The sequence below is a fragment of the Helianthus annuus genome, chromosome 10 (genome assembly GCF_002127325.2).
Source record: "Helianthus annuus cultivar XRQ/B chromosome 10, HanXRQr2.0-SUNRISE, whole genome shotgun sequence".
NCBI lineage: Eukaryota > Viridiplantae > Streptophyta > Magnoliopsida > Asterales > Asteraceae > Helianthus > Helianthus annuus.
In genome coordinates this window covers 36,288,492-36,360,580 of record NC_035442.2, presented here as the reverse complement: position 1 = coordinate 36,360,580, position 72,089 = coordinate 36,288,492, and the positions used below count along the sequence as shown (strand labels likewise).

At 37.1% G+C, this 72,089-nt stretch overlaps 2 protein-coding genes and 2 long non-coding RNA genes across 6 annotated transcripts; 2 read left to right on the top strand and 2 right to left on the bottom strand.

The window, feature by feature from the left end:
- Positions 1-20,693: 20,693 nt before the first annotated feature.
- On the top strand, positions 20,694-21,384 carry LOC110881217 (non-specific lipid-transfer protein 1). Its single transcript, XM_022129547.2, has 2 exons — positions 20,694-21,126; positions 21,214-21,384. The coding sequence occupies exons 1-2, from the start codon at positions 20,777-20,779 to the stop codon at positions 21,221-21,223; spliced, it is 360 nt and encodes a 119-aa protein (XP_021985239.1). The 5' UTR covers positions 20,694-20,776; the 3' UTR covers positions 21,224-21,384.
- A 15,853-nt stretch (positions 21,385-37,237) lies between these two features.
- Positions 37,238-40,246, bottom strand: LOC110881215. Its single transcript, XR_002559642.2, has 8 exons — positions 39,436-40,246; positions 39,264-39,334; positions 39,105-39,176; positions 38,436-38,848; positions 38,200-38,359; positions 38,009-38,089; positions 37,661-37,722; positions 37,238-37,551 (listed from the first exon to the last, which is right to left on the bottom strand). It is a non-coding gene; the product is annotated as an uncharacterized LOC110881215 (long non-coding RNA).
- A 4,824-nt stretch (positions 40,247-45,070) lies between these two features.
- Positions 45,071-47,117, top strand: LOC110881214. The gene is made up of 3 exons (XR_002559641.2): positions 45,071-45,180; positions 45,691-45,757; positions 46,916-47,117. It is a non-coding gene; the product is annotated as an uncharacterized LOC110881214 (long non-coding RNA).
- Positions 47,118-61,571: 14,454 nt separating this feature from the next.
- On the bottom strand, positions 61,572-70,077 carry LOC110884512 (B3 domain-containing protein Os07g0679700). Of its 3 annotated transcripts, none has more exons than XM_022132230.2 (13): positions 69,797-70,077; positions 69,493-69,621; positions 68,340-68,421; positions 67,731-67,832; positions 67,149-67,648; positions 66,434-66,530; positions 65,656-65,830; positions 65,497-65,573; positions 64,122-64,472; positions 63,995-64,044; positions 63,121-63,234; positions 62,946-63,013; positions 61,572-62,392 (listed from the first exon to the last, which is right to left on the bottom strand). In XM_022132230.2, the coding sequence occupies exons 2-13, from the start codon at positions 69,612-69,614 to the stop codon at positions 61,797-61,799; spliced, it is 2,334 nt and encodes a 777-aa protein (XP_021987922.1). In that variant the 5' UTR covers positions 69,615-69,621; positions 69,797-70,077; the 3' UTR covers positions 61,572-61,796. The 3 variants fall into 3 exon arrangements, with proteins under 3 accessions (XP_021987922.1, XP_021987923.1, XP_035834848.1); XM_022132231.2 differs by having other exon boundaries at positions 69,493-69,603; XM_035978955.1 differs by having other exon boundaries at positions 69,542-69,621; positions 69,797-70,060.
- Positions 70,078-72,089: the final 2,012 nt, after the last annotated feature.

Sequence of the window (72,089 nt, the reverse complement as noted above, 5' to 3'; positions counted from 1 at the left end):
AGTTTTGACGAATACAAGATTTTTCGGGTGATCGTACAACTAACCAAGAGCTTAACGGAGTTAGTTTATGACCTAAGGTCCTTAAAAGTTAACTATGGGGGTCCTAAATGTAATAAATGAAAGTTAAATAAAGTTTAAATGGACCAGGGACTGAAATTGCAAAGTTGCAAAGTTGTTTACCGGAAATTGCCCTTCACGCGGGTCGCGTAACCCTTAGGCCAACTCTTACGCGGGTCGCGTAAGAGTGCCAGATGTAGAAAAATCTGCACAGCTGCAAGTTCAGCCTGTTACACCGCCTTTGCATGCAATAACTCGATACCAGGGACTGTGCCAATGCTTTTTCATGCACTAGGGACACCTGGGAGCATCAGGGAGATTATAGGGACATGTGGGTTGATTAAATGAACTAGAAAATCCTATATAAGGCACTTGTTGTTGCACTTGTTCATTTGCATCTTTTAAATTTATTCACAACACATTCTCTGGAGCTTCCTGGAGTTCAAGAGAGCCATCTTCTGTTCTAAACTCGTGCTAAGGACCCTAGTAAGTGTTCTTAGCCTCTTAAGTTCAAGTTTTATTAGTTTAATGACAAAAAGTCAAAGTCAAAGCCATCGTAATTAAGCTTTGACTTAGTGATTAATCACTAATGGTCCAGCCATTATTCGAATTAAAAGTGGCTATGAGTTGGTAACTATGTAGATAATAAACCCTTAAAAGGGCACCTACTGATTCTCACTCTAACTTGGTCAATTGTCGGGTCAAACTTGTTATTAAAAAGTCAACAGAAGCTATTTTTACAAATAAATTCATAACTAGTAATGCAGAGGTTATGGAACATGTTTAAACATTAAAATAACTTGGTAAATAGTATAAGAACATGTTTTACCATGTTCAACCTGACAATTCTGAGTTTAGACTCGGTTCGGAACCGAAAGTCGCAAAAGTAGACTTTTGCTTTGACTTTCAGTTCTGTCCCGATTTAGCTTGTTTTAGATATGCCTTAGGGTTCCTTTAGGACCATATTACATGTTATTATAACCCTCTGAGGTTGTATAACTTGGTTCCTTAGAAATCATAGTTCAATGCATGTTTCCATTAAATGCCTAAAAGTTGACCATTATGCCCTTTTGATATTAAAACGAGATTTTTGAAAATGTGAGAGGACAAAAATCTTTATTACTGATTTATAAACATGTCCTAAAAATTTGACATCAGTTTATTGTTTAAATTGGGAGTTATGCTCAATATCGTAAATTAAAAGCTTTTTATTAATTAAACGGCATTTTCGGCATAAAACCTATTTAAACCCAAATTTTGACACCAAACTTTATACCTACTGATATATTATAATATTTAAGGATTTTTGGAAATTTTTACTAAATTTTAAACTGATTAGACCATAGAGTTTTAATGTAAATTCGGTATTGACGGTTATGCTCTTTTTGCTAATAAAATGAGTTTTACATAGCATTTTGATACCAAACCTTTTTCTACTGATTTCATATATTAAATAAAATATTTTAAGACTTATGGACTGATTAAAACCTCAGCTTTCCTTATATAACCCGAAAACCAGCAAATACCGACTTTTTACGCTTTTTAACCACATAGTATGGGTTAAAACTATATTTAACATTTAAGACCCATTACCTACTGATATTATAAGTAAATTTTCATACTATAACAGTAGGTAAAAGTTTTAAACCCAGATTTCCAGATTTGACCCTAAAGCTTTTGTGAAATGAGCAAAATGCCCCTTTGGTGCATAGTTTGGTCATAAATGATAAATTTCACATATATACAATATCTTACCGTTATGACTTGCAAAAATAAATATTTTTACTGATCATTTTAGACCAAAACCTCAGATTGTCATTTAACCTCTTTTATAATTTTTAAAATGACCAAAATACCCCTACGGGGCTTAAGTTGGTTTTAAATCCGTTTTGGGCATAATGGAAGGTATCCTACTAATATCACAACATATTTAAGGCATATTAACTTGTGGAACCTGTACATGACTCATTTGGTTACCCGTTATGCATTTTTCGCGTTCGGTACAGTTTATGTGACTAGTTTGCATAAATTGACCGAAATGGGTCAAACTTTATCATTTTTGCTTCAAAATCCAGAATGTGTTTAGTTTACCCATATTATACAAGTCCTTATACTTGTTGGGTCTAAATCAAATTCTAATCCGGTCTTCGCTTAATCTTGCGTTTTGAACCGTATACCTTTCTTTAAAACTAACCGGTCTAAGTTTAAACTTAAGTAAGACCCGTTAGGAATCTAATAGGTTATTAAAACCTTCGTTCCAGATTTAGGAGTCCAGTAAAAGATATTTGCCCTTGCTGATTGTTATACGGCTGAGATAAATTTGTAATTTTGCTTAGGTAAATACTTTTAACTTATTTTCCCTTATACGGGCTTGGGGTACGGTATTTAATAATACTGCTTGGTCGGGTATCGAATCTTTAATCGTATGAAGGTTAAATCATTGAGATAACCCATTTAATCTGTTTTGTTTGTTTTAAGCCTTTGGGGGTTAATGACCATGTCCTGGATATCCTCGGCTTATTCATTAAAATGGCCACGACTTAAGCACGGGGCACAGGCATACACCTGCCGGTGCGTATGTAAAATGATATACCCGCTTGTTCGAGAATAACTCGCTATGGGTTATATTATGTGGTGTGTCTATTAATCTTTAACCCGGTATTTTAACCCGGGCTACTGAACGCATAACAAACATATAATTCTTTTACAAGGTTATTTTTAAATAATTATCCCAAGTTATAAAAGAATATTTGTGTCTTGTGCATTTAAATCAATTTTATAAACACTTTTTAAAAGAGTCAGTTAATTGTATTTACCAGTGTAAACTGACATATTTTCCAAAAAGGCTAAGTGCAGGTACTAAGTGAAATGGGCTGGCTACTCCTAGTATCAAATAAAGAGTCTTGCAAGCTTTTGATGCCTAAATCTGTTGAACAATATTTCTTTATGTTTTGATCTGCCTGTGGATCTTTTTACAACATGTTGTGTAATAATTTATGTTACTTTCAGTTGATTTGTAATATTTTACTTTAGACTTCCGTTGTGCATTAAACTGTGATTATTTGACTATGATGATATCAACTACGTCACGATACTCCCCACCGGGCCCACCGGTAATACGTGGAAATATCGGGGTGTGACAGGTTGGTATCAGAGCCAACATTGAGTGAATTAAACACTAGCCTTTTGTGTTTAATCTCAATGACACAGTTGCACATTCCTTGACTTCCGAGTCTAGGCAAAGAATTAGGACTAATCCTAATCTTTTATTTTGTCCTTTATTGTTTTCCTTTGTTTTTTCTTTTGTTTGTTTTGACAGGAACAAAAGAATGTCACCGCATATTAGAGGAATAGGAAGAGGCGGAAAAGCCCTAATTTTCCCCAGTCATGACCACGAGGCCGGACCATCACATCGGCGAACTCCTTCATTAACCATGAGCACTAGTCCTCAAGAAGACTGGAGGACATATTTGGAACCCGCGAGGCGTTCTGTCTTGCTAAGCTCTTCACCCTCGTATCACCACTCCTTTGAGCCACAATCAGAAAACGAGCCCAACGATTCTCACCATTCTTTCCTTCCACTGCAGCGGTCGAGTTCACATCGGGCTTTTCAGGACCCGACCCCGTACTTTTAGAGCCGGTTTAACCCGGCGAACGTGATTGAAGAACCAATGGGCCACAACCCATTGGGACCAGATGACCACTATCCTGAAGCCTAGGGTATGGATATGGATTAGGATCCAGATCCAGAGCCTGCCGAGCCACCTACTGGGATGCCCACGCATCCCATAGAGATTTCAGACGGATCGTCTTTTCACGGTTTGCCATACAGGGGTCCAAACAGCTTTGCAGAAAGGTGGGCCACTTACCCCTGGGAGTATACACTTTCCCACCATTCTTCACCACACCAGCAGGTCCCCTCAGAGGACCCACATTTTGAGGCGGTCACACCACCGCCACCGCCGCCGCCAGAGCAGCAACCGCCTCCAGAACCACCGAGGCGAAGGAGATCAGGAGCACGGATGTCTGTGTGAGGGGGATTCCACTTCAGCACCCCCCAACACTCCAGTGGCAGTCACTACCCGCCACTATATGAAGACCCACAGATGGGTGGGCCTTCAAACCCAGTTTCAGAGGTCGACTCTCTGCCAGTCGCACCACCACCAGCACCACAAATGGGTTTTGATAACCCAATACCTTCTTACGCCAGTGCAGCGGCGTATAACCCTTTTGAGCAGCCAGCCTACTCTGGCCACAACTACTACAATGCCCCGATGTTGACCCGTATCTTGTTGCGGCAAACTACAATGCTCTTCATCCTGAAGGGCCCTACACAGCTTCCTACTAGACTGGGTACCCAGCTTATGGGTATCAATACCCACCACCTCTTCAGCCTCAGCCACAGCAGCAGCCGCATCCCCCACTTGTCCAACCACGGCAGCAGCAGGAGATCCTTCAGAGGCTGAATCAGGTGGAGCGGGATGTTCAGAGGGAGCGTAGGAGCCGTCGGGTTCTACTTAAGGGTTTGGCTGATTTAATCAAAGGGAAGAAGGGAAGGGATTATTGAAATTCCTTATTTTTGTTTGTTTTGAAATTTTCAGTTTCAATTAAGTCCCTGTATGGACATCTATTTATGTACTTAGTCCCTGCGAGGACTTGTATTTTCAGTTTAGCCCCTGTGTGGGCAAGTTATTTCTGTTAAAGTCCTGTTTAGGGCATTTATGTACTCCTTTTAAATTTAGTGGAATGTTTGATTCAAAATTTCATTTTGTCATTATATGCATGAATATAATATATGAAATAAATAAAAATATCATTCCTTTTTGTATTTGATCTGCCATTAAATAGTAAACAAAATCTTAAAGGCAAAACCTAGCCATGTGTCATTTTAAGACTGGGCCATGATGGTAGTACCTTATTAAGATTCAAATTCTTGTTAACATCTAAAAACATGTTAACACTCCTGGCAAATGTGATTCGATAGAATCACACAAGTCATCCTTATATTGGATTCTTCCAATTCCTTTTCACTATTTATTATTTAATCATCCATTAGTGATGAAGTGCCTACGGGCCATATTTATTGTCCTATAAGACAAAAGACAGTTGTAGTCTACGACTCCCTGTCAAGAAAAGGTGATGAACTATGTTCAAGCCTTAATGCCTTGATCTTATAAAAATCATGGCTTATAATTTATTACTGTCCTTGTGACCAAGCCTTTTGTGCCACTCTAATAATTTAATGAATTATAACTAAGGATTAATTATAATGAAAATCCTGAATAATTATGACCAACAAAATTACCAATATGGTTTATTGATACCATGGTTAATGAGTCATTAAGAATGACAATTTTGTTATAGACTTCTGAATAAATCATTGTCATTATTTTATGTAGCAATCAAGCTACATGGCAGAATCAGAAGAGGTCAACAATCACCCTCTAGAAAATCATGACACTACCAGGATCAACGTAACTGGTGTGGAACTTCAAGCATTGATTGACAATGCTGTTACTAAAGCCATGGACAGGCAGTTTAAAGAATCAAGTGGTACTCGGAGCAAGACCCTATCTGTACCTCATTCTAAATCACACTCTAAGCCTCAATCTGTGGCTCATAGTAAGACTCCTACTAAAACTCAAGAGTCAAAGAAGGACGATGCCCGTCACTCATCAAATCAGCATAGTATCCCGTCTAAGAAGATTATATTCGATCAAGAGCCACGTGTTAAAACCTGCTCCTATAAGTATTTTGTCTCCTGCAAGCCCAGGGATTTCACTAGGGAAAAAGGAGCCATTGATTGCATGACATGGCTAGACGAGATGGATACAGTGGTCGATATTAGTGGTTGTGCAAAGCAAGACATTGTGAAGTTTGTATCACAATCATTTAAAGGAGAAGCTCTAGCTTGGTGGAGGTCCCTAATCCAAGCTACAGGGAAGTTCCCATTGTATAATCTGACTTGGGATCAGTTTGTTGCTTTGATCAAAGAGAATTTTTGTCCTCAACATGAAGTTGAGAAAATTGAGACTGACTTTTTGACATTGGCCATGAAGAACTTAGACTGTCAGGCATATCTCACGAGCTTCAACACTATGTCTCGATTGGTTCCTTACTTGGTCACACCGGAACCAAAACACATTGCTCGATTTACTGGAGGTTTAGCTCCAGAGATTAAAGCAAGTGTGAAAGCATCAAGACCTACTACCTTTAGGTCAGTAGCTGATTTGTCATTATCTCTTACCCTTGATGCGGTCAGGCAGAGATTGCTTAGGAATTCTAATGAGGGGAAGAGGAAACGCGAGGATGAGAACTCACACCGTTATGATAAGAAATATAAGGGGAACTCTGATCACAAGAAGAGTTCAGGGTTCAGGAAGGATAGCCAACAGATAGGTGAGAAACCCAAATGCAAGACCTGCAAGAAGCGCCATCTAAGAAAGTGCAGGTTGGAATCAAAATCCTAATCGCAGCCCAGACCTTGTGGAATCTGCAAATCTAGTGAGCATAAAACATTGGATTGCAAGAAGATAAAGGATGCGACTTGTTACAACTGTAACGAGAAAGGGCATATTAAGTCCAACTGCCCAGAGTATGCAAAGAAACCTGAAGAGGGTAAAAAGACCAATGCTAGGGTCTTTCAAATGAATGCATAGGAAGCAGTTCAGAATGACAACGTTATAATAGGTACTTTTCTTATCAATGATGTTTATGCAAGGGTATTGTTTGATTCGGGTGCAGATAAGTCGTTTGTGGATAATAAATTTTGTAAGTTGTTAAATTTGCCTCTGAAAACCCTAAGCATAAAGTATGAAGTAGAATTGGCCGATGGTACCATAGAAACTGCTTCAACCGTATTAGATGGATGTTTTATATCCATTAGGAACCACTCTTTTCCACTATCTTTGCTTCCTTTGAAATTGGCGGGATTTGACATAGTGATAGGTATGGATTGGTTATCTTCTAATCAAGCTTAGATCGTTTGTGATAAGAAGCAAGTAGTTATTAAGACTCTTTATGGTGAACCACTGACTATACAAGGAGATATTCAGTATGGGTTGCCTAAGCAAGTGTCTATGCTTAAGGCGTCGAAGTGTTTGAAAAGGGGTTGTGTCATCTACATGGCACAAGTGACTATTGACGAACCAAAGCCCAAGATCGAAGACATCCCTGTTATTTCTGAATGTCCAGATGTATTCCCTGAAGAACTACCTGGTTTACCCCCAGATAGGCAAGTGGAGTTCAGAATTGATATCATTCCTAGTGCAGCACCAGTTGCAAGAGCGCCCTACCGGTTGGCACCGACTGAGATGAAAAAGTTAAGGACTCAACTGGATGATTTGTTGGCAAAAGGTTTTATTCGACCTATTTCATCCCCTTGGGGAGCACCGATTCTGTTTGTGAAGAAAAAAGATGGATAAATGCGTTTATGCATTGATTATTGCGAGCTAAACAAGGTTACAATCAAGAACAGATATCCATTGCCCAGGATCGACGATCTGTTTGATCAATTGCAAGGGGCAAGTTACTTCTCCAAAATTGATTTGAGATCAGGTTACCATCAGCTGAAGGTCAGAGACGAAGATGTGCATAAGACTGCATTCAGGACTCGTTATGGACACTACGAGTTCTTGGTGATGCCTTTCGGGCTCACTAATGCACCAGCAGCGTTCATGGATCTCATGAATCGCGTTTGCAAACCCTACTTGGATAAGTTTGTCATTGTTTTCATTGATGACAACCTTATTTACTCAAAGAATCAGGCCGACCATGAAAAGCACCTTCGATGTATCCTTAAACTTCTTCAGCAAGAGAAGCTTTACGCCAAGTTTTCAAAGTGCGAGTTTTGGCTTCGTGAAGTCCAATTTCTTAGACATGTAGTTAGCGAGCGTGGTATCCAGGTGGATCCCGCTAAGATTGAAGCCATCATGAATTGGCAAGAACCAAAGACGCCCACAGAAATTTGCAGCTTCGTGGGTCTGGCAGGATATTATAGGCGTTTTATTGAAAATTTTTCGAGGATTGAAGCACCCCTAACTTCATTGACTCGAAAGAATATAAAGTTTGATTGGGGTCCTAAGCAACAAGAATCCTTTGAGATTCTCAAGCAGAAGTTGAGCGATGCTCCGGTTTTGACACTGCCTGAAGGAATAGAAGAATTTGTGCTATACTACGACACATCGCACACTGGAATGGGTTGTGTACTCATGCAAAGAGGCAAGGTCATTGCCTATGCCTCACGACAATTAAAGGTGCACGAAAAGAATTACACCACCCACGACTTGGAATTGGGTGCCGTTGTGTTTGCACTAAAACTTTGGAGGCATTATTTATATGGTACCAAGTGTGTGATATATTCTGATCATAAGAGCCTTTAGCATCTGTTTAACCAGAAGGATCTGAACATGAGATAACATCCATGGATGGAGACACTGAATGATTATGATTGTGAAATCCGATATCATCCAGGCAAGGCGAATGTAGTCGCCGATGCCTTAAGCAGAAAAGAAAGAGTTAAGCCCATTAGGATCAACGCCAAGAGCATTAAGTTGAAAAACAGCTTGAATGAAAGGTTGTTAGCCGCTCAGAAGGAAACTGTATTAGAAGCTAACTATCCAAATGAGAAGTTGGGAGTAACAGCTGAACAGTTATCCTATGGCAAGGATGGAATCCTAAGATTGAATGGACGAATATGGGTTCCAATTTATGGGGGACTCAGGGACGTTATTCTTCAAGAAGCCCATAGCTCCAAATATTCTGTTCATCCTGGCAGTGATAAGATGTACCAGGATTTAAAGGCAAATTATTGGTGGATAGGTTTGAAGAAATCTATAGCCATTTATGTGGCAAAATGTTTGACGTGCGCGCAAGTTAAAGCCGAACACCAGAAGCCGTCAGGTTTGCTACAACAGCCTGAACTTCCCACCTGGAAGTGGGAAATGGTAACTATGGATTTCATCACTAAGTTACCAAAAACAAAGCGAGGAAATGATACTATTTGGCTTATAGTAGATAGACTGACCAAGTCAGCCCACTTCTTACCTAGTAAGGAAAATCATAGCTCCTACAAGTTAGCTCAGCTGTACGTGGACGAGATTGTATCTCTTCACGGAGTACCAGTGTCTATTATCTCTGATAGGGATACAAGATACACATCACATTTTTGGAAAAGCTTTCAGCAATCATTAGGTACTCGATTAAATTTCAGCACTGCATATCATCCTCAGACGGATGGTCAAAGCAAACGTACGATACAAACACTTGAGGATATGCTAAGAGCTTGTGTTATTGATTTAGGTGGAAGTTGGGATGATCATCTTCCGTTGATTGAATTTTCATATAATAATAGCTATCATTCGAGTATTCAAGCTGCACCTTTTGAAGCTATGTATGGAAGAAAGTGTAGGACGCCAGTTTGCTGGGCGGAAGTTGGAGATGTCCAACTAACAGGACCTGATATATTCCTGGAGACGACATATAAGATTATGCAGATACGTGATCGTCTCAAAGCTGCCAAGGATAGGCAGAAAAGCTACATAGATAAAAGGCGTAAACCTCTGAAATTCGAGGTAGGTGACAAGGTGGTGTTACTTAAGGTATCACCCTGGAAAGGGGTGATGCGGTTTGGCAAGAAAGGCAAACTAAGCCCGAGATACATAGGACCATTCGAGATCATCGAATGTGTCGGAACAGAGGCTTACAAGCTAAATCTGCCTGAAGAGCTCAGTGGAATCCATAATGTGTTCCACATATGCAATCTGAAGAAATGTCTAGCCGATGAATCGCTAGCCATGTCACATAAGCATGTACATATTGATGAGAGCTTAAAGTTTGTTGAAAAACCTTTGTCGATTGAAGATCGACATGTTAAGAAGCTTCGAAGGAAGCACGTGCCGATTGTGAAGGTTAAGTGGGATGCCCGTAGAGGCCCCGAATACACATGGGAGGTTGAATCCACCTTCTGTAAGTTCTCGTTACTGGCAATCTGACCACGGGGTCGTGCTCATCCGACACGGGGTCGTGTCCAGATGCCCAGTAACATAAATTTTTGTTTTAACACACCTTTTTATACATTCAATCAACCTAAAAACTTATTTTTGGGACACGTTGAGGACAATGTGTAATTTAAGTGTGGGGGATGCTAAAACCTTGAATTTTACAAGTCCTAATTACAAGCCTTACACAAAACTCTATTGGGAATAACTAGTTCTAAAAAGGTTATATTTTTACGAATTTACAACCGATAGCGTCGTGATAAAAATAACCAACATAAGAAAATTATGAAACGGCATGACAAATCTAGTTAAAATTTGATTATATATACTTGATCACATTAAAAACCCATTCCCACAAAAAGTGAGTTTTGAGCCTTTAATTGAGCATATAAATACACATTTTTAAACTAAATGCTCATTTTTCGTTTCTTGTGTGAATAGCCGCTTGGTTTCTTACGACTCTAGAACTTGCCATGACAATACATTCCCGGTCCTTATCAACTTAAACTCAAGTAAGTAAATGATGGAGGTATTAGGACTAACCCATTTTTCTTTCAACACCATTATTTTTCTTTACCACCTACCCAAAATCCCCCTAGTTAACCACTTCGAGCCTAAACCTTTTCATTTCTAACCCACAAAACAAACACCCTTTACCCACCAAAAACTCTTTTTTTCATTTTAAACCCTTTATTTTAGTAAAAAGCTCAGTCTTCATGTGACATTCCTTAAAAAATGAAGACTAGAAATAAACAAACAAGTTCCTCAAAAGAAACTTTGTTTGAAAATTGCTTCGTTTGAATAAAAAGTCACAAAAATAAAAAAGTTTTACGAAAACCGACGCTTTTTACGCCTTTCACCCTTTTCTACTAACCACTAACTCAAAACCACCTACCTTTAACCCAAGCCTAACCCTTCCCCAAGTCTTCTTGATATTTACAAAGATTTATAGTTAAAAAGGAGGAGGATTGATTGCTTGGCAAGCATATGGTAGAATTAAGTTCCATGCCGGTCTCGAGTGTTTCACAAAAATACATCTTCGGCCGAGTGTTGAGTGATCTCCCGTGAGGTATGTGAACTTGTATATAAATAGAATTTTAAAGAGGCATGTTATGCCCAAATAAGTAATTTCTCTTATGAAATGTTCTAAATAAATCATAACGAATAGGATTGTAAATAACATAAAAATAAAGCCTAATAAAGATCTTGGAATCTCGACACTCAAGACAAGCCCAAAACTTCTCTTCTACCCATTCCATTTGGAAGTGTAAGCCACATTATAAAGAGTTTTGCTTGAGGACAAGCAAAGATTCAAGTGTGGGGGTATTTGATGTGTGTAAAATGCAACATATAAATTACATCAAATGAGGCATAAAACTAACCCTTTTTAGTACTAATGTTGGAAAAAGTGTGCTTTTGTCTTCCTTTTGTATTTTCAGGATTAAATGAGCGCAAATGGACAAAAGAAGCAAAAATACAGCTAAATCTAACATAAATACAAGAAAAGGAATAAAAGTGGCATGCCCGACCACTCGACAGCATCTTCCCAAGCAAAAACAAGAGATCAGAAGGCTGAACATGCCCCGTGCCCAGTGGACATGGGGGCATGCTTAAGTGTCTGTAGAAAAGACAAAGTTGTAGAAGCTTCTATTTCCCAACACGGGGGCGTGCCCAGCTCAATACGGCCGTGGTCAACGCTACGACTCGCAGAATCCAAGCAAATCTTGATAGTACAGATACGCTTCTACACACGGGGCCGTGCCCAGCGGACACGGGGGCGTGGTCAACTAATGCAGACAAACTGCAATTAATGAAGAAAGAGAAAGTGGATGGACACGGGGCCGTGCCCAATGGACACGGGGCCGTGCCCAATGGACACGGGGCCGTGTCCGGGCTTCTGTGCAGGCTATAAATAGAGGTTCTTGGTTCACTTCAAAGGCATCCCTTGGCAAACCACCTCTCTCCCACTTCACCCACACTCCACCACCATCACAACACCCACATCCACCACCATCATCCATCATAGAGTGTGTGTAGTAGTCTTGGGATCAAAGATTGATAGTATGAGTTCTTGACAATCAAAGGCTGTGTTTGCCTAAGTCTCTTACATCACTTGGTGAAGACAAGCATTTAGTGTAATAGTTTTGTTTTTCAATCTTTTCGCACTTTTTATTTGGTTTTGTATTATTGACTTTAATAACTAGTTTCTTATGTTGAAGGTGAAACTTCCTTATCATTTGTCTGTGGTGTCTTGGCGTTATTTTAATGTCTATATAAAATAAAAGATTTACACCATTCATATCTCTACGGTCTATATAGAGATTTGTTGGCTACCTGGTCGGGGGTTAAGGGAATGGTTTGGTAAGGTTCTTGCCTTGTTCAGTGTATAGATCCTGCAAGGACCTGGGTCAAGCTTACTAGGACCTCCTTCAATACCCACTGGTATTGGATGGCGGGGGTGCGAATGGTTTGATCCCCTCATATGTAAACTACTATTAATACATTAACCCGGCTACTTGGGATTGTATCCCTGTTGACTCAAACCACTTAGCCGAGGGTAACGTCACCTTCAAAAGAGGGGCCTACCACATTACGCATTAATAACTTAATTAATTATCTTTCAATAATCCAACCCTTTAGGATTGTATCCTTGCTGACTCAAACTAGTAGGTTGAGGGTAACGTCACCTTCAAAAGAGGGGCCTACTACTATAACTAAGATAATCTCTTAAAAAGTGCAAAAGTGCGGAAAACATCGAAGGTTACACTAAAGGTGAGTCGGATCCAAGTGATTCATCTTGTCTATCTGTTTTATTTTATTTTTATTTACAGCTTTTTTTTAGTTTTTATTTTCATGTTTAAAACCTTTTTCCTAAAATTTTGATTTGATTAGACGTTGAGGAATAAACCGGTACTAAAAGCTCTTGTGTCCTTGGACGACATCGGTATCTTACCAACACTATACTACGCTCACGATTGGTGCACTTGCCCATATGTGTGTTTAGTGTTAGTAAAATATCGTGTTTTATAAATTTAAAACTTGACTAAAGTGTTAAAAAGGGCTAAAAATATACATAAAAATATATAACACTACACACGCATCAATACCCAGCATCTGGACTTGGGCATTCCACCAAGTCACGGAACCATCCTCGTGTGTGCCTGAAGCATACTTCACTCTGTCCCCAGCAGGGCAGTTACACATCGCGAACACCGATTCCGCCTTCTCAAACCAACGCAGTAGTCCCACAGCTCCTTCAGTCCCACTGAATGTCTGTCGCTTACAATCCATGAACGTCTTATACGTGCACACAGGCGGATTGTTCTGATTCATGGGTTGACCTAAAGACGAAAGAAAATACAACACACAGGTAAGATTCGAATACGTGACACAAGGATAAAGGGTACTTGGCACATATCATACCAGCCTGCTGAGCCGCCAAGGCTTCAGCCACACGAGTATTGATCAAATCGGTTAACTCAGCCTGGGACATATTCATGTTGCCACGTCCACTGCCGCGGCCTCCACCACGTCCGCCAGCTCGTCCACTCATGATTCTATATAAAACAAGTGGGAAAAGGTTAAAAGTCAGGTTTGAGTAGGAGTCAAGCATCACTATGACTTCCACAGATTACTGAGTTCTATCATTACTTCAGACAACGGAGCAGAACCCCTTTCACACTCGTCAGGCCTCACTGGGACTCACATGTACCCCCACATTATTATTATGTGTGCACCCATAATAACAATGCGATTTGCATGTTTATCTCAGCTCCTCCCAACTTATGCTAAAAGGTTCCTCAAATTCGAATAGCAAGACAAAAACACCACAACATAGTTCAGGAAGGTTTAGAGAAGTGTCACACTATCAATCACATAACGTAGACTGGAAACACAAGGACTCATACTATAGTGCTAGGTGTGCATTCACAGGCGATGTCATACTCAAGTGTTCACTAAATATGATGTGTAATAAGTAAACGAGAGACGAACCTTGAAATCTGGAGCTGAGTGTCATGGTCGACTTCTGATCTGTTTGGTTATAGTCTGGTTTTATAAAAACGTTTTAAAACCTAGTTCACTATAACCAGTGGCTCTGATACCAAACTGTCACACCCCCAAAATACCACATGCGGAAACCTCGCTAGGCGTGTGACGTACCAGGATCTAGCTACTAATCACAGTGAACTAATATTAAGATATTAAACAAAGTTTTCATTCATTATGGTAAAACAATCATAACATAATCCAAGTTTAACAAGTTCTGCGGAAGTAAATAGTAAATCATTGTTTAAACATTTCAAAACCAAATGTATGTGAAATTAGTGAGTAAGTCACGCATATCCAAGCAATACGACCCATGACCACTCCACCAATCACAGATAGCAAGTTCCTTATCCATAGTACCTAACGACCTGCGAGCATGCAACAAGTGAATCAGACAACGCTGGTGAGTTCATAGTTTTACGAAAACTTTAGTTATCAAGTGTTTAGTTCAGTTCATTGATTATAATGTTGATAATAACTCGGGTACCGTACAAGATGGCTTCCAGATTATTTTGCCCGTCCCCAATGCCCCCTATCTAAACATTGGTCATGAATTAAGGTCATTAGTTCACGCCCGTCCTCTCAGGTACGGTGTGAGGTTGCCAAGCCTACTAGCGCTATCAATTAATACCTCGTTACCTCTCAGGTAATTATTCGGTAGAAGATGGGACTTAAGGTGATAGGAAATGAGTGTATTATCTAACATTCTAGTTTTACCCAAAAGACCAATTCCTCTCAGGAATACCCATTTGATTGTCCCATCACCGGGACGCATGCTTAAGAGAAATGAACTCACCTTAGATTTGCTCGGTATAATAAATTACCCGTTCCAGTTAGTCAACCAAACCCTACCGAGGTTACCAACGAAATCAGTTTCATAATCAATCAAGTCACGTAGTTTTTCACATATTGCATTCATCACAACACGTAGCACGTATTCAATACTCATTTAAGTTCACATCCCATTTTCATATCACATAAAAATCCATTAACAGATGAATTGGCTACTCACACGATTCACATCAAGTTTCTCATTCCTATTTAACATTATTAACATGCAACAGATAGAGTTTTGAAATCATAAATATTCATCATCACAGACAGTTCTGTTTAATTGTTCACTTACAGCATCACCACGAAGAACCAGTTCTTTGTGGGATGCCTCCTTGGCGAAGAACCCTATGGCGAAGAACTGTTCTTCGCCGAAATTGTGCTTGACGAAGAACCCTGGTGGTTCGTCAGGAACCAACGAAGAACCGGGTTCTTCATCGAACTACTTTCTTTGTGGAGAGGACTCTTCCGTCGCTGTCTTCAACAGTCAGTTACAATTTTCTTAGTTCCAGCCGTGATTAATGCTAACAGGTTTGACAGTTTCTCAAATCAGATTAAACGACTCTTTTAACCAAGATCACACACCCTAATTATGATCAATCATCAACAATTCAACAATCCATTCAAAACATAATAGTTACAACACTTGTTATTTCACTAATCACAGTTAACAACTTATCACGTGGATCATCATGCTAACCGATAAATCATCAGTTTGTAAACCCCAAGTTTCTAATCACCAAATCCAACCATAGTTTCCTACCATAATCAATCACATATTCTAGATTTACAATCCTATGGATGAAACCCTAGTTTACGTAAAGTCACAACATCAGAATTTTAGCAACAGACAAGGATGAACACTAACTGTGATACCGAAAAGATTAGCTTAAACGAAATAGAAAAGCTTCGAGATAACCAAAACTGCCATCGCACGAAGGATAGAGAGAGAGAACTTTAGGGTTTTACGTTTGTTCTAAGCTTCGTAGATTATGAGGGGTTAAACAAACAAAGTGACAGTCAGGCCCACGACTAAACCTGGGCCAAGGCCCTTTCTGGCGAAAGACCTCTCGGCGAAGAACCCTTCTTCGTCGAGGAGTGGTTGTGATGAAGAACTGCAGTTCTTCGTCGGCTTGGGTTCTTCATGACTCAAGTATGTGTTGCACAAAGTTAAATATGAACATGTTATGTCTAACCCTTAAACAACTCCTAAGTTTTCATGTAACATTCAAACATAGCAATACTTTAATCATTCAAACACGATGCATATGATACAACATAAAACAGGATTTTGAAACAAATGATGCGTAGATGAAAGACCTTGAAATCTCGGGTTGTCACATTATGAACATTCTTTGGTAATTCAATCAAATCTCAAACGTTATTCGAACACATAAAATCAGTTTTACTTGAAAACAGTTTTATTCCATTTAGAAGATTGATTGGCATTAATGGCTTAATTAGATAGGTAGGATCAATAAACTTTCTATTATCCATTTCATCTTTAGTCAGGGAGAATATGTAATCATCAAAGTTAGTAGACTTTTAACCTAGATAACATCCTGAGTTGATTATTAGGTTTATTAAAAGTTTCAGTATTATGGATTAGCTATTGGTTAGGTTGCTATCATTTTTAGGATTCTAAGTATGTAAGAGTTTGTACAGTATGGTGTACAAGAGGTGTAATCGGAGTTAAATTCGGAGCGAAATTTAATGACATTCTTCCCCCCACCTATTGTATTCCTTATAAGTCACGATAAAAACTTTTACTTCTAGTCTTTAGGAACTCAACATGCTTATGGTCAATATTTAACGACCAACAGATTCTAATAGAGAAACAAATTAATGACGTTAGTCGTTGTAGATTCTCTTGTTGAGGATTATGTTAGTTTAGGTATGAAATTTGAGTGTGCCCACAATTAAGCAACAATGAAAACTTTTGTAAGAGTAGCATTAGATTTTAAAGAGACAAGTTTTATTGGAACAGTGTCGGGATGGAGCAGCGTCTTGTACAAGAGGTGTAAATTGAAGTAATGTGAGGTTTTCACTCCCCAACCTCTTGCAACTTTTGTAAGTTAGAATTAAGACACTTAATGCTCTCACTGATCTTTGATATCTCTAGGAATGCTACAAAAGGAGTTTCAATGATGTATGTGTGGTGGGAAACTGTCATACATATGTTAGACTTGGTATGATTTCCTTAATGTCCAAATGTCATAAGAATCTTAGGGACATATTTAATAGAAATCAGAGTAAAATGTCCGGATAGTCCCTGTTGTTTTGTAAAATAACATCTATAGTCCCCAACTTTTTGAAATTACACCGGTGATCCCTGTGGTTTGACGAGTTGTTACTCGGATAGTCCCTATAGTGGATGTCCGTTAGTTTTCTCCATTAAGTCCATCTGAAATTACTTATTTATCCCTCTCTTTAAAAAATAAAAAAGTTAATTACGTTTTTCATCCCTGTGGTTTCAATTTCGTAACTATTACAGTCCATTAGTTTAAAAATTGCGATTTCAGTTCCTGTGGTTTCAATTTCGTAACTATTACAGTCCACCCATACTAACGCCATCCAGTTATTCTGTTAGTTTTATGTGAAATGACCATAATACCCCTGTTATTAAAAAAACATTTTTTTATATAAATATCTCTATCTCCACCCTGACCATCTTATCCCCAAATTCCCATTTTCCATCTTCACTTCTAGATTCAATTAATAAGTTTCTTTTTGTTTTTATCGTCACCATCATCATCATGAATTCAAGAAACCATTTTTGCCAATTGTGAATCTTGAACAAAGCCCTAATCAAGAAATTGTGAATTATCAACAATTAGGGCAATTGGAGGATGACCCAGATGAGGATATTGTTGATAACTAATGGGTAGTGTTCAAAATTCAAGCTTTTTGATTAAATCCGTTGATTTGGTTAAAAAAGATTTCGACCGGTGGTTCTTGTTCATCAACGGTGGTGGGGAATGCCGGTTAATCAACGGTTCAGTTTCACCAGAGTTTTCCACAGAATCAAGATCTGCCCACAGTGTCATCAAACACATCTTTCCAATTTAATTTACTGATAAAGAGTCTTTAGCCGTCGGGACCGAATTACTTGTGCTAGTGAAAGAAGTACTTGATCCTGTAATATATAAGTATAGTTTATTAACTAACTCATGGTCATTTGGGCAGTTAATGAAAGAGCCTAAATGTTTATTCGGGTCTGCAAGTCTTGGTGAGATTGCAATTGTAGTTGGTGGGTCCGACCCAAATGGAAATATTGCAAACTCTTCTGAATTTCAGTAAGAACAACAGGATATCAGCATCAATTTGTGAGCTTTAAACCATGTAGTGAGTTGGTATTGGCCGGAGTTGGTGGTGGTCGGAGTCGGCAGTAGCTGGAGTTGGTGGTGGTCGGCAGTTGGCGGTGGTGTTTGATGAAGAAGGTGAGCCCCTTTTGATAAGTTTTTAATAATAACAAGGGCATTATGGTCATTTTACATAAAACTAACAGAATAACTGGATGTCGTTAGTGTGGGTGGACTGTAATAGTTACGAAATTGAAACCACAGGGAATGAAATCGTAATTTTTAAACTAATGGACTGAAATAGTGATTTGTGACAAACGATAGGGACGAAAAATGTAATTAAAAAACAAATATGGATTATTAAAAGTGTGGGACCCATCACTCACCTCCAACTTCATCTTCAACCTCTATCACCCAACCCTCTACTATCACCATTTTCTCTATCAATAAGAGGATTCACCTGCTTCTTTTTTTCACTGAAGAAACATCAAGAAGTTGAAGTCTTTGTCTGTTAAGAACATTTACTGATAAAAACCTATCAATGTAGGAAACTGTGAGATATAAAGTGTCTGGAAGAAGCTTGTATTCTTCTGCAACTTCTACTAACCAATCAATCGATACACCCCTAACTGTTACATCTTTTTGCACTTTCTCAATGTAATTTGCTAATGGTCTTCTCTTTACCTCCATCTGAATTAAAAAAATAAATCAAAACTTTAAATCCCAAATAAACCCATCGATTTAACCTTAAAATTGTTTTTTTCACGGAACAATAAGCGGATTCACCTACTTCTTTTTTCACTGAACAATAAGCGGATTCACCTGCTTCTTTTTTCACTGAACAATAAGCTAATTCATTAATCTGCTTCGATAATTCCTCATTGGAAAATTGAGTGTCTAAACTGGCGGAAACATATCGTTTGATTGGATGATGTGTTTTCGGTGTTTCAGATCTGTTCAATTTGGTTTCGAATATTGCTGACCGGTGGACGTTTGAGTTGTAACTTGTTTGAATTTAACAAACTATGGAATAGATCAATGGACCGATCAGTTGGAACGGGATGCTCGTCGGCCGAAGAAGGGGCGGTAGGGTGTCATGGAGGTGGGGTTTCAGGTTTGGGTGGTTCTTGATGGAAAAAAGTGATGGTAGAGGGTTGGGTGATAGAGGTTGAAGATGAAGTTGGGTGTGAGTGGTGGGTCCCACACTTTTAATAATCCATATTTGTTTTTTTTATTTTTTAAAGAGAGAGGTAAATAAGTAATTTCAGATGGACTTAACGGAGAAAACTAACGGACATCCACTCCAGGGACTATCCGAGTAACAACTCGTCAAACCACAGGAAGCACCGATGTAATTTCCAAAAGTTTGGGACTATATGTGTTATTTTACAAAACCACAGGGACTATCCGGGCATTTTACTCTAGAAATCATGTTAATTGTATGTATATATATATATATATATATATACACACACACGAATAGATCTCTTTAAAACCATGGACCACGGGAGACAGATTTAGATACAAGTAGATAGTCTTAATTGATAAATGAATTATGTTTGAATATTCCATTTGGAATAAGTTCCACAAAACTTGGTGGACCCATATTTATTCCTTAAGCCAAGTAATGTTTAAGGTATCTAACACATAATTTAAAATCACTGAGAATGAGATTAGATGAAAAATCATCCTTATCAAGTATGTTATGATTTCTCATGAATTTCGGTTACAATGGATGAAATTTATAGGTCCCATTTTCGTTTTGTCAAATTCTCATTTACATGATAACAAAAGTTGTGAAAAAGAGGGAGCACCGGTGTAATTTTCAAAAGTTGAGGAGTATAAGTGTTACTTTGCATAACCAGAGGGACTATCCGTGCATTTTACTCCAAAGATTTTATTATTATTTTGATCCATATAATATAAATGATAATGATGAGTAGATTAAATACATAATTTATATATTTAATCTTACAAGTGATCCATCACCAACGCATCTATCGGTAATATATCAAAAAAGAGAGGTGTGGACGAGTCTCCAAATGCTGTCGCTGAGCTGTCACTAATTTATCCGTTGGTGATCCCTCGTTAATCTATTGCAAATTTGATTACCCACGGTAATATTTATGACAGCCATTCACCAATAGAGTTCCGTCGGTAACGTCCCTTCACGGATAGATTTCGGATATATATTGGACCATGAGTGACACTCATTTGTTGGTAGTGATTGATTGTACCATTTCATTCATGATGATATCAGTTACGTTGGTGTTGGTGAAGCTCTTTTTCTAGCTTGAAAGTATGGTTTTAAATACGAAAAATATATATTTTTCTGTTACAACCTTAGATGTTAGAATCCTAGACGCACAACAAGAAGTTTCTTGTAAGAATTTATCTTAACACACAAAATACACATCCTTTTTCCTCGCATCACACATTATATAACCAACACCCCTCATTCTAACCTTCACAATCTATACTTACCTTCAAATTTTCAACCCTAATTTTTTCTCTCTAAAACACCTACAAAAAATCCTACCAATGGCAGGGGGATCAAAGGTGGCGTTTGTGGCGGTGCTCATCGCGATAGTGGCAGCGACAACACTCCCTTCAACAGAGAGTGCGGTGACATGCAAGTCGGTGGTGAGTAGCCTAACTCCATGCGCAACATACCTCATTAGAGGAGGACAGGTTCCTACAAAGTGCTGCAATGGTGTGCAGTCACTATACAAGGACGCCAACACGAAAGAGGACCGGCAGATGGCTTGCCGGTGCATGGAACAAGCCTCCAAATTGGTCCCCGGAATTAACGAAAAATACGCTAATATGTTACCTGAAAAATGCGATGTTCATATCCCTTACAAGATTACCCCTACCTTCGATTGCTCTACGTATGTTTTTTTAATATATGCATGCACACACAGTTAATATTAATGCATAGTAATGAATGTATTTTGATTTTTCAACTTATGTTGCAGGGTACAATAAGAAGGATATATTAATGGAAGTGAAGCTGCATGAGATATACAAGCACTATAGTGTGACTAATAATGATCTTAGTCTAAATAAACTTGAGTCAAACTATGTTTATTGTTGCTTCAACATGTTTGTTTACTTGATGTAAAATATATATGTGTACCATTTTCTTTTATTCATCAGTTCCTTCAAGTTTGGATCAAATTTGTTTGATTAACGAATAATATATAAAGTTAGACCTAACCCATTAAACCTTTAAGAGTTATGATTTTACAAGTAAAGTTGTATAAAAAGATAACTTGATGCTAAATTATATATTAAACGCTATAAATTAGTTATATGGACGATTGATGAAATGGAAGTACAACACAAAACTGAATACTATCGACATATTGATCACTAAGAATTGCTCGGAGATAACTAATGAATCCAACAAAATCTGGAAAAAGAATCGATATATATACGTCGCTATTTGATTGGGAATTAGCGGTCCAAACCAATATATACATACACGGTAAACCCTGGTATCTGCGACGGTTAAGTGAGGTGATTATTGATGCGATGGAATGTCAGCTAGTAATCTGTCGGAAATTTGAAGATAGGATTTGTAGGAAGTAGGTCCACTTTTTTATAAAATATATTACAAAATATATAATAATGAAACTCTCGTTATTTGTGGGAAATTCGACTAGTACAATACCGGTTACAAAAACTAAATAAATGAAACATAAAATACAATATAATTGTAACAATCTTGATTCAAGACAGTGTCTTTAGAAGAACTTCAACTGCACCTTCATGTACGAACCTCCGCTGCAAAAATGAACAAACTGTCGTTGACGGTTTTGGTTGAGGATCATGTTTGACACGAGTCCCTTAAAACAGATTACGCGCCTACTCTCAGACGGTCTGTTTCGAGGATACAACAACTGAAGCGGTAGTTGTACTGCCGGAGATGACACTCACGCCCAAGATTACACAGAGCATAATTTAGTGTTTATAAAATTTAGGAAAAAGATGAAGTGTAAATTTGAGAGTACTCCTCTCAATGGAAAAATCGAGACTAAAGAGAATGCTTATTTTCTTGTGTATCTAGTATGAACCACCAAGTTCATATTTATACACCCATAGTTTTAACCTCAGTAAAACTAGTAATAAAATTGGACATTAATCTTGTCATAACTATAACATTAATCTTGTAATAAACAAGATAATGAATATGACTTTAATCTCCAATTAAATTGACTTAAGTGGTTAGTCAAAAAACGGTCATATTCATTATGACACGCATTAAACGGTTTGAGACAACTAGTTTGACTAGGTCCAACCAGCTCTTCTATTACTGTTGCAAACCTGCGCGCGCTAGAACTGGTCCGCCAGTCTGCGCGCCATGCTTCAAGGATCTCATGTCACGCCATATGGAGTCGTGCACCACACGGATACGATTACGCATACCAGGACGTCACCTGGTCATGCGTCATCCATACTCGCGCGCCACACGCATCCCACTATGCATATCAGGACGCCACCTGGTCATGCGCCATCCAAACTTGTGAGCCACTTGCATTCTTTGCCATAGCCAATGACGTGCGCCATGCGCCTACGGAGCTCGCGCCGCATCGAAATGTGCCACGCCATGGCATCCGCCTACGCCACCCAAGGGTGCGCCATAAGCGGACCCGCCATGTATCTGATCACGCGCTCATGACAAAAATACAAAGGTGGTGTGCGAAGTTCAAAGTGCACCATATTGGGCCTATAGCCCACATCACGCGCGCATACGTGCGAGGAAAGGTGCGCCGCACCCTTTAGGATCCCACTAGTTTTTGCCTTTAAGAAAACAATATACAAGGAGTGCTCTCCCTTATAAACCAATTTAAGTTTTGCCATCCCACCTATGTGGGACACGGTGACAAATCTCAATCCATTTTTCTCATCTTTGTTTGTTTCAAACATACAACTTCAAGCTTCGATATCTCATTCATCTTAACTCTATTTGGACATAGTTTGAACACAAACCCATAAATAATTGTTTATAAAACACATATATAAATATTATTGATGTCACTAATGTTTAGTGAAAAACTCATTTTCACTAAATTTCCAACAAAATTTTGGTCCATGGCTTTATTATCATCTTGGTGACCCGTTAGAAATGTTAATTAACAATAATACATTTATCAACTTTTATTAATAGTGATTTATAATTTTATAAACATAGAGTACAAGCTTGATTCATATGTGTTGAAAGTAGTAAATGACTTTTATCTTTTGCTTCATATTTTCATTTACATTTCTTAATTTTAATAAATTTATTATATGACCCTATAATTTTAATAAAAGAATATTTTTGTTTTTTTTAACAAATTTACATTACAGCCTCTAAACTTTAATAAAGTTACCTACACTTTCTACATTTTAAGTTTCAATGATTATCAACGACATCTAGTTTTCATTTTTCTTATATGTAACATATGAATAACGATAAACTACAAAAACTATGTATGTATGTATGTACGTACGTATACGTACGTACGTACGTATATTACGTGCTTTATTATTTGTTTTGCAAGAAACTACCATGATTTAGCTAAAAAAAAGTAAAATAGCACGTACAGAATCATGCAAATCACATTTATCCTAATATTATGGCTACACGGCTAATTACGTGTATGAACACAATTAACCTCCATATTCAATTGAAGACAAGTGATAACATGTTGAATATAGTTTTAAAATGATAAAAACAAATGTACATATACTTAGGGTCAAGTCCTAGTAAAATAGAAAGGAGAATCATACACTGGTTTGGTTCCCATAGAGTGGTTTGAAGACGATTTAGGAAGTTCACGTTGGTTGGTTACATGTTTTTAGGCTCCTTTAGGCTAGTTTAAATTGTTTTACTTGTTTTCAGGCTTGTTTAGGATTTCAAACATGTTCAAACAAATTTGACCGGAATTTCATTGGAATTTGGTTTGAAAATGCTGAAAATGCGCTGGAGGGTCTAAAACTGAGGCTTTTGAAGCGAAGCGAGAAGGCTGGGATGGGTCTGAAAAGTTGGTCTAGGCGCGCGCCTGGAAAAGCCTTGACAACATAGGTTTATATTAATAACGCCTAGCTATTTAGGGTTGTGGTTGTTAAAAGTGAGAGTTTGGGTGATGACATTTCAGTTTATGTTTTACTAAATAACCATTGTGACTCTTTATGGTGCCGTTGACCTTTTTTTCAAAGGCAAGGAACGACGTGTCAACCATCGTGACACCAGACGTTGTGATCAAGGTTGACTACTTCCAGATGCGTGGAAACCCGACCTCCACCTGACCGAAGGCACGACAGTGGAATAATCAATAAAACCTCGCCTCCCATCCAAGACGAACCTGCGCCACCGGTATTCGCTCTTCACCTTGTTACATATCCCATCCAAGACGAACCGGCGCCCTGGGCAACCAATGTGGGATTTATACAAAATATCTTCATTTAGGGTATTTTTGGCCGGAAGCTTTTAGGAGCTTTCTAGGAGCTTCTAGCTTTAAGAATTTAAGAAAAAACTCATATTCAATAAAAAGTCTTGTTTGGTTTAAGGAGCTTGAAGCTTTTTTGTTAGGAGCTTGAAGCTTTTGGTTGAACGCTTCTACTAGTAGCGTTTAAAAGGAGCTACAAGCTTTTAGGGAAAATGACTTTTTTAACCTCTAAAAATAATGAACTTTTTAATGAAAAAACTTTTTAAATTTTTAGTTACGTCCATTTTGGTTATTTTATACATTTTATTAAAAGTTTCAGCTACTCTTTCAAACACCAAATATATCTAAAAAACTACAGCTACTAGCTAACAGCTAACAGCCACCAGCCCTAACTATCTGCACACCCAGTTTACCTATCTGCACACTTAGGGTTTACCTACGCAGCGTATTGGTCAATACGCAGCGTATAGGGTTAACCCTATACGCTGCGTATTGACCAATACTCAGCGTATATAAACCATGAATCTCAGTGCCTAATTACCAATCATTGCACAAAAAACAAGGTTTATATACGCTGCGTATAGCTCTCTACGCAGCGTATATAAACCATTAGACTTTTTTGGGTCATTTTGGTAGGTTTGAGGGATCATTTTTTCACAAAGTTTATATACGCTGCGTATTGACCAATACTCAGCGTATATAAAGGTCTGAAAATGTCATTTATACCCTTGTATTGAGGCTATACGAAGCCAAATACAAGGGTAGTAGTGTCATTTTTGTCTTATATGCTGCGTAGTGATCTATAAGGAGCGTATATAAAGCTCCATTTTTGTATTTTTTTTTTGTGTCTTCCTTTGTTTATTTATAAAAAAAAGGAAAATAACACCAATAATATTGTTTTTTTATAAATAATTTTCTTTTTTAATTTTTATAATTCTTTTTTTATAAATAATTTTCTTTTTTTATAAATAAACAAAGGAATACGATAATTTAATTTAAACGATAACAAAACAATATATTTGTATTATTTACCAATAATATTGTTTTTTTATAAATAATTTTCTTTTTAATTTTTATAATTCATAATATTTATATTATTTTTTATTTTTATAATTTATATTTGTATTATTTACCAATAATATTGTTTTTTTATAAATAATTTTCTTTTTTTTTATAAATAAACAAAGGAATACACAATAAAAAAATACAAAAATGGAGCTTTATATACGCTCCTTAGAGGTCCCTACGCAGCGTATGAGACCAAAATGACACAACTACCCTTGTATTTGGCTTCGTATAGCCTGAACACAAGGGTATAAAAGACATTTTCAGACCTTTATATACGCTGCGTATAGGTCAATACGCAACGTATTTAAAGGGTGGTAAAATTATTTTTAACCCCAAACCTGTGGTAAAATTATCTTTTTAACCCTTATAGTTTATATATGCTGCGTATTGACCAATACTCAGCGTATGTAAAGGTCTGAAAATGTCATTTATGCCCTTGTATTAAGGCTATACGAAGCCAAATACAAGGGTAGTTGTGTCATTTTTGTCTTATATGCTGCGTAGTGATCTCTAAGGAGCGTATATAAAGCTCTATTTTTGTTTTTTTTTTTGTATTCCTTTGTTTATTTATAAAAAAAAGGAAAATAACACCCGATACGATACTATACGATACGATATAACACCCGTATAGGCATATAGGTGTGATTTAGTTCCCGTATTGCCCTCGTATAAGCCTATAAGTGTGATATCGTATCGTATAGGTGTGGTTTAGGTCACGTATTGACCTCGTATAAGACTATAAGTGTGATATCGTATCGTATAGCATAGTATATGTCCCGTATTGACCTCGTATATGCCTATAAGTGTGATATCGTATCGTATAGCATAGTATATGTCCCGTATTGACCTCGTATAAGCCTATAAGTGTGATATTGTATCGTATAACGTAGTATATGTCATGTATTGACTTCGTATAAGCCTATAAGTGTGATATCGTATCGTATAGCGTCGTATAGGTCATGTATTGACCTCGTATAAGCCTATAAGTGTGATATCGTATCGTATAGGTGTGGTTTAGGTCACGTATTAACCTCGTATAAGCCTATAAGTGTGATATCGTATCATATAACGTAGTATAGGTGACGTATTGACCTCGTATAAGCCTATAAGTGTGATATCGTATCGTATAGCGTCGTATAGGTCACGTATTGACCTCGTATAAGCCTATAAGTGTGATATCGTATCGTATAGGTGTGGTTTAGGTCACGTATTAACCTCGTATAAGCCTATAAGTGTGATATCGTAGTATCGTATAGGTGTGGTTTAAGTCCCGTCTAATCCTATATGCATATACAAGACCTATAGGAAACCTATACGAGACTTATACTACACTATACGATACGATACGATACTAAACAATAACACCCGTATAGGCCTCTATACGAGACTTATATACTATACACTATACACTATACGATACGATATGATGCAATACGATACGATACGATACGATGCAATACGATAAGATAATTTAATTTAAACGATAACAATATAATATATTTGTATTATTTACGAATAATATTCTTTTTTTATAAATAATTTTCTTTTTTTATAAATAAACAAAGGAATACGATAATTTAATTTAAACGATAACAAAACAATATATTTGTATTATTTACCAATAATATTGTTTTTTTTATAAATAATTTTCTTTTTTAATTTTTATAATTCATAATATTTATATTATTTTTTATTTTTATAATTTATATTTGTATTATTTACCAATAATATTGTTTTTTTATAAATAATTTTCTTTTTTTTTATAAATAAACAAAGGAATACACAATAAAAAAAATACAAAAATGGAGCTTTATATACGCTCCTTAGAGGTCCCTACGCAGCGTATGAGACCAAAATGACACAACTACCCTTGTATTTGGCTTCGTATAGCCTGAACACAAGGGTATAAAAGACATTTTCAGACCTTTATATATGCTGCGTATAGGTCAATACGCAGCGTATTTAAAGGGTGGTAAAATTATTTTTAACCCCAAACCTGTGGTAAAATTATCTTTTTAACCCTTATAGTTTATATATGCTGCGTATTGACCAATACTCAGCGTATGTAAAGGTCTGAAAATGTCATTTATGCCCTTGTATTAAGGCTATACGAAGCCAAATACAAGGGTAGTTGTGTCATTTTTGTCTTATATGCTGCGTAGTGATCTCTAAGGAGCGTATATAAAGCTCTATTTTTGTTTTTTTTTTGTATTCCTTTGTTTATTTATAAAAAAAAAGGAAAATAACACCCGATACGATACTATACGATACGATATAACACTCGTATAGGCATATAGGTGTGATTTAGTTCCCGTATTGCCCTCGTATAAGCCTATAAGTGTGATATCGTATCGTATAGGTGTGGTTTAGGTCACGTATTGACCTCGTATAAGACTATAAGTGTGATATCGTATCGTATAGCATAGTATATGTCCCGTATTGACCTCGTATATGCCTATAAGTGTGATATCGTATCGTATAGCATAGTATATGTCCCGTATTGACCTCGTATAAGCCTATAAGTGTGATATTGTATCGTATAACGTAGTATATGTCATGTATTGACTTCGTATAAGCCTATAAGTGTGATATCGTATCGTATAGCGTCGTATAGGTCATGTATTGACCTCGTATAAGCCTATAAGTGTGATATCGTATCGTATAGGTGTGGTTTAGGTCACGTATTAACCTCGTATAAGCCTATAAGTGTGATATCGTATCATATAACGTAGTATAGGTCACGTATTGACCTCGAATAAGCCTATAAGTGTGATATCGTATCGTATAGCGTCGTATAGGTCACGTATTGACCTCGTATAAGCCTATAAGTGTGATATCGTATCGTATAGGTGTGGTTTAGGTCACGTATTAACCTCGTATAAGACTATAAGTGTGATATCGTATCGTATAGCATAGTATATGTCCCGTATTGACCTCGTATATGCCTATAAGTGTGATATCGTATCGTATAGCATAGTATATGTCCCGTATTGACCTCGTATAAGCCTATAAGTGTGATATTGTATCGTATAACGTAGTATATGTCATGTATTGACTTCGTATAAGCCTATAAGTGTGATATCGTATCGTATAGCGTCGTATAGGTCATGTATTGACCTCGTATAAGCCTATAAGTGTGATATCGTATCGTATAGGGGTGGTTTAGGTCACGTATTAACCTCGTATAAGCCTATAAGTGTGATATCGTATCATATAACGTAGTATAGGTTACGTATTGACCTCGTATAAGCCTATAAGTGTGATATCGTATCGTATAGCGTCGTATAGGTCACGTATTGACCTCGTATAAGCCTATAAGTGTGATATCGTATCGTATAGGTGTGGTTTAGGTCACGTATTAACCTCGTATAAGCCTATAAGTGTGATATCGTAGTATCGTATAGGTGTGGTTTAAGTCCCGTCTAATCCTATATGCATATACAAGACCTATAGGAAACCTATACGAGACTTATACTACACTATACGATACGATACGATACTAAACAATAACACCCGTATAGGCCTCTATACGAGACTTATATACTATACACTATACGATACGATATGATGCAATACGATACGATACGATGCAATACGATAAGATAATTTAATTTAAACGATAACAATATAATATATTTGTATTATTTACGAATAATATTCTTTTTTTATAAATAATTTTCTTTTTTTATAAATAAACAAAGGAATACGATAATTTAATTTAAACGATAACAAAACAATATATTTGTATTATTTACCAATAATATTGTTTTTTTATAAATAATTTTCTTTTTTAATTTTTATAATTCATAATATTTATATTATTTTTTATTTTTATAATTTATATTTGTATTATTTACCAATAATATTGTTTTTTTATAAATAATTTTCTTTTTTTTATAAATAAACAAAGGAATACACAATAAAAAAAATACAAAAATGGAGCTTTATATACGCTCCTTAGAGGTCCCTACGCAGCGTATGAGACCAAAATGACACAACTACCCTTGTATTTGGCTTCGTATAGCCTGAACACAAGGGTATAAAAGACATTTTCAGACCTTAATATACGCTGCGTATAGGTCAATACGCATCGTATTTAAAGGGTGGTAAAATTATTTTTAACCCCAAACCTGTGGTAAAATTATCTTTTTAACCCTTATAGTTTACATATGCTGCGTATTGACCAATACTCAGCGTATGTAAAGGTCTGAAAATGTCATTTATGCCCTTGTATTAAGGCTATACGAAGCCAAATACAAGGGTAGTTGTGTCATTTTTGTCTTATATGCTGCGTAGTGATCTCTAAGGAGCGTATATAAAGCTCTATTTTTGTTTTTTTTTTTTGTATTCCTTTGTTTATTTATAAAAAAAAGGAAAATAACACCCGATACGATACTATACGATACGATATAACACCCGTATAGGCATATAGGTGTGATTTAGTTCCCGTATTGCCCTCGTATAAGCCTATAAGTGTGATATCGTATCGTATAGGTGTGGTTTAGGTCACGTATTGACCTCGTATAAGACTATAAGTGTGATATCGTATCGTATAGCATAGTATATGTCCCGTATTGACCTCGTATATGCCTATAAGTGTGATATCGTATCGTATAGCATAGTATATGTCCCGTATTGACCTCGTATAAGCCTATAAGTGTGATATTGTATCGAATAACGTAGTATATGTCATGTATTGACTTCGTATAAGCCTATAAGTGTGATATCGTATCGTATAGCGTCGTATAGGTCATGTATTGACCTCGTATAAGCCTATAAGTGTGATATCGTATCGTATAGGTGTGGTTTAGGTCACGTATTAACCTCGTATAAGCCTATAAGTGTGATATCGTATCATATAACGTAGTATAGGTCATGTATTGACCTCGTATAAGCCTATAAGTGTGATATCGTATCGTATAGCGTCGTATAGGTCACGTATTGACCTCGTATAAGCCTATAAGTGTGATATCGTATCGTATAGGTGTGGTTTAGGTCACGTATTAACCTCGTATAAGCCTATAAGTGTGATATCGTAGTATCGTATAGGTGTGGTTTAAGTCCCGTCTAATCCTATATGCATATACAAGACCTATAGGAAACCTATACGAGACTTATACTACACTATACGATACGATACGATACTAAACAATAACACCCGTATAGGCCTCTATACGAGACTTATATACTATACACTATACGATACGATATGATGCAATACGATACGATACGATACGATGCAATACGATAAGATAATTTAATTTAAACGATAACAATATAATATATTTGTATTATTTACGAATAGTATTCTTTTTTTATAAATAATTTTCTTTTTTAATAAATAAACAAAGGAATACGATAATTTAATTTAAACGATAACAAAACAATATATTAGTATTATTTACCAATAATATTGTTTTTTTATAAATAATTTTCTTTTTTAATTTTTATAATTCATAATATTTATATTATTTTTTATTTTTATAATTTATATTTGTATTATTTACCAATAATATTGTTTTTTATAAATAATTTTCTTTTTTTTATAAATAAATAAAGGAATACATAATAAAAAAAATACAAAAATGGAGCTTTATATACGCTCCTTAGATGTCTCTACGCAGCGTATGAGACCAAAATGACACAACTACCCTTGTATTTGGCTTCGTATAGCCTCAAAACAAGGGTATAAAAGACATTTTCAGACCTTTATATACGCTCCTTAGAGGTCAATACGCAGCGTATTTAAACTTTGTGAAAAAATATCCCTCAAACCTACCAAAATGACCCAAAAAATCTAATGGTTTATATACGCTGCGTATTGACCAATACGCAGCGTATATATCCCTTGTTTTCTGTGCAATGATTGGTTGTCAGGCACTGAAATCCATGGTTTATATACGCTGAGTATTGACCAATACGCAGCGTATATATCCCTTGTTTATTGTTGCTTCAACATGTTTGTTTACTTGATGTAAAATATATATGTGTACCATTTTCTTTTATTCATCAGTTCCTTCAAGTTTGGATCAAATTTGTTTGATTAACGAATAATATATAAAGTTAGACCTAACCCATTAAACCTTTAAGAGTTATGATTTTACAAGTAAAGTTGTATAAAAAGATAACTTGATGCTAAATTATATATTAAACGCTATAAATTAGTTATATGGACGATTGATGAAATGGAAGTACAACACAAAACTCAATACTATCGACATATTGATCACTAAGAATTGCTCGGAGATAACTAATGAATCCAACAAAATCTGGAAAAAGAATCGATATATATACGTCGCTATTTGATTGGGAATTAGCGGTCCAAACCAATATATACATACACGGTAAACCCTGGTATCTGCGACGGTTAAGTGAGGTGATTATTGATGCGATGGAATGTCAGCTAGTAATCTGTCGGAAATTTGAAGATAGGATTTGTAGGAAGTAGGTCCACTTTTTTATAAAATATATTACAAAATATATAATAATGAGACTCTCGTTATTTGTGGGAAATTCGACTAGTACAATACCGGTTACAAAAACTAAATAAATGAAACATAAAATACAATATAATTGTAACAATCTTGATTCAAGACAGTGTCTTTAGAAGAACTTCAACTGCACCTTCATGTACGAACCTCCGCTGCAAAAATGAACAAACTGTCGTTGACGGTTTTGGTTGAGGATCATGTTTGACACGAGTCCCTTAAAACAGATTACGCGCCTACTCTCAGACGGTCTGTTTCGAGGATACAACAACAGAAGCGGTAGTTGTACTGCCGGAGATGACACTCACGCCCAAGATTACACAGAGCATAATTTAGTGTTTATAAAATTTAGGAAAAAGATGAAGTGTAAATTTGAGAGTACTCCTCTCAATGGAAAAATCGAGACTAAAGAGAATGCTTATTTTCTTGTGTATCTAGTATGAACCACCAAGTTCATATTTATACACCCATAGTTTTAACCTCAGTAAAACTAGTAATAAAATTGGACATTAATCTTGTCATAACTATAACATTAATCTTGTAATAAACAAGATAATGAATATGACTTTAATCTCCAATTAAATTGACTTAAGTGGTTAGTCAAAAAACGGTCATATTCATTATGACACGCATTAAACGGTTTGAGACAACTAGTTTGACTAGGTCCAACCAGCTCTTCTATTACTGTTGCAAACCTGCGCGCGCTAGAACTGGTCCGCCAGTCTGCGCGCCATGCTTCAAGGATCTCATGTCACGCCATATGGAGTCGTGCACCACACGGATACGATTACGCATACCAGGACGTCACCTGGTCATGCGTCATCCATACTCGCGCGCCACACGCATCCCACTATGCATATCAGGACGCCACCTGGTCATGCGCCATCCAAACTTGTGAGCCACTTGCATTCTTTGCCATAGCCAATGACGTGCGCCATGCGCCTACGGAGCTCGCGCCGCATCGAAATGTGCCACGCCATGGCATCCGCCTACGCCACCCAAGGGTGCGCCATAAGCGGACCCGCCATGTATCTGATCACGCGCTCATGACAAAAATACAAAGGTGGTGTGCGAAGTTCAAAGTGCACCATATTGGGCCTATAGCCCACATCACGCGCGCATACGTGCGAGGAAAGGTGCGCCGCACCCTTTAGGATCCCACTAGTTTTTGCCTTTAAGAAAACAATATACAAGGAGTGCTCTCCCTTATAAACCAATTTAAGTTTTGCCATCCCACCTATGTGGGACACGGTGACAAATCTCAATCCATTTTTCTCATCTTTGTTTGTTTCAAACATACAACTTCAAGCTTCGATATCTCATTCATCTTAACTCTATTTGGACATAGTTTGAACACAAACCCATAAATAATTGTTTATAAAACACATATATAAATATTATTGATGTCACTAATGTTTAGTGAAAAACTCATTTTCACTAAATTTCCAACAAAATTTTGGTCCATGGCTTTATTATCATCTTGGTGACCCGTTAGAAATGTTAATTAACAATAATACATTTATCAACTTTTATTAATAGTGATTTATAATTTTATAAACATAGAGTACAAGCTTGATTCATATGTGTTGAAAGTAGTAAATGACTTTTATCTTTTGCTTCATATTTTCATTTACATTTCTTAATTTTAATAAATTTATTATATGACCCTATAATTTTAATAAAAGAATATTTTTGTTTTTTTTAACAAATTTACATTACAGCCTCTAAACTTTAATAAAGTTACCTACACTTTCTACATTTTAAGTTTCAATGATTATCAACGACATCTAGTTTTCATTTTTCTTATATGTAACATATGAATAACGATAAACTACAAAAACTATGTATGTATGTATGTACGTACGTATACGTACGTACGTATATTACGTGCTTTATTATTTGTTTTGCAAGAAACTACCATGATTTAGCTAAAAAAAAGTAAAATAGCACGTACAGAATCATGCAAATCACATTTATCCTAATATTATGGCTACACGGCTAATTACGTGTATGAACACAATTAACCTCCATATTCAATTGAAGACAAGTGATAACATGTTGAATATAGTTTTAAAATGATAAAAACAAATGTACATATACTTAGGGTCAAGTCCTAGTAAAATAGAAAGGAGAATCATACACTGGTTTGGTTCCCATAGAGTGGTTTGAAGACGATTTAGGAAGTTCACGTTGGTTGGTTACATGTTTTTAGGCTCCTTTAGGCTAGTTTAAATTGTTTTACTTGTTTTCAGGCTTGTTTAGGATTTCAAACATGTTCAAACAAATTTGACCGGAATTTCATTGGAATTTGGTTTGAAAATGCTGAAAATGCGCTGGAGGGTCTAAAACTGAGGCTTTTGAAGCGAAGCGAGAAGGCTGGGATGGGTCTGAAAAGTTGGTCTAGGCGCGCGCCTGGAAAAGCCTTGACAACATAGGTTTATATTAATAACGCCTAGCTATTTAGGGTTGTGGTTGTTAAAAGTGAGAGTTTGGGTGATGACATTTCAGTTTATGTTTTACTAAATAACCATTGTGACTCTTTATGGTGCCGTTGACCTTTTTTTCAAAGGCAAGGAACGACGTGTCAACCATCGTGACACCAGACGTTGTGATCAAGGTTGACTACTTCCAGATGCGTGGAAACCCGACCTCCACCTGACCGAAGGCACGACAGTGGAATAATCAATAAAACCTCGCCTCCCATCCAAGACGAACCTGCGCCACCGGTATTCGCTCTTCACCTTGTTACATATCCCATCCAAGACGAACCGGCGCCCTCGGCAACCAATGTGGGATTTATACAAAATATCTTCATTTAGGGTATTTTTGGCCGGAAGCTTTTAGGAGCTTTCTAGGAGCTTCTAGCTTTAAGAATTTAAGAAAAAACTCATATTCAATAAAAAGTCTTGTTTGGTTTAAGGAGCTTGAAGCTTTTTTGTTAGGAGCTTGAAGCTTTTGGTTGAACGCTTCTACTAGTAGCGTTTAAAAGGAGCTACAAGCTTTTAGGGAAAATGACTTTTTTAACCTCTAAAAATAATGAACTTTTTAATGAAAAAACTTTTTAAATTTTTAGTTACGTCCATTTTGGTTATTTTATACATTTTATTAAAAGTTTCAGCTACTCTTTCAAACACCAAATATATCTAAAAAACTACAGCTACTAGCTAACAGCTAACAGCCACCAGCCACCAGCCACCAGCTATCAGCTTCTAGCCACCAGCCAACAGCTACTTTTGCCAAACATACCCTTAATAGAAAGTGTCAAGCTCAGTATGGGGAGGAGGGTCTTTGGATGTTGGCGGTCCTGATAGGTGCCGAAAATCCTGAAACGAAATCTTATCTTAAACATTTACGACAATCATAGACAGACCATCCATCGACAATTTGTCCTCGGCCAAGAGGAAAAAGTCTGAAGCAAATACTAATCCTTTGCATTCAGACCGAATGACTCTATGAAATTACGTTGATACTTCCACATATTATGGGTAACGTAGGAGACATCTCTATTTTCCCCCCGGGAATCTTTAGAATTACCACTGCTTAGCTTTCAATTCGCCTCTGACCATCAAATGAAATGTGAATAATCCGTCCTCTTCTCTTTGAAAGAAGGGGCACTTCCGGTTCTGTCGGTGCTTGAAGCAATTTTGTCTTCTCCATATTACTATATCTCTAAAGTCAATAATTTTATATGAGGAACTACTGAACTCAATCACTTGCTGCCGTTACTCTTCAGTTTTCTGTTGAGGTCTATCCTGTAGAGGTACTCAAATTGGATCGGTGATCGATTTCTAGGTTTCGTCGTAAACCTAATTGGTTACTTCCAATTACGTAAATCAATAGTTCAAACCGCACTCAAAGGTAGAGGCTTAGACCAAACCCAGTGCATAGCATTTAGGTATGCATTTGGGTGATGTGGCAACCAAAATTCATAGCCTCTATTTTTTAAACATTAGAGAGGAAATGCATTTGTACTACGTTCTTGAGTAAGTGCGTTATATTTGAGTAAGAGGTCGGGTCATAGAAGTTAATTTTTGTTTTATACTAGTGTTATGCCCGCCCGTGTTGCGGGGCGTTAAACCAGATATTTTTTAATTTAATAACATGTACATCTTATTTCGGTCCCTTATACATGCTATTTATAACACAATCTAAAAAAATATACATCGAGTGAACCAATTAAACCAAAACACTGCTATAGTTTTACCAAAAAAAATAACTAAAACGATGGCAAGCTTGTAATTTAGAATTGGGGGCAAAAGAATAATTTTTTAGGACCAATTAACGAGTGCTAGGCAGCTGTTTGGCACGAATAAAAACTACACTGAGTCAACCAAGTAAAATAAAACACTACCATAGTTTTGTCCAAAAAAAAAACGATGGCAAGATTGCAATTTTGAACTCGGGTAAACGTAATTTTGAAATGGGGCAAAATCATATTTTGAACTGAGGGCAAAACAATAATTTTATTTTAAACTGGGGGCAAAATCGTATTTTTTAATTGAGGGCAAAATCGTAATTTTAAGCTGTGGGAAAAACAAAATTTTATTTTGAACTGGGGATAAAATCGTAATTTGACAGGACCATAGCTGGGAGCAAAAGTATAATTTTATTTTCAACCGGGGGCAAAGTCGTAATTTTTAACTAAGGGGAAAATTGTAATTTTAACTATATAAAAAAAAACAAACCTTGTATTGGTTGCCACCACTTTTGGCCAAACAAGTAAAACAACTATTCCCACCAACATATGGAAGTTATGTTTGTAGTAGTTGTAAATTTTCTAATCTTATTTCAAATGCGGTAAAAATAGCCTTTTCATTTATTAAAATATAGTTTTATTCCCACGCGCGTTGCGCCACACAACAGGATTCCACGTTTTATATGAAGTGGTGTCTAGTTGCTGGTTCAATGTGAAGATGTGTTTAGATGCTGGCGTCGCTACAATAACTTTTTGTCTAAAGACATTTGAATAAACAGTCAAGCAAGGGATAGGGACTATTAACAAAGATGGATTAAAACCAAAAAACCATGTGTTTTCAATAGCTTTCAGGTAGTTAAAACTACATTCTTACATGAATGTTCTAATACATGGAGCAATATATTATTATAATGCTACTAATTATTAAAAGCAACTACAAAGGAACATTACTAACGTACGGTCTTTTTCTTGTTCTATAAATTCTTTACTGCTAATACAATTTCAATTAATATAACCCACATCATCAAAACTTGCCGACGATGTGGCCCGACCTGAATTTTCCATATACACAGGATTGGACAACTTTCATGAGCCTTTTAACTCGAAACAAACTTTCAAGGCTCACATCTGTTAACAATCAAAGAAAGGAGAAAAATGAGCTATCGTTGAAAATTTACACATTTCAATGTGTAAGATAAAAAAAATTATCAACTTTCATTTGGTTGCTGGAAATTACCAATCAACTTTCATTTGGTTGCTGGAAATTACCATTTTCGTCAAAAAAGATCTCAACACCCTCTGAAAAAACAAAATATTACCAACATAAATATAATATTCATTCTAATTTCTAAATAGAAAAACAGCATAGTTGCATATCAAACACTTGCTCTGCTTACAGCTAGTCCCTCTAGCAATTTCAATGTACATTCCATGGTAATTTTAAACCTTGAGAAAATCTGATTATAAAAACCTTAAAAAATGAAAAATCTGACCCATTACACTACCATATGCAATCCACCCCACTACCAAGAAAATGTGACCTGCAATATCGACTGTGACCAACAAAATCGAAGTTGCAACTGACCTGTTAACAACAAAATACCAATCAGTTTACACGGACCATGTTCCACAAACAACCCTTCTTCAACCGACGAACAACCAGGACCTGCAAATTTCAAATACGTTATCACCTCCACTAACACTTCATTTTACGTACTATTTAACCACTCAATAAAACGAATAGAGAAACAAATTAAGCCACTAACTGTTACCTACTTTCAATTGATCAATGGGCTGAGAGTTCATCAACGGCAGGGTTGTTTGGCTGATATCAAGTTGTTGCCCAAATAAAGAAAACTTTCGGAACTGAAACTCTCAATATCAAGTTTTGGGTTTTCCTCCTCACCATCACCTACCCAGTAAGTAATATTTTTTCCTATAATGGGACAACCATTATAATTAAATATACGAAAACAATTTTAAAAAAGTGAGATAAATAGTATGGAACGCACCTATAATCAAAGAAGAATAGTCACAAATCCTATCTTATGGTGATGTTGGTAGCGGTGGTTGCATGAAGATAGGCAATGGATATAGTGGTGAGAGGAACAGGGGTGGTTGCTGGTGGTTTCCGAAATAACATCGGTTTCATCACCATCGCCGCCCCAATGGTTGTTACTTTCGGGCCAAGTCTCCGGTTTAACAGTTGATCTAAGGATTTGAAGAAGAATTTGGGGTTGTTGCTTCTAATTGGCACCCACAGACTAATCCAAAGGCTCATCGGTTGCAAAAGAAGATTTGAGATGACGTTTTAGAAGATCAAGGAGGCAATTTTGGTTATGCATTCGCAAGGTGTATAAGCTATCAAGAGGATGTAAACGTGACAACCGTAGTGCCAAGCAGGTATAGGCCACTATTGTATTTACTGTTCACAAATTTCAATTTTTAATAGTAGAATTAATAATTAATAGTAAAACGTTCAATTTTTAATAGTAGAATAGTATAATACTATAATTATCAGCGAGTAAACAATGCACAAACTATTCAAAAGTAAATCTATAAAGTTACCAAACACCCACTTACATGTATAAAACAAAAAACCCAAGTATAAAAATTTAATTTAAAAAAAACTGGCATTCGCATTTCATCAAACACATAAAAGGCATGTTAGAAACACTTACTTGAAACACTATAGGGTGTCTGTGTGTGTGGCAGTAGCTTTGATGGGTTGAACGCTACATGCATGAGACTTCCTACATAATCAACAAACCAACCAAATCATTTCCTGAATAATAATATTATCATCGATTAAAAACTCAAAAACAGAAACAAAACCCAACTCTAAAGATGAAGATTTCCCATTAACGGCTGCAACAACAAACACAATAGATTGCAGCTTCAAAGATGACACCTGGAAAAAAAAACACCAAATATGAACAATCACATCAAGATTAAGGTTGTGGGTGATGAAATAGATGTGTAATGTGATCTGTAATGGTTTAAGGTTTTGACCTTCACTCATGCCAACAACAAAGATCTCCACCAAACATCCCACATTCATGATTTCTTTTTCCTCTCTTCTCCGATCTACCAACCCATCACCTGTTCCTCATGCATCCCACATTCACGACTCTTAACAATAACATGCTCACCTGAATTAGGCAACCGGAACCTCGTCGTAACCCTAGCTTCTTGTCTCCGCCACTTAAACTCCTAAAAAACACCAACCTGGTTAAAAGAGTGACGTGCAAAAGAAAGGAAGCTTACCAAAGACTTGCCAGAAAACATGCCGGAACTAATTCGTATGGCCGCCGTCTTCATCTCCCTTGAATCTCTTCAACATCGCTGATGGTTACTCAAACACCATCACCGCCGCCGTAAGACATCACCGTCGTCATCATGGTTCATAGCAGCCCAAATTTCGTCGGAGCTATGACTAAGCCAACTAAGAACATCACCACCGCCGTTGCGTTGAACGATCCGTCACCGTCATCGGATTCCTTAGTGTCGGTTTAGTGGTTTGAGACTCAAAACGGGCCGGAATCTACCAGTGGCTTGCCGGCTTTCATGAACCCCAGCCGTTGACTGTCTGAGTTCTCAATTGAACCACCACCGCTTTGTAATCAGATAAACGATCGTCGCCATGAGCTGCGGAACTTCCCCGGAGTTCCTTTTTCTATGGTCCGCTTCCTCTTCCTGTACCTAGGGTGGTAACACGTGTGGCCGGCGGTAACCACCTCCTGGCATCTCTCTTTTACACTGTGTTCTAGAGTTTACTAACGGAAGGAAAGGAAAGGAAACAGAAAGAAAGTAAAAATATTTTGTGTTCCAGAGTTTCATTTAAGGAAGGAAAAGAAAGGAAAATAAAACATGTCGTGCTCCCGAGTTTCATTTAAGGAAGGAAAAGAAAGGAAATGACAGGAAAACTAGGCTAAATTCTTTAATTTTTCTTTCCTTCCGATTTGAGAGGAAGCGGTGGGAAAGTCATCTTTTTTTTTTCCTTTCTCGTCCTTTCCTTTCTCACTTTTGCTTTCTTTTCTTATCCCTCGTTAAGTTAACTCGGGAACAGAGCGTTAATGGTGGGTTTAGGGCAGGGCTTGGTTTTATATGGTGGGCATGTATGTAATTTACAAAAAAAAACCCTTCTACTGTTCAAAATCGTTGAGTTTTTAATATGGGGTCTTCTATTTCCACACCCCTATAATCTTATTTTCACATCCCTATTTGTATACAGGCCGTATATAATTATACGGGCCGTATAGAATGTTTATGCACAGAATTTAATGAGTGGAATGTTTTTTTTTTGTTTTTATATGTATACGGGACGTATATTATATACGGGTCGTATACATACTTGCATATTGTTTCGAAGGTTGGACAAGGGTTTTTAGTTTTGAAATCTGTATACGGGTCGTATAATGTTATATGGCCCGTATAGCCCGTATAGAAAGGTTAATTTTTTGTTGAAATCGGGAAACCGTTTGTTATATATATCGGATTATGTTACGAGTTTATAGTTAAACGTATTTATTATGTTTAATAAGTTTCCTCTTTGTAAAACGATAAATATGTATAGAAAAGTTAATTTTTTTGTTGCAATCGGGAAACCGTTTAATAAATTTTGAAAATTTTAAAATAGTGTTCTATATATCGGGTAAAGGATCCTGTAAAAAGTCCATCTTTTGTAAGAAGTGTAAGAAATAATCTTGGAATGACAAGTGTCCCTCCTCTTAATTAATTCAAAAGGGTAGATTAGTAATTGTATATTTTTGTCATTTAATTGATTTACAATATAACTGAAAAAAAAACTGGCCATGAGAATTTTTAGGGATTGATTGTTTCATCATCATCTTCTCCGATTTGAACACACATGCATATCCGACCACCGTCACCAATTTCTTTCGTCTCCACAAATCATTCACCGTCATCGTCTTTCATCTTCGTCATCCTCATTTCTGATCGTGACTTGAATCATGGTCATGGTGTTTTAAAATATGGGAATGTTTTGTATTTTGATTGTCCAGATGTTAAAACACCATGGATGTAATCGCAATACAATGTTTTCTGGATTCTAGATAAAACACCATGACTTGAATCATAGTCAATTTATCCAGTTATTTTAAAACACCACGCCATGAATCTGATTATACAATCTCTCCATATAAAACACCATGACTTGAATCATAGATGTTTAAAACACCACACCATGAACAATGTCTACAGATAAAACACCATGACTTGAATCATAGTCATGGTGTTTTAAAATCTGGGGATGTTTTTGTATTGATAAAACACCACGCCATGAACAATGTCTCCTGATAAAACACCATGACTTGAATCATAGATGTTTTAAAACACCACGACATGAACAATGTCTCCAGATAAAACAGCATGACTTGAATCATAGTCATGGTGTTTTAAAATCTGTGAACGTTTTCTATTGATAAAACACTACGCCATGAACAATGTCTCCAGATAAAACACCATGACTTGAAGCATAAGCGTATAAAACACCACGACATGAACAATGTCTCCAGATTAAACACCATGACCTGAATCATAGTCAATTTATCCAGCTTTTTAAAACACCACGCCATGAATCTGATTATAGATCTATTTATGATAAAGTATGAAGAAATTCGTTGATTTTTTGGAGATTGATGACGGTTACCATATAATTCGCTAGTTACCATATAATTCGCTGATCTTTAGGAAGGTTGATGGGGGTTTTGAAACGGTTACCATATTTTGAAACGTTGGAAAAGTCACTATTGCCCTTCAATTTTTACATAAGGTCCTTCTAATTAAAACACAATTTACATTTTATACCCTATTGATCTCAACCATTAGATCAAATATCCAATGGTTTAAAACACTTCTTACCCTTCTTACATTTTAGACACTTTTTACCATATCCCTACCCCTATATATCGCATTATGTTACGAGTTTGTATTTAAACGTATTTATTATGTTTCATAGGTTTCCACTTTGTAAAACGATAAATATGTATAGAATAGTTAATTTTTTGTTGCAATCGGGAAACCGTTTAATAAGTTTTGTAAATTTTAAAATAGTATTGTATATATCGGATTATGTTACGAGTTTCTAGTAAAACGTATTTATAATGTTTAGTAAGTTTCCACTATGTAAAACGATAAATATGTGATATGATTATGATAAACTACGACAACAATTATTAAACAAACAAGTTAACATCTGAACATAAGATTAATATTTATAATGTTTTACATCTAAAACAAAAAAAAAAAGATAAAACTTTTACAAAGTTTCAAACGTAAAATAACAAAAAAAAGGAGTTAATTACACAAATGGGTCCTGTGGTTTATACCTAATTTCGCCTTTGGGTACTAACTTTATTTTTTAACAGGTTTAGGTTCTATGGTTTCAATTTTGTAACACCTTTGGGTACTAACACCAAAATTAGTTAATTAATGACTAAAATACCCTTGCATTTTTTTAAGTTTATAAATATAACACATTTGGGTATTAACACCTAATTTTATTTAAGTTTAAATCAATTTTACAAAATCTATTTATTTTTTTATTTTTATCTTTTTATTATATCTCTTAATTAACATAAACTCTATTTATTTTTTTTATTTTCATATTTTTATTAAATTTCTTATTTAACATAAAATCTATTTGTTACACCAGTATTTTTTTTAAATAGATATTTTAAATAAAATCTACTAGCTATATAGTTTTATATAAATTAAATTTCTTACTCGTTTTAAATAATGTAAACCTTACTCGTTTTCAATTTTGGATTGAAATGATTGATAATAATAAATATCTTTCATGTAAAAAAAATTAAGCCTTTTTTAACTCGTTTTTTTTTCATTTACATTTTACTATTTTAGAAAGATATTTAATTTACATAAAACTATATGGCTAGGTATTAGATAAAACTATATAACTAGGCAGAGGCGAAGGATAGTGGGTGCTCGGGGGTGCACCCGCCCACCCCAATATTTCGGTTAGAAGTGTACAAGTTCCGATTTTTCGTTCGAAAATTTTAAAATTATATAGGATCGCCCCCCGATTATTTTTCTTAAATTGTATATCCTAAATATTTATAAACTTTGTATATAAATGATGGGTAGTTTGGTAAATATACACTTTGTTTTATTTGGAACTATTATTAGTTGATCCGATTTGAATCGAATAGCCAACCCGACCCAACCCGACCCGAAACATAACGATAGGAAAAAAAATTGGGTCCCATCACTTTACGCCCCCTCGAAACTTTTAGTCAAGCTCCGCCACTGTAGCTAGGTATTTTAGATAAAACTAAAAAAATTTAAGCCTTTTTTTAACTCGTTTTTTTTGTAAAAAAGATATTTAATTTACATAAAACTATATAGCTAGTAGATTTTACTGGTGCAACTAGTAGATTATATGTAAATTAAATATCTTTCTAAAATAGTAAAATGTAAATGAACAAAAAAACAAGTTAAAATGGCTTATTTAAAAAAAAATCTATTTTAAAAAGATACTGGTGTAACAAGTAGATTTTATGTTAAATAAGAAATTTAATAAAAATATGAAAATAAAAAAATAAATAGACTTTATGTTAATTAATAGATATAATAAAAAGATGAAAATAAAAAAAATAAATTTTGTAAAATTGATTTAAACTTAAATAAAATTAGGTGTTAGTACTCAAATGTGTTACATTGATAAACTTAAAAAAATGCAAGGGTATTTTAGTCATTAATTAACTAATTTTGGTGTTAGTACCCAAAGGTGTTACAAAATTGAAACCATAGAACCTAAACCTGTTAAAAAATAAAGTTAGTACCAAAGGCGAAATTAGGTATAAACCACAGGACCCATTTGTGTAATTAACTCAAAATAATAATAATAATAATAATAATAATAATAATAATAATAGTAATAATAAGACAACAAGCAGCTACGGCGGTGGTGGTGGTGGTGGTGTTGCGCCAGCTTGTGGAGGTAGGGGCGCGGCAGAATGCATAGCCACAATCGCCTCGATCATCCACCGTACATCCTCTCTCACTGCAGCTAAATCCCCTCTGACTGCAGCTACATCCGACTCGACCTGAACGAGTCTCTCCTCCACCCCCGGTGGAGGCATCACACGCTGTCTCACGCGGCGTCGAACGTACGGGCGATCACCCCGTAACTCCTCCGCAGCTACCTGTGATCGATCGCCAGCATGACCGACCCCCTCTCCGTCGCCTCCCTCTCCGTCGCCTCCATCTCCCTCGCCCTCGCCTCCCTCTCCATCGTCTCCCTCCTCATCACCACCCTCTCCACGGGGTCCCTCACCCACACCATAAGCCCAAACCAGCTGCCCTCCCTCGACCTCGCGAGCCAAACCCATCGATAGTGTAACACCCCGAAAATATAAAACTTTATATTGAAATTATAAAGTAAAATAAACAAAAATAAACTAACTAGGAATAAAAAACCTAGTTAGTTATAAGTCTAGTTAAAACAAGAAACTTAGTTGAAAACATGGAAAAATCTAACTTAATAATAGATGGGGGACCAAAGTTGTCAAGTGTGAAACTTTAATTATTAAAACAAAATAAAAATACCAAACACACAGTTTAAGTGTGTGCGTTGGTCGTACAAAACACAGGGGGCGACCAAGAAACCCCCATCAAACCCTAGTTCATCTAAATTGCTCAAATTGAAGACCAAATTCGGATCCAAATCGAAAATCAAGCATCTAATAGTGATCCTCATCACAAGGGGGTTACAAGGTATGTAAAATTAGGTGTTAATTCTCTGTTTGAAATCCTCATGAAATTGGGAAATCTGAAAATTGATGTTGCATGTTTGCTATTTGGGTAGAAAAGGGTTGATATAGTGTCTAGGAGTAAAACCTAGACAATCACATGCGAAATCATGGCTAATTCCTGAAAATCTCATGAACACATTGAAGGTGATTCATGGGTTTTGTGGGAAACTAGTGAACACTAGGGTTAAAATGATTATTCTAGTGTAATACGGGTCATAGAAAGTGATTTCTGAAATGATGAAGTTTAAATGTTATATGAAAGCTTTATTGATGATTAGGTTTAGCTAAATAACAAGCTATGAACTTGGAAATAAAAGATATAAAATTCTGCCCTATAAGTGTTTGTAGAAATGCCTCAAAGAAGGCTCGAAACTGAAATTTAAGTTAAAAAACGTGTATTGCGATGTTTGGGCGGATTAGGTAGTATATAATGGAAAAGGAGTTCTAAACAAGCTATGGTTGAACTCTATAGGAAAAGATACCGGAGCGTCGAGCGGACAAGCCGGTGGTGACACGCGTTTGAAAGGAGTGCTTTGAAGGTACGTAACCTTGGTTTCGTTACATTATACTTTCATTTTTATTGTAGTTAATATCTTGAAATTAGCAATATGAAAGATTGTAGTCTATTGTAGAAGTGATGAATTTCACTAGTTAATCAAAACGGGTCAAAGGATTTGCTAAAGTATATTTGGTTTGTCACTAAGATGGTGAATTCCATTAGACAACCAAACGGGTCAAACAAGGATTTAAAAAGGTAGTTTAGAAGTGACTTGAATGTCATTTGAGGATTGTGATTTATAAAAGCGTAAACCATGGAATGGAAGTGATACGCTAAGATGGACAAGCCCGGGAATGGGTAATTATGGTTAGAAATCAATGACGATGAATTATGTAAGTATGTAACTTAACCCGTTACATTAAATAAATTATTGTTAAATTATATGTAGTTGCATTGTAGTATAAAAGTTGTGTGAAATATAGCGATCATGATCGTTACCCGAATTAATAGGGTTAGAATTGATAAGGAACCGTTTGGTAGTCATCGTATTGGAGGATTCCCACAAGATGAGCCAACGGGTCGAATAATAGTGTAAATTGTAGTATTAGTGTTTCAATTCGTTAGCAATGGCGACATTAATCACAAGAGCATTAAACCATCGGTTTGGTAAGGAAATGCAAGTGATGCTAAGCCCTGGATGATGGGCATAAGGCGCCATAGGCTTACTAGCGAAACGGTAGCAAAAAGGGTAAAGTTAGAACGGGTCGAATAAATGCATATTGACATTTAGTCGTTCGGCCCACAAATTGAATTTTTGGTATGATAATTGTAATGGGCACGTCGATAATGAATTTACAGACGTATAGGAAAAAGAATCACCCTAAACGGACTTACGAGTCAAAAGTTATGGCCAAACGAAGTTGAAAATCTGAATTTCCGGAGCTGGCAGCAAATGCAGGTCACAAACCTGCACTTGCTGGAAAAGCGTTTCTCCCGCGCCACGCGGCAGGATTCTTTAGATCCCCCGCGACACGCGACAGGTGCCGCGATACGCGGCATAATGAATAGAACCTGCCGCGACACGCGGCAGGTTAACTTTTGAAAATTTTTATTTTATTTTTCATATTTCGATGTCGAAACTTGTTTACATGCACTATATCAATGTCAAAACTAACATTCTTAGTGGTTTTGACCTTAGGTGATAATGGAGATCTTACGAATGGCGATCAAGCAAGTTTTTGAAGAACCGAACACACTTTTGAAGCTTCCGCGTTATCTAACTTTAATAGACAATATTTTTGGGATGTAAACAAGTTGCTAAACAACTTATGAATATTTGAATTAGTCGGTTGTTGACTAATGTTCTGTTACTTTGGATCTTATGTTTTAATTGGACGTCTTTTATTAAAAACAAAAACAATCATATGAATTATTATTAAATTCAAATAGTAATTAGACAGGTGTTACAGATAGGGTTGTGTCCCTCCCAACCCTGTCAAGCTGGCGTGTCAGGGTCATATCACTTGCCACCTGCGGGGACAGGAGGCGAAAGAAACCCTTCGCCAGACGGGTGACGAAGGCCCCACAGCTGATGTGGGAAGAGGGTCGCTTAAAAGCGTACTCGGCGAGATATGCGGCCAACTTGTACGCCAAGTTGGCCCTCCCGCCGCTAAGTAAGTCGTGCAAGAAGAATAGGTCATTTTGGGTGACCCATTCCCTGCTATCATGACGACCGGCGATCGTCACGGCGATACACCGATGTAGGTATCGATGTAACGGGTCGTAAAGATCAGTCGCCCGTGCCTTCGGGGATCGCTGACTTGGTTTCGAGAACTCCCCGAACCCAATAGTGCGCCAACACGGCCACAACACGTCAGTGGACGTGCTGACTGGTGCATCAAAAAATGCGCGCGACCTTGAGTCCTCCTGTGAGTACAGACCCAAGGCAACAGCGAACTGAGGAAGTGTCATCCTCTGAGTCTTGCCGCAAATAGTAAAAGCTACGGCCTCTGTCGTCAAAAAATGCTGAAAACCCCCACCCCGGGTGTCCGTAAATGAAAAGGTAGATAAAAACTCTAAAGTAATCTCCCTGTGGGCCCGCTCTGCGGCGCCATCAATTAAGCGCTCCCACGGGGAGTTAGCTGGCATGAGCTCCCGGACCTGACCGGTCGCTCCAATATCGATCAAAAACTGAAAATCTATGGTCTGAGGCGCATCCAGCACCATCTCCCGTAATTTGCCCAAAACCCTATAGGCAACCGTACCTCGGGGGATATCTCTAAGAAACTGCCCCGTCTCAGTAAAATCGGGCACAACCTCCTCCTCCTGTCCACGTCCATGTCCGCGTCCACGTCCACGGCCCCTACCCTGACCCTGACCCTAACCTCGACCTCTACGGGCCGCACCAGCTGCTGATGACTCAGCCATATCGTCTGTAACAAATAACAATTATAACTTAGCAATCACTATACAATTATCGTTAACGTATTATACGAATACTGTTCTTGTATACGAACGTATTGTACATATCATATACGCTCGTACAATGTTTGAATATTCAACAAGTATACGACCGTATATAAAATATACGTTCGTATAATGTTTGAATATTCAAACAGGTATACGATCGTATATAAATATACGATCGTATAATGTTTGAATATTCAAAAGTTATACGAGCGTATATAATGTATACGTTCGTAAAACCTTTGATTATTCAAGTGTATACGGTCGTATAAAGTGTATAGGTCGTATACAGTTTGAATATTCAAACATTATACGATCGTATACAATTTATACGACCGTATACACTTGAATAATCAGTTATAATTTTCTGTTTCAATTTTTTTTTTCAAATTGAATTATACAATCGTAATCGTTACGCCTATCTATGCTTTACTATACAAGAACATAATCTAACATGTTACGGGATTTGAGAGTTTACTATACGAAAACGTACCGTATAGGAAGAACGAGAAGAAAACACCAAAAACGCCAAAGAACGCTGTCCAAGAACGATCCGAGAGAAAACCGAGAGAATTTTTGGTGGAATGTTGAGGCCGTATGGTGGAAATGAGGTCGTATAAAACTTATACGATCTTTTTTCCTTTGTATACGGGCCGTATAAAAGTATACGACCCGTATACAGTAATTTAATTTATTTTAATTTTGTCGTATACTTAATATACGATCACGGTATACGAGGCGTATATTTTTATACGGCCCGTATACAATTCAGTATTTTTCAATTTTTTTCAATTACTATATGCGGAACTGACGAAAATACGGTGGGTATGTGTTAACGTTGATTCATTTAAATGTTTTTTCAGATTCAATTTCAACAAGTTGCCAAAACATTTATATAACGTGTATGTTGATCATTACAAATTGTCAAAACATGTAAATAACATTTTATATTCATAGGGTACCTATATCTATGTAATCTCTGGTCCTGTATTGATCAACGATCGTATTATATTGGTCAATACGTTCCATGTAATAGTGATACCAACTTTCTGCTGGCGTATTCCGTGTCGGTTGTCGCCAGTATCCTGATGGGGTTGGCATTGGATATTCCCCTTCTAATCTCACGTGAATAAAATGGTTCCTGTGTACATGTACAAGCGCGACTGTTCGATGCGGAATACTTTCTTCGGCTGTTGTTAACATGGAAAAAAATGAAGCACAACCAAGGTCACTTAATAAGAGACAAATGACATTCCACCGGTTTGCTATCAGAAGCCCAGTGACTGGCATTTGTAGCCACTTATGTCGAGGTGCTCCGTCTATATGGTTGGACCAAACTAATGATTCCAGAACTTGTTGATACTGAACATCATTTATCTTTTTCCAAAATTCGTGGAACCGGTTGCACTCATCATGAAGATGCTCCCGTATGAACGGCCATTGCCACTCTTTAAGCGATAAGCCGACCGCTATAGATCGAAACCCACAATTACCATCACCCTGCACATTTTGTATGTGACTGAGGTGTGGATAGAAGCACGGTGGAATGTACTTTTTGAAGTGCATGAACATATTAACTTGTCCGACAGGCAGCAAAGGTAAGTCTGGTGGCTCTTCCTTTGATTTTGCGACCTTGTTTTTCGTTTTCGAATTCTTAGCGCCTTTCGCAATCTCGCTGAAGAACATAGGTGTTTCAGTACAATAACTTTGTGACTCGACAAACGAGCTGTGCCTGGTAGGTTCGATCCTTGACTCTTGTGTGCCAAACCCATCTTGTGAATCACTATACTGGTCCTGCGTTGTAAAAAAACTGTGTCTTGAAGGCTCCGTAAACGAATCATCCTTCCTTTGTTGCTGAGCTTTTAAAGTTGGACGACCCCGTGTGTTTTTTTGCACAACTGGTTGTTTAAGCTCCGTCTTATTGAGGTGTACCAACTCCTTTATCTTTTGAATCAATTTTTTCTTGAGTTCTCTCGGCTGAGCACTTAAATGTTGTTTGAGAAGCGCAAATTCACCGTCTAAGTCGAAAGAGTCCACCTTGCTCGGTTCGACTATGGAGTCCAAATTTAACTTTCTCCAAAAAGGGTCTATCAACTCCAACGGGATCATTTGACCTAAGAAACATATCAACAAACAACATAAAACGCCAATAAGATTTTGCGTGATGAAAGGCTATGATTATAAAATGTGGTTGGTCGAATAATGTATTACCATTCGTTGTATACGGTTCCAACCGACATGCGCACGGCAACCCACAACTTGTATACAAACGGCACGCGCATGTACGGTTATATAACTTTAATTTTTCTATTTCATTTATTTTGTCTGATATCAACTCTAGGTAGGCATGTGATGCGTGCAAGTGTGTATATAATTTAGATGTATATTTAAGCCCTTTTTACACTTTTAGCCAAGTTTTAAGTTTATAAAACACGATATTTACTAACACTAAACACACATATAGGCAAGTGCACCCATCGTGGACGTAATATAGTGTTGGTAAGATACCGAGGTCGTCCAAGGACACAAGAGCTTTTAGTACTGATTTATCCTCAACGTCTAACCAAATCAAAATGTTAGAAAAGATTTTTAAACTAAGAAAATAAAAACTAACTAAATGCTGAAAATAAAATAAAAATAAAAAACAGATAGACAAGATGAATCACTTGGATCCGACTCGTGTATTAGTATAACCTTTGATTATTTTCGCACTTTTGCACTTGTTTAAGAGATTATCTTAGTTATTGTAGTAGGCCCCTCTTTTGAAGGCGACGTTACCCTCAACCCAGTAGTTTGAGTCAGCAAGGATACAATCCTAAAGGGTCGGATTATTGAAAGATAATGAATTAAGTTATTAATGCAAATTATGGTAGGCCCCTCTTTTGGAGGTGACGTTACCCTCGACTAAGTAGTCTGAGTCAGCAGGGATACAGTCCTAAATAGCCGGGTTATAGTATTAATAGTAGTTAACTTATGAGGGGGTCAAAGAGTTTGGATCCCCGCCATCCAATACCTATGGGCATTGAATGAGATCCTACTAAATTTGACCCAGGTCCCTTGCAGGACCTCTAAACGCTGAACAAGGGCAAGACCCTTACCAAACTGTTCCCTTAACCCCCGACCAGGTAGCCAACATACCTCCATATAGACCGTGGAGATATGAATGGTGAAAATCTTTTATTTTATATAGAGAGTAAAATAATGCCAAGACACCACGGACAAACGATAAGGAAAGATCACCTTCAACATAAGCAACTAGTTATTAAAGTCATTAATACAAAACCAAATAAAAAGTGCAAAAGATTGAAAATAAAAAGTATTATACTAAACACTTGTCTTCACCAAGTGATGTAAGAGACTTAGGCAAACATGGCCTTGATTGTCAAGAACTCTTACGATCAATCTTGGATCCCGAGACGACTCACACACTCTATGATGGACAATGGATGATGGTGGTGTTGGATGATGGTGTTTTGATGGTGGTGGGTGGTGGATGAAGTGTGAGAGAGGTGGTGTGCCAAGGGATGAGTTGCAATGAAACCAAGCACTCCTATTTATAGGCTGAACAGAAGGCTGGGCACGGCCCCGTGCCTGTCTGACACTCTCTCTCTTCATTAATTGTAATTCGCAATTACAATTAATGCGCATGCTGTACTTTCGCCACGCCCCTGTGTTCACTGGGCACGGCCCCGTAGTGGGCAATAGAAGCTTCTATAGGTTTGTCTTTTCTGCTGCTTCTTGGGCACGGCCCCGTGCTAGCTGAGCACGGGGCGTGTTCAGTCTTCTGCCTTCTCTATTTTGCTTGGGAGGATGCTGTTGAGGGGTCGGGCAATCCACTTATGTTCCTTTTCTTGTATTTATATTAGATTTAGCTGTCTTTTTGCTTCTTTTGTGAATTTGAGCTCATTTAATCCTGAAAATACAAAAGGAAGACAAAAACACTCTTTTTCCAACATTAGTACTTAAAAAGGGTTAGTTTATGCCTCATTTGATGTAATTTATATGTTGCATTTTACACACATCAAATACCTCCACACTTGAATTTTTGCTTGTCCTCAAGCAAAACTCTTTAATACGTGGCTTACACTCCCAAATGGAATGGGTAGAAGAGAAGGTTTTGGCTTGTCATAGAGTGTCGGGAATCCAAGATCTTTTTGGTTTTATTTTTATTTATTTACAATCCTATTCGTTATGATTTATTTAGAACGTTTCATAGGAGAAATTACTTATTTCGGCATAGCATGCCTTTTTAAAATTCCATTTATATACAAGTTCACATACCTCACGGGAGAAATCACTCACACTCGGCCGAAGGTGTATTTTTAGTGAATCACTCGAGAGCGGCGTGGAACTTATCCCTACCATAGGATTGCCAAGCAATCAATCCCCCTCCTTTTTAACTTGTTACCTTTGTAAATATCAAGAGGACTTTTTGGGTAAAGGCTTGGGCTAAAGGTGGGTAGTTGGGTTAGTGGTTAGTAGAAAAGGCGAAAAGCGTAAAAAGCGTCGGTTTTCGTAAAACATTTTGTTTTAGTGACTTTTTATTCTTAATGAAGTATTTCTTCAAACAAACTTTTGTTTTAAGAGCTTTGTTTGTTTATTTCTAACTTCATCATTTTTTTTTAGTCACACGAAAACCGAGCTTGTTACTAAAATAAAGGGTAAAAATAAAAAGGGTTTTGGTGGGTGAAAGGGTTTTAGGGTAAAGAAATGTAAGGTTTAGGCTCAAAAGGGTTAAGTAGGGGGAGTTTTTGGGTAGGTGAAAAGAAAAATAAAAATAATGGTTTTAAAAGAAAAAGGGTTAGTCCTAATGCCTCCATCATTTACTTACTTGGTTTAAGTTGGTAAGGACCGAGAATGAATCGTCGTGGCAAGTTCTAGAGTCGTAAGAACCAAGCGGCTATTCACACAAGAAACGAAAAATGAGCATTTAGTCTAAAGATGTGTATTTCTATGCTCAATAAAGGCTCAAAACTCACTTTTTATGGGAATGGGTTTTTCTATGTGATCAAGTATATATAATCGAATTTTAACTAAGTTTGTCATGCTGTTTCATAATTTTCTTATGTTAGTTCTTTTTATCACGACGCTATCGGTTGTAAACTTGCAAAAATATAACATTATTAATCTTAGAATTCCCAACTTAAACTTTAGACAAGGAAAAAAATGAAAAAAAAAATTTTTGAAAAAAATTTGGGGTGATTAGCGGTTCCAATAGAGTTTTGTATAAGGCTTGTTATTTGGACTTACAAAATTTCAAGGTTTTAGCATCCCCCCCCCCCACACTTAAATTACACATTGTCCTCAATGTGTCCCAAAAATAAATTTTTAGGTTGATTGAATGTGTAACATGGTGTTTAAAAGCAAAAATTTATGTTACTGGCAGTTTGGACACGGCCCCGTGGGGACCGGGCACGGCCCCGTGTTCAGGTGCCAGTAAAGATAATTAAGAAAAAGAAACAGAAGCCTAGACACGGGGGGCGTGTCTGGTGAACACGGCCCGTGTCCAGTTACCTGAACTGGCCATTTTCTTGCAGGGGGTTCAGCACGGGGCCGTGTTGGCTAGGCACGGCCCGTGTTGAACCTACTGTAACGGAGAAATCGTCGACGTGTGGCCTTGTTCTTGTGCATGGGGCCATGTTTCTCATTTCCCTTATCATCCTTTACCACCATGAGTGTGTTTTATTTATTATGAACCATCCAAACCTTAAAACCATCGTTCCATTAAAACCATAGAGAGATCTTACATAGTCCTAAATTTATATTAAGCTAGATAAGAAAACAAAGAAGCATTAAACCATGGAGTTCTAGCCTACACGTTATTTTAATTAGCAAAATTTCCAAGAAGCTAGTAATCTTGGTTAGATATGGCCTTATAGAACTCCTTCTTCCGGGTGTGGTTTTCCTCATATGTCGGCGAGCCACTCCTCCACCTCCCTTGGAAGGAGAAAAGAGGGCTCATTAGCGTCAGTTTGAGGAGTTGCGATTTCCACCGGGATCTCTTGTTGGTGCTCCATGGGAGGTTCCGCCTGAAAGTCGTCCCACCCGGTAGGGTTGTTAACTCCGAGTGCCAGGTTCCAATCCTGTTGAGGGAGGATCGGTTCCATCGGGGGTGTTACAAGAATATTTAACCTCTGGTGCAAGAGGTTAATCTCTTGGAAGCTACTCTCGAGTCCCACCGTAAGATCGTTAATACGGTCGATTAAGACCTCCTCTACCGACGTCATTTCGTCGAGAGCCTCTCTTAATGCTATTACATAATGCACAAGTGTAGCTTCAATGGAGGGCCTCCTTCCTCTTCGATTGTCTGACGAATGCACGGAAGATGTTTCGCTGTTTTCACTCGACATTCTACGAAAAACAAACTAAAGATAGTTTATTTGCCGAAACAGTAGACCGGACACGGCCCCGTGCTCAATGAGCACGGCCCCGTGTTCATCTTTCTGCAGAGTTTTGGAGCAAGGAAACTTGAAGTTTTAAGTTATTTTCTGAACTTGTGAGGGCTTTTTAAACATTAGTAACTTAAAACAATGTTATACAACATATTTTTACTAAGATTCCTTGAACAAAACTCATCAATCCCTACCACAAAGCTTGAAAAATTCAAACTTTAATGGAGGTTCTTGGAGAAAAATGAAGAAGAAGGAAATGGTTAAGAGAGGAAAGGACAAGATGGGTTGTTGGAACCTTCTTTTAGAACTTACCTAGCATAGTTGAGAGAAGATTCCTTCAAATCTCTGTCCCAAGTTGGTCCAAATGTGCAGAATTCTTGGCTGCATTTATAGAAAACGACAGCATCCTGGACACGGCCCCGTGTTCAGTGGGCACGGCCCCGTGTGCAGATGGAATTCTGACACAGTTTGTCCGTATTCTGACGTAAGGATCAGAAGGGAATCTTTTGGTGGGCACGGGGGCGTGTTGGCTGGACACTACCCCGTCTCGAGAGACTGTTTTATGAAGTTTGTCTAATTTTTAAGGAATCTAATAGTATCGGGTGGCTCCTGACTGGTTGGAACAACCCCAAAGTGCCTAAGATACCTTAATTGTCCTAGACCAAGGCGAGAACGCAAGAGGTTGTCGGTGAGGGTAATTCCTATTTTCATTCTAGGTGGACAAGTCCAACCCTTTCCCGGGCTCTCGTTAAAGAAGGTGTATGCCGAATCGCTCAGGTCTATGTATGCATCGAACAAAGTCGATGGAGAGTCCTTCACCGCACAATCGGCACAGGGACGACTATCGTCCAAGTCTTCGCTAGGTATGAAGGTATTTTTGGGAGCAACGAGGTTGTCGGAATGCGATCCCAACATTTCTTCATGGTCATCGTCTTGGGGTGGATCAATAAAATCCTTCCTAAGCTCTTTTGACCGATTTAAAATTAGCTCTTCTAGTTGAAATAACTCGTCAAGGAGCATTTCCCCTAGAATATCTGGCTAGCCGCATTCGAGGGAGAGATAGTGATTATTTTTACTTTCGCCCCTCTTAAGGTTATAAGGAATCAGTGGGTCTATGTAGTGGGGCCTATAATTTAGAAAGTAACATTCTAATTCTTTATGTTCACCTCCACATAATTGACACCACGTACCATAAGAGTGCCGAAAATAAAAAGAATTACAATCACTCATGTTTATGTCAGAAATTACCAACCGCCAGGATCTAACGGTTCTGTTTTCAGCAAGTGAATCTTGGGCACGGGGGCGTGTTGAGTGAGCACGACCCCGTGTTCAGCTTACTGTCTGACTTAAAACAGGATTGCCAGTTTCAATTATTGAGCACGGGGGCGTGTTCAGCGGGCACGGCCCGTGCTGAGCTCTACAGAAGCTGAAAAACTAAGAAAATCCTAAAAAAATAAAAAGAAAAATAAAAATATGATTAGGCCGTTGATTCCTAACTTTCTTAAAATCCTTGTGTCCCCGGCAACGGCGCCAAAAACTTGATGCGTGCAAGTGTGTATATAATTTAGATGTATATTTAAGCCCTTTTTACACTTTTAGCCAAGTTTTAAATTTATAAAACACGATATTTACTAACACTAAACACACATATGGGCAAGTGCACCCATCGTGGACGTAGTATAGTGTTGGTAAGATACCGAGGTCGTCCAAGGACACAAGAGCTTTTAGTACCGGTTTATTCTCAACGTCTAACCAAATCAAAATGTTAGAAAAGATTTTTAAACTAAGAAAATAAAAACTAACTAAATGCTGAAAATAAAATAAAAATAAAAAACAGATAGACAAGATGAATCACTTGGATCCGACTCGTGTATTAGTATAACCTTTGATTATTTTCGCACTTTTGCACTTGTTTAAGAGATTATCTTAGTTATTGTAGTAGGCCCCTCTTTTGAAGGCGACGTTACCCTCAACCCAGTAGTATGAGTCAGCAAGGATACAATCCTAAAGGGTCGGATTATTGAAAGATAATGAATTAAGTTATTAATGCAAATTATGGTAGGCCCCTCTTTTGGAGGTGACGTTACCCTCGACTAAGTAGTCTGAGTCAGCAGGGATACAGTCCTAAATAGCCGGGTTATAGTATTAATAGTAGTTAACTTATGAGGGGGTCAAAGAGTTTGGATCCCCGCCATCCAATACATATGGGCATTTAAGGAGATCCTACTAAATTTGACCCAGGTCCCTTGCAGGACCTCTAAACGCTGAACAAGGGCAAGACCCTTACCAAACCGTTCCCTTAACCCCCGACCAAGTAGCCAACATACCTCCATATAGACCGTGGAGATATGAATGGTGAAAATCTTTTATTTTATATAGACAGTAAAATAATGCCAAGACACCACGGACAAACGATAAGGAAAGATCACCTTCAACATAAGCAACTAGTTATTAAAGTCATTAATACAAAACCAAATAAAAAGTGCAAAAGATTGAAAATAAAAAGTATTATACTAAACACTTGTCTTCACCAAGTGATGTAAGAGACTTAGGCAAACATGGCCTTGATTGTCAAGAACTCTTACGATCAATCTTGGATCCCGAGACGACTCACACACTCTATGATGGACAATGGATGATTGTGGTGGATGATGGTGTTGTGATGGTGGTGGGTGGTGGATGAGGTGTGAGAGAGGTGGTGTGCCAAGGATGAGTTGCAATGAAACCAAGCACTCCTATTTATAGGCTGAACAGAAGGCTGGGCACGGCCCCGTGTCCGCTGGACACGGCCCCGTGCCTGTCTGACACTCTCTCTCTTCATTAATTGTAATTCGCAATTACAATTAATGCGCCTGCTGTACTTTCGCCACGCCCCCGTGTTCACTGGGCACGACCCCGTGGTGGGCAATAGAAGCTTCTATAGGTTTGTCTTTTCTGTTGCTTCTTGGGCACGGCCCCGTGCTGGCTGAGCACGGGGCGTGTTCAGTCTTTTGCCTTCTCTATATTGCTTGGGAGGATGCTGTTGAGGGGTCGGGCAATCCACTTATGTTCCTTTTCTTGTATTTATGTTAGGTTTAGCTGTCTTTTTGCTTCTTTTGTGAATTTGAGCTCATTTAATCCTGAAAATACAAAAGGAAGACAAAAACACTCTTTTTCCAACATTAGTACTTAAAAAGGGTTAGTTTTATGCCTCATTTGATGTAATTTATATGTTGCATTTTACACACATCAGCATGTGAAACATTCTTTAGTAGGAGATTAAATATTTGTTTGTTATGATGACCCAATGTTCGGCTCCTGCTTGTTTCAATGCTGCCTTTGATTTCTGTCACCTGGTTTCTTATGAGCTTATCGATAAGTGGTACCACTTTCTCCAGGGTGTAATTAGAGTCGCCTAGGTACTGCTTCAAAAGGGCATGTTGACCCTCTGCCCTGTTCGTTGTATTTTGACCGAAGTTCAGATGTTGGTCGCTCCAGAACGAAACAAACCGGTCTCTATATGGTTGTAACCAGATTGAATCCAAATAGTTCATAATCTCTGTAATCAAAGTCAAGTGCAATTAAGATAAGTCAAATAAATACGATTATTAAACAAAAATTATATAAAACTTACCGTCGGTTTTTTTGCGTGGCAAGTTTGATCGTATTCGCTCGTACCAGTAGTTGTAGTCATGATCGGTCGTTGAGTTAATTAGCTCGCCCCACTTGTAAAGAAACCTCCTCCATTTATCCTCTGTTTTAAAGCTTTGCCTACAATGCTTGAAGATGTTTTGCTGTATGTGCCACCTACACAATGAATGTCTAGCCCTAGGAAACACGGTTGCACATGCGTTCATTAGGGCACGATCTCTATCGGTTACTATTACACGGGGTTCCATAACACTGTCTAATGAGTGTTTCAACCTCTGTAGAACCCATGTGAAGTTTTCCTATTTCTCGTTGCTTACGAACGCATGAGCAATGCAAAACGACATCAACGTGGATGTAACACCGATAATCTAGACTAGCGGCATTTTGTACCGATTCGTCTTGTAGGTGGCGTCTATAAGCAACACATGCGGGAAGGCGCGCCACAACATGTTCGACTCCGGGTGGATGAAGAAAACATGCTCGACCCGTTCGCCGTTTTGAGATGTTCTATGGTAAAAAACAAACCCAACCTTCTCCAACCGGTTGAAAAGTATCTGCATTGGAGTCTCGCCGACTTGTTCCATTCGACCCAATTTGGCCCGAGCGTTGTATATGGTGTTTCTTGTTGAGACATTATGGGGGTTCTGTTCTTTAATGGCAGCAAGAATGTCTCGTGGTTTTATGTTCTGATGCGTCATTTGCTCCACCGTCCTCTCTTCTGATGGAGTCAACCTCATTAGGGACGGATGACCCTCTGGGTACAGAAATGGTTCGTGGTTATGTTTAGCTTCCTCAACCCTTAGATCCCAATAACCTAACCTCTTTTTGTATGCCCCGATTAGTTGGAACTTGCAACCGGTTTTCCTGGTCCCGCTGCGTCTGACCGTGGCTGTTGATTTGTACTCGCCGGCACAATCGCACGTAAGCCAGATTTTTAACGGCTGACCGCTACCCTGTTTATCGTAGATGGTGCGTTTGGTGACGAGGGCGTAGCCATTTACGCGTCCAACGTCTCTACACCACTCTACCAATTCATCCATGATAGCGAATTCCTAACGAAAACACTTATATGTGTCAATTAATGATTAACCAATCGGTTTAGCTTTAGTATAAACGGGTTCGGGTCAGTTTCAGGTTGAACCTGCGAACCCGTTTAGGTTAACGGGTCAGGTTCGGGTCAACATGGTCGGGTTGGAGGGTTGACCCGTTACACATTTATACTATATATTAACATAGATTTCATAATTTAAATATGATATATATATATATATATATATATATATATTTGTGTTTTTTAAGTAAATTTTAACTTTAATATATTAATTTCAGAAAAAAATAAAAAAATTAGGGTTTAATGGGTCATGTTCGGTTCAACCCATGAAAGTTCGGGTCGTGTTCGGGTTCTTATGTATGGTACGATTTTCGGGTTCGGGTCGAGTTCGGGTTTGTGTAAAATTTTCAGGTTCAGGTCGGGTTGAACCCACCACCCGCGAACACGGCCCGTTGAGCAACCCTAATCTAAGGTTTTAATAAAAACAACATCAAACGTAAAAACACTAAAATAGTTAATGTACAACAAATAAACGTATAATTAAATGTTATACCTTCTTGTTTTGAAACTCACTACGTTCCTGGTCAGCATTTGGACCCTCCGGGGGTCCATCACTTATGGGAGGAGACTGAGAACTATCAGTCGGTGGTCCAAAACTAACAGGAGGGTCTTCAAAATTAACCGGGTGTTGCGATGGATAATAACCAGCATAATTAGGCTGAATTGCATCCAAACCCCAAGTATCCTGACCTGCATCAAACGCAAGAATGGGATCTAACTGATCATTCAGATCAAACATGCCCGCTTTGTTATCTTCATTGTTATCATAACTCCACTGATTCGCCTCGTTATCAGACACATTAAAAAGGTTACCCCAACCCGACATTATAGCGTAAATAATTTGAATACAGAGAAAAATAGAAGAAACGAATAGAAGTTGAATGAAAATGAATGAAATTAGTGTCGTTTATATAGAGAATTTTACGGAATATTGCATCGTTTCAAATGATTAACACGCGAATCGAGGAATCTAACGTCGAATCAAATAACTCGCACGAATATCGAGGAATCTAACGGCTAATCACATAACTCGCACGAGAATCGAGGAATATAACATCGAATCAGAGAATCTTACATCTACTCGCACGTGAATCGAGGAATAATACGTCGCGTCAAATAGTAATAAAACAATAAAATAAAGGAAATGAGCCGTATAGATATATACGACCCGTATAAAGTAGTCGTATAATATATATACGACCACAGCATCATCTTATTCTAACATGGTTGATACGGGCCGTATAATGTTATACGGCCCGTATCAACCATGTTAGAATAAGATGATACTATGTGGATTTATTAGGACCCTTTTAATATATAGGAGAATTTTATTTCCTTCCAACGACACACATAACATTAAAAAAAAAAAAACTGTCAGCTTTTTATTAGAAAAAAGTTTTTAAGTCTTACGGTAAAGTAACATATAATATTCTAACTTCAAACTAAGGGGCTGTTTGTTTAGCTTTTAATGAGACTCTTAATTGGTTCAGACTGTTTGTTTCACGAGTAGATGTCTGAATTGTTCAGACATTTGTCTCTGAACGGTTAACCATTATACAGGCTCTTAATGGTTCAGCACTTAATGGTTTAGACATCTTACTGGTTCAGCACTTAACCATTCAGATATTGCCAAACAACCCCTAAATCTTAGAAAGTAAAAAAAAATCAATTACAGGAAAACAATTAACTATGTTTAATTATTTAAATTATATTTGATTAATTTATATATATTTAAGTATCGGTAAGAATTTATATATATTTAAGTATCGGTAAGAATGTTAGTAGAGTCGAAGAGAAAATGAGTGTTGTTAGAGTATTTATGAAAATTTGATGGAACAACTAACTAGATGTATTTGTAGGTGCATTTAACACCTAGCATTGGTGATGGTGTTCGAACCTATGCATTGTTAATAAGGTAATATATCCATTGTTTTATTGTATCTTAGGGAGTGATTTGCCACAAATCAGAAACAAATTGTTTTATTGAACATCCGGGATGAAATTGTTTTTAAGAATAGAAATCTATCATCTCAAAGCAATAAGGTGATCGCTTTCGAGTTCTAAATAAATGGTTATGGGTAAAATGTTCGGTTAAAATCCAAATAATTCAATGATAAAGGGTTCACAGATCGAGTTATATCAAGTTCAAGTTCAACATGACAATGCAATTATGTAAATGTAATAGAAGGATGATAAGCATAATGTTCAATCTATTGAAATATTAAGTCACTAAAAAATAAAGTTAAACCAAAATGCAAACTGCAAACACGCTTTAATAATATAAAGAATCAGTCTCATATGTTATACAACATTAAGGTTACGTATTCAAACACAATCTGTCTAAAGATTACCATATAACACCTCACTCAAATTGTACCACAACAACAAACACATCAACTTCACATAAGTATGAAAAAAGATATCATTTTTCAACCCAAAACTATGAAAACCTTTTCAAATTCCATCAAGTGGTAACTAATTTACGAACTGTTATCGTTATGGTTAGGTCCTTGAGGCTCATCCTCTTGAACCGTGGGTGTAAGGCCAGAACTAGCTTGTAACAACGGTTGTGAACCGGAGCTTGCTTGTGGCTCGGAAATTAAGCTTGTAAGACCATGTTGTTTCATATACGTCTCGAGTGGTTGATTTGCTGCTTGAAGAAGACTCATCATGCTTACATGGGTTGTATTTGATGCATGAGGATCTATGTTTAAGTCTAGTTGTGCTTTGCCGGATGAGGACATCGACTGTTTGACTTCCGTCTCCTTGTTGGTGGGACTGGGACCCAGTTTGAGTTGGCTTTTCTCTGCTATTTCGGCTTCACGTTCTGATTGGCGTTGTTGCTTGCGTAGCATTAGGGTTTTGAATCGGCGTTTGACCGTCATGCAGACGGTGCATGTACAGTTGGGCTTGTGCTTGCCTTTGCCACTTGGTGGTTGACTGCAGACTATGCATGAGCAGCCCGGGCGGTGCCTTGGGTGCTTGGTGGTGGTTGCAACCGATGGTTCGGTTTCATTGGGCCCACTTGGTCCCTGGTCTGGTTTATGGCTCATTGAATTCCTCCACTTGTGATGTTCTGAATTATGCACAACAAATAAGCTGCTCAAGTTCTCATGTTTCATAAGACGAACAAGCTAACAAATAATGAGAGGAGTAAAATGCCATTTTCGTCCCTGAGGTTTGGTCAGTTTTGCGACTTTTGTCCAAAGGTTTGTTTTTTCGCATCTGAATCCATAAGGTTTGAAATCTTGCCATTTTCATCCGGCTCGTCAACTCCATCCATTTTTCTCCGTTAAGTCACGGGTATTTCCGTCTTTTGTTAACTCAAAGAGAAATTCCGTCTTTTCACTTTATGTACAAACATTTAGCATAATATACAAGTTAACAAAAGAGACGAAAATACCCTTAAGTTAACAAAAAAGACGAAAATACCCTTAAGTTAACAAAAAAAACGAAAATACCCCTGCCTTAACGAAGAAAAATAGATGGAGTTAACGTGCCGGATGAAAATGGCAAGATTTCAAACCTTTTGGATCCAAATGTGGAAAAACAAACCTTCGGACGAAAGTCGCAAAACTGGCAAACCTCAGGGACGAAAACGGCATTTTACTCTAATGAAAGCATCATACCTTTCATCATTCCAAGAAGCTGCTCGAGTTCTCTAGGGTTTAGTTCATCTGGTGCAAGACAAGAAGACCTAATAATAGCAATTCATTAGCAGCTAAATGATAACAATTCGTTACACAAACACAATTATCATATAAACATTGAATTTTACAATAAAACGGAGAAAAAAATAATAACCTGCTTCCATCCCATATATTTTCTTGGCATGTCCATTTCGCCGGAAGAAGAAAATCAACGGGTAACCTTCGCCATTTCGAACAGTTATCACATTGGGCCCACTGTTCTTGCTCCCTGAAACACCACTTTTGTTTTAGGGTTTATTGAGTGAGATTCATCTCCGCGCGTAATGTTCTTTTCGTTTATTCAGTGAAACATGCTGGTGTAAGTAACCATTCTTATTGTATTTACTATGACATGAGTAAATATATAATAATTTACATAGTATTAGCTTGCAACTTTTTTATGCATAATGCTGTTGTACCTGGTGCTTAGGGTGTTTTTAAAAAAATGATTTTTTTTTACTTTTAACCCAAAAGTTTTCATCTTTCGCAATTTAACCTTACGACTTTTTACTTTAAACTTTGGCCTCCTATACTTTTCATCTTTCGCAAATTTTCGTTTTATGTTTCGTTCTAAATTTTGCAAGTTAACACGGCGCAATGTGCTGTGTGGTTCAACGTTTTTACATTCCGCTTTACGTTTCGTTCTAAATTTGCGAGTTAGCACTGCGCAATGTGCGCGTGTGGTTCAACATTTCAACGTCTATTTTTCCCGTTTGGCATATTCGTCGCAACGCACGGGTACTAGATTGACTTAGTTATTCTTTTCTATGATTTACCTTTAGGTCTAATTTCTTCGCATTAACACGCCACAACTTCAGTGTTGGTGGCCGCTGGCGGTGGTATGGCATTGGTGCTATTTGGCACGGGTTTACGTCCCCGCCGCAACGAGGGGGGGGGGGGGTAATACTAATTTTAGTTGTTTAGATAGGTTATATATGATATTGTGATATTTATAAGGATATATAATGCAATGATTTAATGGTTCTTACCCAGATAACCGAACAGTGAATATACTCCCCTTTCCAAAAACAGGAGGTTCCTAAAAAAGAAGACGTAAATGAACGATTTTATGCATATAATATTGAAATTGGATATATTAAAACAGATATCACTTACTTCATATTCTTCAAACTCATGATCTTCAATGGTGACAGTACTTGGGTTCATAGTGGGCGGGTTTAGCATATCCTGTAACTCTTCCCATGTATATTTAAGATCAAGAGCGTCTTGATTTTCCATAAGTAATCTTTTACTTTTTGACCCGATATTTCGACTTTGTTTTTTGTCCGGTTGGAATGACGAATCTGCCCTTGACTTGGCATCACCGATAGGCAAGTTCATGTTCCTTGATAATATATTTAGATGCGAATCCGTGTTTCTCTTCAGCGATTGAAGAAGATTAGAGTAATCATTCATATTTGAAAGATTCTCAATAGCACCGTTATGCATTGCAGATATACGAGAATCCTGTTTATATTTATATTCAGATGATTACATATTGCAAAATACTCCTAGGTAGATCACCATTCAATTAGCGTAAATTACACAAATGATGGCAGATATTACGAAAGTCGAAAACAGTCCCGGCTTGTCGTTTATTGCAAAAATGGTCATTGTGATATGGATTTTTAGCAGTTTGGTCCCTTTCCCCTTAAACTTAACAGCCCAGCTATAAATTTGAAAAAATGACAGTTTTACCCTTTTGAAACTCAGTCACTTAGTCCGAAAAAGTTTGTACTTAGTTTTTAGAGTAAAATGCCATTTCCGTACCTGATGTTTGGCTGGCTTTGCGACTTTCGTCCAAAGGTTTTTTTTTTTTTTTTTTTTTTTTGCATTTGGATCCAAAAGGTTTGAAATCTTGCCATTTTCATCCGACTCATTAACTCCATCCATTTTCTCGTTACGTCAGGGGAATTTTCACCTTTTTGTTAACTTTAAGGGCAATTCGGTCTTTTGAACATTTGTACATTATGCTAAATGCTTGTACAAAAAATGAAAAAGACCGAATTGCCTGTTAAGTTAACAAAAAAAGGCGAAAATACCCCTGACGTAACAAAGAAAAATGGATGGATTAATGAGCCGGATGAAATGGCAAGATTACAAACCTTTTGGATCCATATGCGGAAAAACAAACCTTTGGACGAAAGTCGCAAAACTGCCCAAACCTCAGGGACGAAAATGGCATTTTACACCAATTTCTAATATTGCCTTTATAATTCTTTCCATTGCGTTGTTTATATATTTGGTACCTCTTTAAGAAGAACCAGTTTCAAAAGGGTAGAATGGTCATTTTGAAACCTAACAGCTAGGCAGTATAGTCTAACAGGCAAGGGAGGGAGTTGTCAAAAAATTTTATACAAGAGTAATTGTTTTTGACTTTTCATAATCAATGAATCATAGGGACTGTTTTCCTACTTTCCGCCATACAACAGGAACCTTTTTTTGTAATTTACTCTAGAATATATTATCTATAAGTACAATAGCACATTACCTGAACAGAAGTACTAACTGAGGCTTTTCGGGAACCCATAAGAAGCTTTCCTTCAGGTTCCATACGGCTGAATGTCACTGGAAATGTAATAAAAAAATCAAATAAAACTTTACAAGGTTATATCGGTATTTTATGGACATTAGAGTATAGAATCAGTACCAGTATCTCCGGCTTTCAACTGCATAGATTGTATGCATGGAGTGACACCTTCTAGAACATACATTCGGCTGTTATTATTTGGCCAAAATCTGAACTGAAATAACCATTCTTTGCCTTTAACGTCTTGAATCCTTAACGGGAGTCCTTCAGGTTGCGAAATTGGTGGAAAATATGCCTGCATAGTAGTCAAACATTACTATAGGACTCACTATGGGTTTGATAACAGGATGGGAATGGGTATGGATTTCTAAATCCAACCCTTTAGGTGGGTGTGAAGGAAATGTCATTTTCGTCCCCGAGGTTTGGCCAGTTTTGCGACTTTCGTCCAAAGGTTTGTTTTTTCGCATCTGAATCCAAAAGGTTTGAAAATCTTGCCATTTTCATCCGGCTCATTAACTCCATCCATTTTTTTCCCGTTAAGTGAAAAAAATGCCGAATTGCCCTTTAAGTGAATACTTGTACATCATGCTAAATGCTTGTATATAAAGTGAAAAAGACCGAATTGCCCCTTTAAGTTAATAGAAAAGAGGGAAATACCCCTGACTTAATGGAGAAAAATGGATGGAGCCAGATGAAAATACAAGATTTCAAACCTTTTGGATCCAGATGCGAAAAAACAAACCTTTGGACGAAAGTCGCAAAACTGACCAAACCTCAGGGATGAAAATGGCATTTTACTCTTCTATGGATATCAAACCATGCTGAAACATTATAAAACCCATGCCCTCAAAAACCAAACACCTCCTAAAGTTTCAACAAGTTATTGGTGTAAGCTTACTTCAGCACATGCTTTCGGGAGAACCAAACGACCGATTCGACCCGCATCGCTGGCACTCAGAACTTTCTCAAAAAGTGGAACAATGGTGGCATTTGAGCTTAGAGAATCAAAATTAAGGAAATCGTGACGTTGTGATTTGTAGACTATAGCGTAAGGTAGAAGTTTGGCGGGTCGCGCAGGCTTGGTAAAGTGTCAGAACGTGTACATGTAATACGGGTCAAGTCGGGTTGGGGTGACCCACGCGACACGTTTTTTGGGTCCATTTACACATAAGATTATAAAAAACTATCTTGCTAAATTAATAATCTAACTTTACTAAATCAAATCTATTTAGAGCATTCTCATCCAAACCATCAAAATATGTGAGGGGTAGTTTTTATATTATAAAAGGTATAAAAAATGGTTGTGAGTGGAGGAGAGAGAAAATGTTACTGTTCATCTGTATATTTGGGGGGGACACTGTTCACCCAGTATAATTTTTTTAATATATATTGAAAGTGGTTGTGAGTGAAGGAGAGAGAAAAATGTAATGATAATATTATTTAATTGAAAAGGAGAGAGAAAAAGTATTTGTTTTTAGTGAAAATATATTGATATAGGAGTTGTTTTTTAGTGGAATGTATGTATAATTTGATGGATTGGATGAGAATGCTCTTAGAGGTATAAACTATTTGAAAAATGGTCAGAACCGGAACTTTTCACAAAAAAAGGATACTCTCCAGATATCTGCTGCAACTCTTGTTCGGTAATTCTGGGCCAATAACGAGGAAGCAGCTGATTTTTGACCCGCCCCTCAACAGGTGGGCGGGCCACCCGTATCGGTGAACCCATACTAGAATTCGCATCAAACCCTTGTGGGAAAACTGATTTCGGCACTTTGGGCAAAATATGATGAGCCCAAGGCCCGTGTTGCAACGAAGAATACGGTTTGCTCGATTCCCTATCTTCAACAGGGTAAAAAGCCGGTTTTTGTGAAGAAGAAGAAGCCAAGCCTATAGTTAATTCTGTTTGCACATCTTTAACCCCTGTATCGTAAATTGATATTGACGTCGATGTAGTTTGAATTTCTTCGTGTTTCATGTGAGATGTGGATGCATCGTCATCGTAACCAGTGGCATCACATGATTGTTTAAACATTTTTATTGATGAACGGATTTCTTCGACGCTATTTTCTACTGAAATCCCGCATTCTTCAGGCTTATCTTCACTTGTACTCTGTATGTAATATGACAAATATAAATATTTGAAACTTTTAGCATATGTTTTTAGTAATAGAGTTTATGTAACTTGATCTTACAGGGTCATGTTTAAAACTATTTGAGCAGCTGACACAATTTACACCACCGTTTTCAAGTAGTTCGATGAAAGCACTAGAAGCAATGCATCCACAATGGAGTCGCTGAATCAGCAGAAAATATTAAAACATAAATATAGGGGTTTTGTTTAAAACAAAAAGAGTCAAATGCCATTTTCGTCTCTGAGGTTTAGCCACTTTTGCGACTTTCGTCCAAAGGTTTGTTTTTACGCATCTAGGTCAAAAAGGTTTAAAATCTTGCCAGTTTCATCCAACTCGTTAACTCCATCCATTTTTTCTCCGTTAAATGAGGGGCATTTCCGTCTATAAAAAATGTCTAAGAAAACGAAAATACCCCTGACCTAACGTTAAAAATGAATGGAGTTAACGAGTTGGATGAGAATGGCAAGATTTCAAACCTCTTGGATCCAGATGCAGGAAAACAAACCTTTGGACGAAAGTCGCAAAAGTAGCCAAACCTCATGAACGAAAATGGCATTTTTACTCTTTAATGAATCAAATGTACAATGACTAAAACGGGACATAAGTGAAAGTACATCAGCATTTTATGCAACGAAACCTAGTTTAAATTATTAGTATGTACATGTTTACCTTCCCACAAGAAGTGCACTCCCTCCAACCAGTGTCTTCTAGGTGGAACAATTCACAGAATGCTAGTTGTTCATAAGCAGTACTGAAACATTACAGAACTTTAAGTGTTACGATGTTACTCAAAACTTTCAGCAAAGATATATGCAAACCCTATAACAGATAAAAAGAAGATAGACTGTGCCTAAAACGGTATCTGCCAAACAAATCTATAATCAGATTTATTAGGTTGTTCTTTCAGTTTATAAAATTTTAAAGCAACTATGCATTATAGCTTTACTCAAAACACTTGTATGTTAAAGTCAAGGATAACCTCCACATGATTGAATTCATAATTAAAAGAAAAAAAATATTATGCAGAAATCATGCAGGCTGCAAAACCCCATCCCAAAACTAACCTAGTCATATCTTTTAAGCAGTTAATGCGGTAAAAAATCGGATATCGGTCAAGGACGATATTTGAGATATTCGTAATCACGATGGGATATCGGTAATTTTAAATTTTTAATATCCTGCAGAATTTATATATATAGCAATATAACACTAACAATTCAGTATACTCTCCTACCATTGACAAAATAACCTTTTACAACTTGCATAACACAAACAATTTAGCAAGTATGAACTGATTAAGACTTAAAACACTAACAATTAACAATTAAGACTTAAAACACTAATAGCAGCAATAAGAAGAAAGAAGAATGGTAGAACAAAGAAAAAAAGTACTGATAATCGGTGAGATATCGGTCCAATATCGGTCAATATCCCCAATAATACTGGTACCGATATTCTGACCAATATTTTGCACCGATATCTCACCAGAGAACTGATAACCGATACATCGGTGATATATCGCGATATTAACTACATAGCATATTTTATTCTGGTACAAGGTACAGAGCATACCAACTTATCATACTTCTTTAAACAAATCGATAACTATCTATCTAAATTAAATGGAATATCATAGCTTAAGTATGTTTATCCAATATTCAAAAGCAATAACTAAAACAACTAACACCTTGAATCATTCATATATCAAAATGCAAAAGAATGTAACAGTGTGATAATAAAATTAGGGAAATGAATGATATCAAGTAACTGCAACCCTAACAAAACTATCAAATCATAAACCGAAGAGATCTGGTGTAATTACCCGCACTTAACACAAAGTTTAGCAAAATCACCAGATCGCAAAGGCCAACCTTTTTTAAAACCATCTGTATCCGCTGCTAACAAAGCTCCGCACAACTCATTCATGCATATTCTATTCTCCATCAAAACCCTAATCCCAATTAATTCAAATCCAATTTAACAGGAGAGAACCTTTAACTAACAAAAATCAACCAATTAACCTAACAAACCACTCAAATTCACAAAAATTAAACTAATTCCAGACCTAATTCATCTGAAACAATGAATTCGTAAGCATATGATGTTGTGACGTAATAGAAACTTACTGTGTTGGTGTTGTGAAGTCAAAACAAACGGTTGAAGTGGTGGAGGGTGATTGTAGGTGGCCGGAGACGGTGGTGGTTAGTTGCCGGCGGTTGGAAGCGTTAGGCAAGGTGGAGAAAGTGCATGCTTAAAGAGAAAGAGAGAGAGAGAGAGAGAGAGAGAGAGAGAGAGAGAGTTGCATGCACGATGATGATGCTTTACGGTACAGCAAAAGAAGCCGGCTTTAATCAAGATTTTGTGAGATAAGTTGATGTTTGTTTGTGCGCAGGGTTATGTCATCATCTACCCACTACTTGAACTAATTTGGGGGGTTTTAATCAAGGTTAACATTACTCTTGTGTTGAAATTTGCATCACTTGTTTTACTTTAATTTTTGGAAGGTTTTTTTTTTATTATTTTTTTTATTTTAGTATAGGTTGGTTGTTAGTGGTATAGACCAAAAGGATATTGATACAGTTTTATATTGATGAAATCATACAAATGAATATTGATACTGGTTCTGATGATATGCATATCTTGATTAGTATTGGTTTTGTTTGTTACAGTACCGATTGATAACTATAAAAAATGAATAATAATATTAGTCGGTGCCGATTTGTTTGGTCGGTATCATTGGGTTTGTTACGGTACCGGTTCTTTGTATATTTACGATACCAAAAAGTAATTATTTTGAACACAACTCCGTTTTCAGTAAGGTTTATATTGTTGAGAAAAAAATAGATTGCATATTAGTTTTTTTTAAGTTAATGAATGCAAGTTTTAGGGGAAAATAAAATTGATGAAAATTAAACGGGTTAAAATTTTATTATTTATAGTATAAGGGGTGAAATTAAAATTTTGAAAGTTATAATGATAACTAAAGTGTTACTCTTTATCGAAATACAAACGTCGCATGGATAATTTCAAGATTACTAAATTTTAATGTGATAAAAGGATAAATGGAAAAGTAATTGATGATTGTTGGGCTGTTAGGATCGTCACATCATTTGAGAAGACCGATTAGAGGAGAAGATCCTACAAATGGGGTTTAGACCTCTTTTATATAGGTTGCTAAGGTGTTTATGGGTCACTATATATATCTGTTCTAACCCGTTATACTTTGCAATTTTTTAAAAAAGTCCAGGAAATCATGTAAAGATTACATTCAAATTCGAAGAAAGACATGGTTACGTAAAGGAATGAAAAATTCTTAAAATGACGAAAATTCTGTCTTGAAACACCCAATAAGCAAAGATTTGATAGACTGACACATATGTCTATCATATAAGGCTTGAGGGTGTGGTTGGAGCCCCCTAGAGGCTTTATCAGGCCACGTCAGCGTCACCTAGGATTCACCTCAGCCATGGAGCCCCCTTTAATTTGCATTGTGTGGATAGAGTCACTATTAAACAAAATTTAAAAAAAAAAATCATTGGTTTAAAACTTGTGAGCCCCACCTGAACCCTTAAATTCTGGCGTTACCATGGTGGCGAAGTGTGTATAGCGCCCCCCTCTTAAAATGGAGGGTGTGGTGATGGAGCCCTATGGGGCGCTATAGGTGCTGAGTTGGCGGGGGTGGCGCCCCCACACCCTCCAGCCTAAAAGGTTCACTACAAAATCGATGGAGCAATGCATAGGGATGTGTATACGTGTGTTTGCTTCTTTTTTTTGTGTGATGCGTGATTGTGTTTACATCCAGCGTTGAAAATCGCAAAAACCAGTAAGACTTTTAATACAAGGCGTATGAATATATATTTTATATGTGGAGATCCTCCTCAAAGACAACCACGAATTAAGGAGTACGATCAAACATCTATTGTTAAACCTAGGATTCAAATCAGAGTCATGCCACCTAACCCAACCACATCCGAGCTAAATCACACCTCTACTAGCACTTGATAAATAATATTACTTAGCCCACTTGTGTTACATATAAGTCCACAAGACCATCATCATCTTCCTTACAAATGAAGCAAACCATGGCCACCAACAATTAAAGCTTTGGTTTGTCTTACACTTGCACCATTTAGTATTCATATAATTAATCTAGTGGTTGAGTATGTACATCTTAATAATGATGTTAGCTTGCGATATATATATAAACCTTTGGCAATTGGAATGCTGTAAAAGAATTATAAAAAAAGAATGTAAGTAAACTTGCATTGATGATAATTGATAAGTGTCTTCCTAATATGGATTGAGAGGAATCATACCCATCCAATTTTGTATACTCAATCAACATTCGTACATGCTATTCTATATATAAACCTCGTCTTTGACCTCCTTGAAAATTTTGCGCTTGTTTTTGTTGTGAGA

Coding starts and splice junctions, on each gene's coding strand:
- LOC110881217 (XM_022129547.2), top strand. CDS start 20,777: ATGGCAGGGGGATCAAAGGTGGCGTTTGTGGCGGTGCTCATCGCGATA.
- LOC110884512 (XM_022132230.2), bottom strand. CDS start 69,614: ATGGAGAATAGAATATGCATGAATGAGTTGTGCGGAGCTTTGTTAGCA. Junction 67,833..68,339: donor AGTGCACTTCTTGTGGGAAG/GTAAACATGTAC, acceptor CTGCTGATTCAG/CGACTCCATTGTGGATGCAT. Junction 67,649..67,730: donor ATAGTTTTAAACATGACCCT/GTAAGATCAAGT, acceptor TATTACATACAG/AGTACAAGTGAAGATAAGCC.